This window comes from Canis lupus, chromosome 20 (genome assembly GCF_011100685.1).
Source record: "Canis lupus familiaris isolate Mischka breed German Shepherd chromosome 20, alternate assembly UU_Cfam_GSD_1.0, whole genome shotgun sequence".
NCBI lineage: Eukaryota > Metazoa > Chordata > Mammalia > Carnivora > Canidae > Canis > Canis lupus.
Genome location: NC_049241.1, coordinates 17,473,479 through 17,545,567, shown reverse-complemented (window position 1 = coordinate 17,545,567; position 72,089 = coordinate 17,473,479). Strand labels below are relative to the sequence as shown.

General features: G+C 34.9%; 1 long non-coding RNA gene across 2 annotated transcripts; it reads right to left on the bottom strand.

Annotated features, from left to right (window-relative positions):
- Window positions 1-40,410: 40,410 nt before the first annotated feature.
- LOC111091216 lies at window positions 40,411-60,919 on the bottom strand. Of its 2 annotated transcripts, XR_005374415.1 has the most exons (4): window positions 60,839-60,893; window positions 60,038-60,257; window positions 50,274-50,391; window positions 40,411-40,563 (listed from the first exon to the last, which is right to left on the bottom strand). It is a non-coding gene; the product is annotated as an uncharacterized LOC111091216 (long non-coding RNA). The 2 variants fall into 2 exon arrangements; XR_005374414.1 differs by lacking the exon at window positions 60,038-60,257 and having other exon boundaries at window positions 60,839-60,919.
- Between the last annotated feature and the right edge of the window lie 11,170 nt (window positions 60,920-72,089).

Genomic DNA, 72,089 nt, shown 5'->3' with positions numbered 1-72,089 from the left:
AGCAGGCAGCCCCATGTGATCTAGGCTTGGGTTACATATGTATTCCCTCCTTTTTCCACATGATTAGTTTAGGCATGGTCAGGTAACATAAACCATGTACCTATCCCCCCAATCTGGAGAATTTGGGGAAACATCTGGGGGAAAAAAAAACCCTCTTTTTAAAAAGTGGTACCATTTGTTATTACTATGAAAAAATAAATTTGTACATGCTTTCACCTGCCATGTAGAATCTAAGATTAAACTAAGGGAAAATAAGCAAAGCAAAGAAAGAAGAAGAGAGAAACTGGGGTGTGATGCCATTATTTGAGCCTCTGAATCCAGCAACGCCTAGAACAAAATTAGAATTTCTTAATGATAGAAGCTAAGTCTCCTTTTTGTACTTAAATCAACCTAATTTGGGTTTTCATCACTTATAACCAAAACTCCTGACCAGCGTACTCAGCTCCTGGGGAAGAAGTGTGATTACATACCAGGGGAATGAATCCAACTTCTTTATCTTGGCAAGAAACCTGTCTTGGAAAATAATCATTGGATTTTCTTTTCCAAGTAGAAATGCAATACAATCCTAAGTGAAAAGGAAATACCTAAATGGAAGATGGCTTTTGCCTACGTAAGCTTGAAGGAGAACATGAATCTCAATATATATTAATTGATTTATATAGACCTATTTAAAACGTTAATCTTCAGATTTCAGAATCTATTTGGGTAAGTAGAAATGAAAAATGAAGGTCATTTCATGGCTCATATTATTTTTCACGTTAAAAATGAATATGAAGATGATGATTAAATTTCTATCCAACCACTTAAAATACATAAAAATGTCCAAAACCCAGTATGAGCTGAAGCTGATATAGTACATCCCTTTGAAAAGTTAAATGATTACACAGTCTTGAACCTCAGTTTCATGCCTTAAATATCATGGAGGGATGCCCAACCATCTTATTAAACTGTTAGGCTATGGCACATCAAAGCTAGAATATAGTGCAGGATCAAATAGCAAAATCAAATTGGCAAGCACAGAAAGTAACCTATAATTATGTTTCAGATACAGGGTGGAAGTCAAGATCTAAAGTAACAGAAATTTCAGATAGAAGTCACTCAACGGCATAGAGGAAAATAATCAGTGGGAAGCAGTATATACAGTAGATGAGAGTGCGAACTTTTAGTTACAAAAAAACTTGGATTTGATCCCCAGTTTTGCCATTTATTAAATCCAAAGTTCATGACTTCTACAAGTTACTAAACATTTGTAAGCCTCAATGTCTTCATCTGAGAAATGGAGATAGTAGTACGTACTTCATAAAATTGTTTGTGAGAATTAATTGGATTACTGCCAAATGGCATATTATTATTTGAGTTTAGACCATAAGAAAATGTAAACAAAGTGCATAGGAAAGTGCTTGACTCACCGAGTTAGCACTCAGTGAATAGAAACTGCTCTTTTTATGGTAATTATTATTATAATCATTGTAATAAGCCCACTCAATTAGATCTTGGTTTGCACAATAATTCATTCATGACCAGCCCAATTCTTGCTCTAAAGGTCATTATGCTTTCAGCATATTCAGAAGTAATATATTAGTTTTCATTCATATATTTGTAACCCAGACACATAGTGGATGAACAAAATAGCAAGCTATTCAGCAGTTATAATGATACTTGTAAACAAGCCTTTGTAGTAAAAGCCTGAGTATTTATGTTGCCTTTCATATTATATGTGATGAGAATTTCATTTGAAATTGCTCTAAATGATAGTGATGTCTGACTAGTGTTCATATTTCTCATTGTATTTTGAGATTCTCCTTCTTCAAAAATTGGCAAAGTAGGGCCCCCCGGGGGGCTCGGTCATTTAAGCGTCCCACATTTGATTTCAGATCAGGTCATGATCTCAGAAAGATCGAGCCACTGGCTTCTTGCTGGGTGTGGAGCCTACTTAGGATTCTCTCTCCCTCTTCCTGTCCCCCCAACTCTCTTTCTTCCTGTTAAAAAAAAAAAAAAAGAATTTAACAATGGGATTTAAGAAAGAGAAAAATCATATTCTAGACTTTCTGCTTTTAGATACAATTCTTAGAATGACAATTTCATTTGAGATTCTTTCTTTTCAGGGCCACTTTAAAATATGTCGATTCACAATTCATTTCTAATGTCCCTAAAAGTATTTAAAAATAATAGTGCCGATTCAAAATAGAGGAAGCCAAGATAACATTTAAATGCTAAACACTATCATTATGATTAGCATATTTTCAAACTTAAAATTGAAAAAAAAATGAAAGACTACAGTGGAAGAAATGGGAATTCCATATAAAAGCAAAGTGAAATATTTTGATCTGTGGTTTTAAAAGAATTTGAAAGAAATAGTAGCTATTTAAAAAAAAAACAAATGAAGGTCTTTATTGACTAAAATTGAATTAAATGACGCTTTTTAATATATAGAAAACAGTGGACTCTGTGGGGAAGGTGACAATAATATATTACCTTAGGTTAGAATGATGTTTTGACCTTGATACAAACTGACAAAAAAATTATATCAAGGTTTTGTTTGTTTAGAATTGAGTTATTATTGACACTTGTACTTTGGTAAAATTCCAGATGTTTCTTATTCTTGATTCTTGATTTTAGACATATATTGTCACATATTAAATTAAGTTGGTGACATCAAATAGTAATTTTTAATTAGGTTATAATACTGTAATTTTAGGTTACATGTAAAATATTTTTGAAGAGTATAACATTCTTAGGGAATTGTTAACATTACTATAGTTATTAAATTAGGACAGATTTGAATGGATGTTCTCAAAGATATCTCATATAATTACATCCTGAATATTCTTAGCATACTATCTAATGTTAAAACATATAGTCCTATGTTACAGGTTATAATGTTTTCAAAAGAAAATACTGTCTCAAGCATTAGAGACATGATAGTATTTGATTTGTTCTGCACAGTTTTTATGGAAGGAAAATGACCAAAACAGATATGTTTGGCACTTTGAGTAGTAGTCAAAACAAAATCACAGTTTAGAAAGCAATCTATTTCCTAAAGAAATGCACAGAAATGCTGATGATTAATTTGATTTACTGGAAAGAGTTTTCTTGTCGGCAGTCCCTATCCATCTTCATTCACCCTTTTATTTCCCTGAAGTACTTATCAGTGGTATCTTTCATTTTTTTCTCCTTGCTAGAATGCAAGCTCTAGAAAGCAGAGATTTGTTTTCTTTCCTTGGATATCCTCAGCACCTAGAATAGTACCAGCCACGTGGTAGTTACTCAACTACAGGCAGGAAACTGGATCTCCCAGTGAATCTTTGGTCAGAAAAATTGGTTCTCAATCTGCATATATATTCTTCTTATACAAATAAGTGGGGTTTTGTAAATTGTTTTCATATTGAAAAAGAACTTTCAAACCCAGGAAGACTTCTAGAACACATGTTCTAAAGAATTAAATATTATAAACATTACAGAGATGGGCCAAATTTGGCCCTGGGCAAGATAAAAGACTTATTAACAACCACATTTTCGAGTAGAAAAGCATTAGTTTATTTGTTAGAATTAACTCATGTGCTTTGAGAATACAGCTATTTTTTGGTTAGTGTTTGTTAGTAAAGCATTCTAAAAGCATTCTAACAATCTCCTCCAGGGAAGATGCTGAAATTAGTACACATGACATGAAATTTTATATGACAATGAAAACTTAGTATTTGTTTACCTTGAATTGACATAGTGACATTTTTCTAAATTCAGGATTCAAGTGTGATTTTTGTAATTGTGTAATTGTATACAGCAGCAAGTTTTCCCCAAAATATTAGAAATTAAAAAAAAATAAGTCTGAGAACAAAAATCTTAATCTGCTTTATGAAGCATCTTCTTGAGGAAGCATTTGAAACTTACATTTATGACTTGCTTGAATAGAATGACATCTTCCCCAATGATCTCATAGTACAGAAGATGGTGTGAAGATCACTACCTTAGTCAGTTATTATTATTGAGCAAGGAAAAACAATGATCTCTGCATGATCAATACTGGCAGAGCTGGTCACATGTATCTCATTCCTGCATGGTCCTAGGTTGCAAACAGGAAAATTCTTAGCATTACAGTTGTCCATTATAGTAACTAAAGGAGCAATTTATTTTATCTTTTTAAAGATTTTTTATTTATTCATTTGAGAAAGAGTGAGAGCAGAGCACCAGCAGGGGGGAGGGTCAGAGAAAGATGGAGAAGCAGGCTCCCCACTGAGCAGGGACACCCCCCCCCAAATCCTCCCAGGTGGGGCTTCATCCCAAGACCATGAGATCATGACCTGAGCTGAAGGCAGAAGCTTCACTGATGGAGCCACCCTGGCACCCTAACTGTAGGAGTTATTTAGAATAAATAATGACAAGAAAGGGCCTCTCAAATATGGCCAAATGTTTTAAAATTTAAATAAGGCTAAATAACAAAAATGCTAATAGTAGTAGCTGATTTAAAAAAATCATATTTATTCTAGAAGTTTATAATAGTATTTAATTTTGGCCTTTCTTTTATCCAAATATCAAGTTAAACATTTGCCGCTAAGTAATTTGACCAAAGTATGCATTGAATACTTTTCTAGTAAATGAAAGTTTTCAGCTGGTGTAATTATAGTAATTTGTTCTAGTGCTATTGATAATCAACCGTGTGTGTGTGTGTGTGTGTGTGTGTGTGTATGTGTGTGTTTTAACTCTTTGCAAGGAACCAGTTTTCAATAAGCTCCCTTAAAATCAATAAATGAATCTGTATTTTCTTTAAAAATATTAGTGTAGGTAAATACCAATTTAAAACAAAACCATAAGGAAATTGTAAAAACTTCTTTAATATTTCAGGTATATCCCTGTATACCATATATTCTTTATGACCACTATGAAGACTCTCCTGTGCTAGAGAGTTAGGTAAACTGCACTTACCCTCCATTTTGCAGTTTAAATCCACATTACCATTCATCCTCAGGGTGACCTGCCTCAGCCCGGGATCCTCTGAGCTAGCATTGAAGTCCTAGGCTGATGTCAGAAGTGTCATTCTCTATGTGTAGGTTCATTGTTCACATTGATCATGAGCTAACTTCTGGTCTGTGTTTTCTCTTCAATTAAACATCAGAGGCATAAATGAAGCTATTATCAGATTCTTATAACCATCATCTGCCCTTCTCAATAAGGGAATGACATGGGTCTTTCATATGAAAGCAGTAAAGCATACCCTCCTTTTTATTAGATATTTTATCTATTTCTTCTTGGTGTTTTCTTTCTTATCTGCTACTCAAGTATGAAATTTGAATAGCTCCCTTGTTACAAATAAGCCCAATTCAAACGTAAAATGTCATGGTATAAGATGACTGAATAAGAAGTATCTTGTGCTATACTACCCTCCTTGGATATAGATTTGCTTGATAGTTTTGAATCTGTCCTCTTACTATGCCCCCCATTTGTCCTTGAATGCCATCTATTCCTCTATCCAGTGAACAGCCAGTATAATTCAGAGTAGACTAAAAATAACAGCTCTAGAAGCTGATGAAATGAGGCCATTCTGCTGTGAATATTTAGAAAAGGAGAAAAGTAATGCTGTTGTACTAAAACTTTTTAACTTGCCTCAGCTTTTCGGGTATTTCCTGGAATCTGTGTACAGTTTCTAACTATCAGAGGTATTTTCATTTCTATTTCCTGTGCTATTTCATGGTTGCACCTGGGAATTACATATTTCCTCAATTTCTTAAATTCCAGAGGGAAATGAAGCACATGTACTCTTACCCTTCTCTTAACCTTTGTCTTCATTATGAGGTCTCTTGGATAGGCTATGTAGGAGATGAGACTATACTACCACAGTGGTTGGTAGATTGCTCAGAGGTCAGAGCACTAACTGCACTATGCTGGCGAAGATAACAATTTTTATGCTTGAAGTGGGAACTATTTGGCACTTGTCCATGACAAGTAATTCAATTTGGACATCACAACATCCTCTAATATATGTCTGTGGAAATTAGTATTTGGTATGATTTATATTGCAGAGCATCTTTAGATTTCTTGATTGTGTAATTTATAACTTAGACATGATTTTTAAATCAAATTTTAAATATTAGCAGAAACGTGAATTTTACTATGAGCAAAATTTCTCTTCTAATCAAATTGTTAGCTAACTCTTCAGAATTAACTACCTTTATTATGTTGAAATAAATATGAAACACATTTTGATGTTCTAAATAAAATGACCTCAAAAACACCAATTAAAAATTACATTACAAAAATATTCTACTTATAATTACTGCATCATTAAAGCAGATTTTATACATGATTCTGAAATTCCATTCTGAGGTATATACCTAAGAAGATTTTAAAAATGTGTTTACACATGCACAGAAATGTAGCTGAGTGTTCATAGAAGAAAGATTCATAGAAAACAAAAGTAAAAACAATTCAAATATCCACCAATTGATCCATGGATAAATAAAAGGTGGCATATCTGCACAATGGAATATTATTATTCCAAAAAAAAAAAAGAATGAAATCGTGATTGAACATGTATAAACCCTGAAAATAGTATGTTAAGTAAAAGAAGCTAGTTATAAAAAAAATCACATATTATACTGTTCTATTCATATATAATTCCAAAATAGACAAGTCTACAAAGATGGAAAGTAGAATATGTGGTTTTGTAGGGTTAGGGGGTAGAAGTGGGAAGAAATGGATACAGAGTTTCTTTAGGAGTAATGAAAATATTTAAAATTAGACTTTGTGGTTGTAAAACACTATGAATATGCTAAAAACCAATGAATTGTATACTTTATTTTTAAGATTTTGATTATTAATGAGAGACACAGAGACAGGCAGAGACATAGGCAGAGGGAAAAGCAGGCTCCCTGTGGGGACCCTGATGCAGAACTTGATCCCAGGACTCTAGGTTCAGGACCTGAGCCAAAGGCAGATGCTCAACCACTGAGCCATCCAGGTGCCCCTGAAATGTATACTTTAAATGGGAAAATTATATGATATATGATTTATATCTCTATAAAGCTGTTATTTTATTAAAAGCAGATTTTAAATATAATTTTAAAAAAATATCAACAGCCTCTAAGAAACAGAATTCAAGTAATTATGATTTGATTAATTTTTAATATTCTATTTTCACTAAAGACTTCTGATGATCATACCCTGTATGTTTAATCATGCTATTAGAAAGAGGTATTGCTTTAGAAAAGCTTCTTTTATTTTTGAAATTGTGCTTTAGTGCATTTATATATAAAGAATAAAGTGTTGCTGTATTTGAAAAACCAGCAGTGTGTATCATGAATCTTTTTCATTATTTTGAAAAATACATTTTGATCTTGTATTCATGCTCCAATTCACGAGTTGGAAAAAAAAAATGTAGCCTTGTTTTTTTCTAGCTTGGATTAATGAGGTTCAAAAAATGTAAATGACATGTTGAATTCCAGACTCAGTTATACTAGTTCCAACTAAAAAAAGGCATATTAAAATATTTAATCCAGGGTGATCATGCTTTCTGCTATTGTGTTTAGGCATTGGGATTTATGTGATAAGGAAAAATACATACTTAATGAATAAAAAATACCATTACTTATTCAAATGTTTACTGAGCATTTATAAAATTTGTATCACAATGGGGTTTTGTAGCAAAATAAGTAAATACTCTATTTAAGGGCTGTTGGATGGTAGAGGAGATAAAAGGACACACACACACACACAAGCATGCACCCATATGAAGTGAACACACAGAAACAGACCACACAACCTTACAGGCAAGTGTATGCCCACTAGCATATACAGACAAATTCATAAGAATATCCACATCAAATATGTACATGTACTTGTGCACACATACAATGCAAAACAAACCAGAAGGGAAAGGGAGTTCCAGATCATTTTTCTCTAGGGTATCAAGGAAAGCTGAGGAACTACCTTTGTGTTACACTGTTACAGTCCAGTAGTTGTATTTGGAGATAGGAAGAGTAGAATTTATGTTTGGGGGAGAAAAAAAAAAACATTGTTGAGAAATCACAAATGTTTACATAAAACCAATACTGACAGCAGTGCATGTTGGATGTTGAGGGTAAGGAGGCATTCCTGTATTAGTGACAGCACTGTGATTTTAGTGGGTTTGAGAATGGATGTGATATTCTTAGGCGAGTTTCCATAATGAGATTGGATAAATTCAACAACAGTGATTATCCAGAGTTTAAAATTGGCAAGATAGTGATAATGTTAAATTCAAATGCTAAATTCTTCTAAGAAAGGCCTGATCACATGAAGTCCAGACTGAATAGAGAGGCTAAAAAAGTCACAAGAGAAAATGATAAGACTTATATGTGGTGTTGTTGGCTAGAGATTGGGGGACTTATGTTGGTTATGCCATATGTCAGGATCCTAGTTTTGTGATCTATCATACATCAGGGCACTGTGCTAGGCACTTTAAGCACCTCATCGTTCCCAACTGTTGAGCTGTATATGATAAAGTTATTCATTAATTTTGGTGAATAAGAAAGTTTAAGTCCAAACAGACTGGTGTGTATATTCAGAGCTAACAAGTGGCAGAGCAAGGATTCAAACTCCGTATAATGTGACCTCAAAATCTGTCCTATTTAGAAATCCCCACCATTTCTCTCATGTTAGAAATATCTCGATAAACATAAAAGTCACTTTATCTGATTTTTATAGTGTCAAAGACAAGATAACAGGCCCAAAATGGAATCAATTATGCTAAGCCACTTGACACCAAACCAAGACTTAATCTGATGACAGTTTTGGCCTCTCCTAGAAGAGAAACCTGTCAGTCAGGAATCACCTGGTCAGCACTAGTTACGTAATCTGCCTGACAAATTCCTCCTGTCCCCTAAAGCAAAGTGACCTTTTCACAACAAATCCACTTTTTGCAGGCATAACTTCCCTGTCAGGCTCCCTTCTTCCTGAAAAAGTTTTCCGTTTTGTACAGCTCCTCAGAGCTCCTTTTACTTTATGCAAGATAGGATGCTGCTTGACTCCTTAATGGTTGAAGAAAGCCAGTCAGATTTTTAAAATTTACTTGGTCAAGTTTTTTTTTTTAATAATAGTGGATTAAATTAATCTTCACATCAATATGATTCTAATTCCTTTATTGCCCCTTAAAATTCTTAGCATAAGACCTTTTTATAGCTATGATTTCTTTATATTCCTATTATTTTTTATTTTTACATTTTCAATCTTAAGAATGTTTCCTTTTTTTGGTTAAGATTTTGAGATTGCACAAATAAGCCCAATGAACATTTTTTTAAATTGAGAAATATGATCTTTTGACAATCTAAAGTATATATGTATGTGTGTGTGTGTTATATATATACACACATACAATATTTAGCTAATTAAAGCTCTATTCTACAACTTTATTGAGAAGGTACAGATATGGGCAGCCGGGTGGCTCAGCGGTTTAGCGCCTGCCTTCAGCTCAGGGTGTGATTCTGGAGTCCCGGGATCGAGTCCCATGTCAGGCTCCAAACAGGGAGCCTGCTCCTCCCTCTGCCTGTGTCTCTGCTTCTCTCTCTCTCTCTCTCTCTCTCTGATTCTCAATAATAAGCAAATAAAATCTTTTTTTTTTAAAGGTACAGATATGAGGATGAAAAACAGGGGTGAAGTATGAATAAGTACACCAAGAATAATCATGTTGAGTACTGGAATAACAATTCATGTTTCCACAGTGTTTTCATACAACTTGACTTATTTAAGTATGTTTTATGATCCCTGCTTTACAGTTGGAGAAAACTGAATGCAGTTTGTGTAATTTTCAGTGTCACACAGTGAGATTTAAGTACTAAGTTTCTAATTCCGAGGTCTGAAGATGTTTTTGTATATTCACTTGTTCACTTGATGTTATAAAACCAGCTTTGAAAATTAGCACAGTGGAATAGTAAAAATAAATAAATGGCAAGAGTTCAGAACACCTAGAAAGATCTTTTACTTATCATGTCATTTTAATATTTAGTCAACTTTCTTATCTATCAAATGTGAATAATAATAATTTTGTGAAATTACTAATTTACAACATCTAAGCAAGCATGGAAAAGTAGAGCATTTGTGAAGATCTAATTTTGTCAAAATTTGTAAGCAGACAGGACTCAAAGGGGTTTGTACTATGTGTGGAGTTGAATTATCAGTACTAAGGACTGTCAACTAAGTTGAAATTTATAAAAACCACATTTATACTTGTTGCTGCTATCAGACAAAAAAACTGAAACACTGTAGACTTGACATACAATTATGAGTTTATAAGACATCCTTAAAATTTAAATCTAAGTTATCTATCTCAACAAAATGTATTCACTAAATTGTGGTTGCAGACCAATTATATCAGTCATGGTGCTAGACATATGAATAAAGCCAAAGCTTTTATAAAATGATGATTTATATGATATTTATATATGTAAATATATATAAAAATTATTTAATCCCTGTGGCAGAGACTGGCTATATATCTACACAATCCATTTCCTCTTTATCCTGGGCACACAACTAGAATACATTTCCCAGCTTCCCTGTAGTTACAGGCAGGTATGTGACTGAATTCTGGCCTGTGGAAGTCCACTGGCCGTGCTGAGAACCTGCTATGTACCATTCTTGCTCTTTCCTCTTCCAGAGACGATGCCAAGTATTAAACATGTCAGAGTCTTAGGAAGAAGCCTGAGTCCCAAAAACTATGTCATCCACCAATCAAGGGATCCATTATGGACTTTATATGAACAAGGAATAAACTTCTATGTGTTAAGCTACTGAGCTTCTGGAATAACATTCACTTAACTACTATAATCTTGACTATAATGGAAGTTATGTACAGAAGTTGATAGAATTTTTTGCACTCCTTCTTAGGTCAGGGAAGAATATGAAAATAGCTCCCAAATAGATTAAATGTGTGACCAGGTTTTCCTTTATTCATTTAAAATATGTATTAAGCTCATACTGTGTGCTAGGCATTAGGCAAAACTCTAGGGATAAGCTAGAGAATTATACAAATAAAATACCCTAACTCATAGAACTTGTAGTCTGCTGTGGGAGGGAGACAGTTAAGAAGTATGGGAATAAGTGATATAATCATTGATTATGTATTATGTATTATTACTACTTTGAAGGAAACTAAAGGAGTAAGATGATGGGAAATGACTGAGGAATCAAGGAAGGCTTTCTAAACAATTTTTAAAAATTTATTTAGAGAAAGATGGAGAGGGAAGGAGGAGGGGCAGAAGGAGAGAGAGAAAGAAACTCTGAAGCAGACTCCTTGTTCAGCATGGAGCCTGACACAGGGTTGGATTTCACAATTCTGAGATCACAACCTGAACTGAAATCAAGAGTTGGACACTTATAACTGACTGAGCCACCCAGGTGCACCTTTTTTTTTTCTTCTTCTTCTTTTAGAACTCTAGTTGACCTACAAGGTTATATTTGCTTCAGGTGTATAATATTATTGTTTGAGAATTCTATACATTATGCAGTACTCACCATAATGTCCTTACTATCTGTCACCTTACAAAGTTATTACAATACTAGAGAAAGTGATAGTGAGATGGAAAATAGAAGCCAATGGAGGAACCAGAACAGGAGACTTTCCAGAAACACAAAACCACAAAGTCAATATCCTATTGTAGAAAATAGTTCCAACCCATTAAACTAGCTGTCCTCTGACTAAACTTCAAAACTTTATTTACTGGTACTTCGATTGTCAATCACTCGGCACTACTACCTTTTTTCAATAATCTCAAGTCAAATGGAAAAGTTTCTATCCATATAAACATCCACAGGACTGGAAGGTGTCTGACACCTAAAATGACTTTTTTAATTAGCATAGCTTACCATTTTTAAACTCCTTAAATTTTACATGCTCAATGTATTCAACTGGGCTGAGACTGACAGCAAGATAAATCTATTTAGTTATTCATGATTAACTTGAATATCATCATAGTTAATATACCTTAAAGCAGATTTAACTCTCATGAAGCTGAATTGAATAGAACTCTGGAAGTCACTTTTTTGTGGAGATGATACAAGTATAGTCTCAGTGTGTTACCATCAGTTTGTTTGACTAATAAAACCATTTCTAAACTTTGTAGAAAAATTATAGGTGTAAGTTCACAACCTTTCATAGAGGCACATGTAAGGAAGAATTTATCATTCCTCTATAAAGTTGGTTTTAAAAGATCATCTTAGAGAATTTGATGAAGAAAAAAGTCATATACATATATATGTATATATATATATGTATATATATATATATTATAGTTATATTAAGAAATCTCACTTAGTACCGGATGAAATTTTTTAAGATATAAAAATAGACTTCCTATATGCATATTTTATCCAAGATCCTACAAAAAGAAACTTTTAACTTATAGATAAATGATTCTAGAATCTTCGAGTTGTTGGGGCATCTGAACATGATTTGCAAATGAGGAGGTGAAGCTCAGTTTGTAAGTGTGTATGTAAGAGCAAGAGTGAGAGAGATGAATGGGGTCCAGATTCTCTGAGCATGCAGTCCTTGCTTCTTTGCACCATATCTCCCATATATTCCCAAGGCTTTATTTATTTACCTATTTATTTTGTCTCTGTGTGCTCTCTCCAAGTAATCTTAATGCTGTTTCTTTCTTTCTTTCCTTTTTTTTTTTTTTTTCTGACTTACATTTTTGGAAGGCATAAATTCTCCAGGTATTTTGAAGGTAAAATCTCATTTGGAAATTCATACTAAAACAAAAAAACAATGGAAATAAAAATGGAGTTTCTAGGTATATTTAAAAAACAGAATATTAAAGTCTACTTGAAAGAAAACCAGTAGCACAATGTTAGTAACATAAATTCATGTAACATGTATTTCTTCATAGTTAATACTTTATACAGAGGTAGTTGATTAGAAAAATCTTACCTCAGAAAATCAATGTCACTTTTTGTGGTAGTAATTAATTGTTTTAGCTGTGGGCAGCTTTGGATTTTATTCAGAATATTTTCTCACAGTGCAGACACTGTTTCATGGCAGTTACATATCGTACTGTCATTTGTATATCTTATATATTAATGTTCACAGTAGTCCTAGAAGTAAGTATTATAATCATTACCTATGTTTTAGAGATTAGGAAATCAAGACATAGGAAGGGAAAACAAATTGTCTACAATCACATAGCTCCTATATGAACTGTAGGCTGATTCTATACCCTATACCCTCAATTACTAGGCCATATAACTTCCCAATATGGGTTCTCTTTTGCCTGTAAGGTCATTAACTAAATACTAATTCTTTCCACTTTGTCTTTTTTTTTTCACATTTTTGCTTTATTCTTACATATGTCCAAACAACAAACAAATAAGCATCAACAAATACAGTAGCAATAGATCCAAGAAATCAAACAGAAAACCTAAATAAGGATTAAGCAGGGAAAATTAAAGACACGCAACAAATATAAAATGAAACAATAACAATTACAAAACAAAACAAAAAAATCCAAAACCACTCCCAGTTTTTATTGCCAAAAAGGTTAGGGGATATATTTCGTTAAACAAGTAAACAAATAAACAAAAAGCTAAGTAGATTGAGATAGAAGTAATTAGTAAACAAAAAATAGCCCTTGAAATTTAAAAATATGATTTCAAAGAAATTAATATGTACTGGAATATAAAATTGAATAAATCTCTAAGAATTAGAACAAAAGGACAAATAAAAATAAAAATTAAAAATAGAGACTGGAACCAGAAAATAAAATGCCACGTCTGATTCCTTGAATTTTCAGAGGGAGAACAGAATAAATAGGGGCTGATGAAATAAAGAATAATAGAAACATTGAAGAGCAGATACTAAAATGTACCACCATGTACCTAGTCACACTGAATAAAGACCTTTCTTTACTTGACAAGTAATTGCATACTTTCAGAAACCAAAAAGAAGGGGGACAGACAGAGTCAGAGATTAAAAGCTTTCAGAGAGGGGCACCTGGGTGGCTCAGTCGATTAAGTGTCTGCCTTCGGCTCAGGTTGTGATCTCAGGGTCCTGGGATGGAGCTTTACATGGGGCTCCCTGCTCAGTGGGGAATCTACTTCTTCCTCTCCCTCTGCCCTCCTACCCCACTTGTGCTCTCTCTCTCTCAAATAAATAAGTGAAATCTTAAAAAATAAAATAAAAAGTTTTCAGAGAGTAAAAAGAAAGCACAGTTTAAAAAAAATGGGAAAGAGCATGAAATTCATTCCAACACACTATATGCTGGAAGTCAACAGAGCCACCTTTTGAAAACATTGAGAAAGTATTTTCAATCTTGAATTTGTTATCTAGGTAAACTGTCATTCATATAGGAGTACAAAAGAAACCAGATATCAGATATGCAAAGATTCAGAAGCTACCTTACAAATTCTTTCTTTGGAAGTTTTTGTAGATGTGTTTCAGCAAAATAGACAATTAATTCAAGAGCTGGAGAACTTTGGAATCTAGAAACCATAGAAGAGCAGCAAGGGGGAATTTTCGTGAAGAAAGCAATAATCACTGTGTAGGAACAGTCAAGAGTAGAGTAGAAGCACAAAGACATCAAAGACAGAAACCTCATGAGAATCAAAGAGATTGATAGTATGATAGAGAACCTGGAAAACCTTGAGGAGATAACCAGTAATTTATGAATTATAATAATGTTGAATAAATTTGAACTTAAGTGAATCAAAGATTAGGACATTATATCACACAGCCATTAAAAAAAAGGATGAGATCTTACCATTTCTGACAATAAGGATGGACCTAGAAGGTATTATGCTGAGTAAGTAAGTAAGTAAGTCAGACTGAGAAAGAAATATCATATGATTTCACTTATATATGGAATCTAAAAGAACCAAAATACATAGATATAAAGCAGAATCAGATCTGAAAACCGAGAATAAACAGATGGTTGCCAATGGGAAGGGTTCGGGGTGGGTGGGGGGGATGCTTGAGCAAAAATGGGTGAGAGGGTTCAGGCTTCCAGTTACAGAGTGAGTAAGTCTCAGGGATAAAAGATGCAGCATAGAGAATGTATTCAGCCCTGTTATAATAGTATTACATGGTGACAGATGGTAGCTACACTTGCAGTGAGCCTAGCATAATGCATAGAGATGTTGAATCACTATGTTGTATACTTGAAACCAATGTAATATTGTGTCAACTGCACGCAAATAAAAAAAATTAAATAGAACATTATAAGAGAGAAGACAATGTATTTCTAGCATACTAATTGACTCTATTGTATATATTATTTCCCTAATCATAGTCATATAAGCAGTTCTAATGGTTTTTATCTTCCAGAATCAATAGCTATGACTAAACACAGAACATGTGAGTACAGTTACAGAAAAGCACATGAAATTTGAATCTCGTACGACTAAAGATACACAGATAAAAGCTAAGAGGCGGAAGATGGTGAGCAGAGGAGGGGAGTGAGGTTAGGATGAGTGCTCGTGTCCTCATGTTACAAAATGGCAGAACCAAAGGATGCTCTGTCTAGGTTAATGAAGTGGAAAATTGAGTTTTAAGTATGTTTCAAGTTTCGGGCAGGAACTAGAGTGGTACGTCAGAATCTTGTGAGTAGAGATGGTATTGGAATATTTGAGCTAAATTTCAACAATCATAGCAGAAAGACAGTGGATGATATCTTATATATTGGTATAGCTTGTACATCTAGTACAGCTGTATAAGCATACAATTTACACTTTTGTAGGCAACCAGAGGAAGAATCTCAAACCAAAGAGTCAGAAAAGTTTTTTTGATTTTAGTGGAGAAGTTTGTAGGCGGTACAACTATGGCAAGAGAGTGTTTCATTATAAGCCAGCCCTTCTGCAGTGTTGGATATTTTTAATCATATGCATTCATACCTTTGTTAGAAATAACAAAAAATACCAGCACAAAACCAAACCGTTTTTCATATATGTTTTACACCAAGGAAATTTAAATCCTTAGTGAGTATATCCTAAAGGTGTTTCACTACAAACTAATTTTAGCAAATGATATTTTATGAAGTTTTCCTTTATGTAGGTAAATATAGCTGAATTCTTATAAATAATGTACTGCTAGTAGGGACATAGGCATCCAAAAATTTCCATTTGTGACTAAACTTAATATGTTTTAAAATACTTAATATTTTGCGTTGTCTTAGGGGGTTTGCTTTAAGGCATGTAATTTAATTTAACATGCTCATGTTTTAGGCACTGTGCATAGGATAAAAATAAGGCCATTCTTTTTCTCTAGGATATACAGGCACATTCTGAGGTCAATATGCCAAAGAGGTACTTAAAACTATTCAAAGTACTATATTCTCAGAGATACCTGGATTTTGTCATAAGGCACAAAGAGAATGGAATAAGAAAAATAAGTGGTAGGGCATTTTTATTGAATTATGAATGGGTACCTGGAATTAAAAATGAGGATTTGTCTCAGTTCTTCCATTAAGACAGGGACAATTTAGGGGTGAAATGAAAATTAAGTAAAATAGGCATAATTTGATGCCAACTCCTCATCCTTGCCCTGTTTGAATACTCTAAAAAAAAAAAGAAAGAAAATCATTAAGTGTTCTATTAGTACTCCTGATTTATGATGAACGCCTAAGAAAAGATGTACCAGAAAATATACTTTCACAGTGATGTTTAGGATGCAACAAAGTATCTTTGTAATGAAGAGTGAATTTAATGTGTAGAATTATCCTCTGACAATGATATGAATATATATGTAGTGATTGTTTTGCCAAACTATAATTTAATATTTGTTGGTTTTTCACTTGATGGAATTTTTATATAGTTCAAACTCATATATGGGTCTCTTAAAAATAATTATTATTGAAATAACCTATTTTTAAATATTGTAAGTTGTAACCATATTCTTTTTTATTCAGATTTATTTAATTGCAAGGGGAATGTAGTAAGTAGGGAGACCCCAGATAGAGACTAGTAGAACACTTCAGACTTTATTTTAACTTTTTTTGGAGTGTTTCATTATTTTGTACTCTTTATCTTTATTACATTTCTTCAATATTCATATTTTCACCATAATTTTCAAGATTGAAAGTATGTATGCATATTTACACTTGTAAAACCTGTTTAGTTTCAAAGTTATAATTTAGTAGAATTTATAATTTAGCAGAAAACTAGTTTTTAAAAGAGTTCTCATTTGAAAGAAAATGCAAAGACTCGGGCTAAAAATAATTTGCACGAAGCCTGTGTTAATGTAATATTTGAAGCATAAAGATCTTCAAGAGGAAAAATTCAATAGAATGTGAAATTCACAAGAGAAACATAATTACACAGGATGTTGGCTATCATTGCTTTCATTTTTTAAACTCACCTAGTTATCTTAGATTACATTTTGTGTAAACTAAACATTTTCTGACAAATACCCTTACCATTATGCTGCTAATAACAATAGTTTAAAAACCAAATTCTGTGGATACATAATAGCCCAAAGGGATTATCTGACGTTATTTTGAAAGCTGCCTTTAAAATACAGTTACTCAAAAAAAAAAAAATACAGTTACTCTCCAACATGCAAGTCAGATTATTATATCACGTGTGTGTGTGTGTGTGTGTGTGTGTGTGTGAGAGAGAGAGAGAGAGAGAGAGAGTGTGTGTGTAGTGAATACCTACCTAGGGTACATTACTTTTTCTCTATTCCTTTTTAGGGAAATAATCCTCTGTCACTCTTAATCCAAGTGATTCTGGCCAGTTTAGATGGGGCTTAATCTACCCTGCCCATACTTTCAGTCCCCAGGGTGTGTAAATAAACCGTATCTGGCCAGTCAGCATATTTGACTTCATGAGCCACAGGAACTGGTTATGATAGGTGCAGATGCCCCAAGTCAAGGTAATGAAATTCATCTGGATGGTACTAGTTAAAGGAAAGTGGTCTGTTCAGTAAAGTTACTGGACTGATAGAGAAAATGAGCCTACAGTTGTCAGGGGTCAACATGTGGAGAAAGACAGCCAAAAAATAAAGTTAAAAATGGAACCAAGAGAAAGAGCTTGAGTCTTGGGACATTGCTTGAGTTCCTGGAAACAGCTATGAGTGATGCTGGTGATTCTCTAGACTTTGCGTTCTACACCACTAAATTCCCTTTTTACTTCTGACAATATGAATATGAATAAATGAAAAAGACATTACTGAACTTGCCTGAAACTCAGAGTCTAAGAGAAAACATACAAATAAAGGACTATAATACAAAGGGATATAAAAAACTTGGTAGGGTGCCTGCCTGGCTCAGTCAATAGAGCATGCAACACTCTATCTTGGGGTTGGAAGTTCAAACCCCATGGTGAGTGTAGAGATTGCTTAAAAATAAAATCTTTATTAAAAAATAACTTGGACATAATATTTACACCATTCTATCATTACAAATTTTTAGGCTCAGGGACTTTAAAGTGCCATGCTTATAAGTACTAGAACTTTCACATTCTCTCATGAGTCTAGCCTATTTCCCCAGCAAAATGACATTTATCTTACTGGCAAAAAGTCATCATTTTTGTCCTTCTAAAGTATTTAGTCCCATCTCTTCCAATTTTCACCAATATCCTAGTTGAAGACTAGAGGAATAATACTGTACCATCTTTATATTTTTGTGCATATATTTTTTATTGGAGTTCAATTTGCCAACATATAGCATAACACCCAGTGCTCATCCCATCAAGTGCCCCCCTCAGTGCCCATGACCCAGTCACCCCAAGCCCCCACGTCCCTTTCCACTCCCCCTTATTCGTTTCCCAGAATTAGGAGTCTCTCATGTTCTGTCTCCCTCACTGATATTTCCCACTCATTTTCTCTCCTTTCCCCTTTATTCCCTTTCACTATTTTTTATATTCCCCAAATGGATGAAACCATATAATGTTTGTCCTTCTCTGATTGACTTATTTCACTCATCATAATACCTTCCAGTTCCATCCACGTCGAAGCAAATGGTGGGTATTTGTCATTTCTAATGGCTGAGTAATATTCCATTGTATACATAAACCACATCTTCTTTATCCATTCATCTTTCGATGGACACCGAGGCTCCTTCCACAGTTTGGTTATTGTGGACATTGCTGCTAGAAACATTGGGGTGCAGGTGTCTCGGCGTTTCACTGCATCTGTATCTTTGGGGTAAATCCCCAGCAGTGCAATTGCTGGGTCATAGGGCAGTTCTATTTTTAACTCTTTGAGGAACCTCCACACAGTTTTCCAGAGTGGCTGCACCAGTTCATATTCCCACCAATAGTGCAAGAGGGTTCCCCTTTCTCCACATCCTCTCCAACATTTGTAGTTTCCTGCTTTGTTAATTTGCCCCATTCTCACTGGGGTGAGGTGGTATCTCATTGTGGTTTTGATTTGTATTTCCCTGATGGCAAGTGATGCGGAGCATTGTCTCATGTGCTTGTTGGCCATGTCTATGTCTTCCTCTGTGAGATTTCTGTTCGAGTATTTTGCCCATTTCATGACTGGATTGTTTGTTTCTTTGCTGTTGAGTTTAAGAAGTTCTTTAGAGACCTTGGATACTAGCCCTTTATCTGATACGTTATTTGCAAATATCTTCTCCCATTCTGTAGGTTGTCTTTGAGTTTTGTTGACTGTTTCTTTTGCTGTGCAGAAGCTTTTTATCTTGATGAAGTCCCAATAGTTGATTTTTACTTTTGTTTCCCTTGCCTTCATAGATGTATCTTGCAAGAAGTTGCTGTGGCCGATTTCAAAAAGGGTGTTTCCTGTGTTCTCCTTTAGAATTTTGATGGATTCTTTTCTCACATTTAGATCTTATATCCATTTTGAGTTTATCTTTGGGTATGGTGTAAGAGAATGGTCTAGTTTTATTCTGCTGCACATGGCTGTCCAATTTTCCCAGGATCATTTATTGAAGAGACTGTCCTTTTTCCAGTGGATAGTCTTTCCTGCTTTGTCAAATATTAGTTGACTACAGAGTTGAGGGTCCACTTCTGGGTTCTCTATTCTGTTCCATTGATCTATGTGTCTGTTTTTGTGCCAGTACCACACTGTCTTGATGACCACAGCTTTGTAGGACAACCTGAAATCTGGCATTGTGATGCCCCCAGCTATGGTTTTCTTTTTAAATATTCCCCTGGCTACTCGGGGTCTTTTCTGATTCCACACAAATCTTAAGATGATTCTTCCAATTCTCTGAAGAAAGTCCATGGTAATTTGATAGGGATTGCATTGAATATATAAATTTCCCTGGGTAACATTGAGATTTTCACAATGTTAATTCTTCCAATCCATGAGCATGGAATATTTTTCCATCTCTTTGTGTCTTCCTCAATTTCTTTCAGAAGTGTTCTGTAGTTTTTAGGGTATAAATCCTTTACCTCTTTGGTTAGGTTTATTCCTAGGTATCTTATGCTTTTGGGTGCAATTATAAATGGGATTGACTCCTTAACTTCTCTTTCTTCAGTCTCATTGTTAGTGTATAAAAATGCCACTGACTTCTGAGCACTGATTTGGTATCCTCCACACTGCCGAATTGCTGTATGAGTTCTAGCAATCTTGGGGTGGAGACTTTTGGTTTTTCTATGTACAGTATCATGTCATCTGCAAAGAGGGAGTTTGACTTCTTCTTTGCCAATTTGAACGCCTTTTATTTCTTTTTGTTGCCTGATTGCTGAGGCTAGGACTTCTAGTACTATGTTGAATAGCAGTGGTGAGGGTGGACATCCCTGTCGTGTTCCTGATCTTAGGGGAAAGGCTCCCAGTGTCTCCCCATTGAGAATGATATTTGCTGTGGGCTTTTCGTAGATGACTTTTGGATGCTGAGGAATGATCCCTTTATCCCTACACTCTGAAGAGTTTTAATCAGGAATGGATGCTGTATTTTGTCAAATGCTTTCTCTGCAGCTATGGAAAGGATCATATGGTTCTTGTTTTTTTCTCTTGTTGATATGATCTATCACATTGATTGCTTTACGGGTGTTGAACCAGCCTTGCATCCCAGGGATTAATCCCACTTGGTCATGGTGAATAATCTTCTTACTGTACTGTTGGATCCTATTGGCTAGTATCTTGCTGAGAATTTTTGCATCTGTGTTCATCAGGAATATTGTTCAATAATTCTCCTTTTTGGTGGGGTCTTTGTCTGGTTTTAGAATTAAGATGATGCTGGCCTCATAGAATGATCTTGGAAGTATTCCATCCCTTTCTATCTTTCGGAACAGCTTTAGTAGAATAGGTATTGTTTCTTCTTTAAACGTTTGATAGAATTTCCCTGGGAAGCCATCTGGCCCTGGACTTTTGTGTCTTGGGAGGTTTCTGATAACTGCTTCAATTTCCTCCCTGGTTATTGGCCTTTTCAGGTTTTCTATTTCTTCTTGTACCATCTTTAGTCATATGGGAAAGTAGGGAGGATGAACTAATTAGAAAGTAAAAACCCTGGTGTCCTAGGATAAATTAATATTTTGTGAGCCAAATAGAATTTAATAGATACCTTATTTTTTAAAGTTATTTGCACAATTACTAAAATTTAATCTATTTGGTTGTTAATTCTTTATCTTGCGTCTCTAGAGGTCATATCATTCATCCAAACAGCACTCATTAACTTATCAAAAAGTGTGTTGAGTACTGTCTTCTTGGGAATCATGGGAAGGTATATAGTATGTTATTGGAATATTATTCACTATAATGCAATACATTATAATGAGAAGGAAATCCCATGAGTATACTGAGAATCATAAGACCTTAGATTTCGAAAGTGTCTTGTCCCATGAAAGAAACTCCTGAACTATCTTCTGATATTCTTCCGTGATTTCTGCTTGAGTAAGCCTAGTATAAAAATACATTGCCTGTCACATCGTCGACACACCATATATATTTGATGAACAAGTGATTGAAATTTACCGTTTCACAAGGCCAGGGTATTCCTTGTTGACCCCTAAAAGGGAGCCTCATTTCAAAATCACAGGCCCTTACATCCCAGTTATGAAGGATTACTAATATATTGGTTTTCACTATTTGATTCATTCTCCCCTTTCCAGATCTTGGGACTATCTCTTTATCTTTGGATTTGCCAAACGCAAAAGTACCAATTCCAACCTTTGGTTACTTAATAAAAAAAAAAATAGTATTTGTTAATTGGCATGCTATTTCTGTCAAAGAAAGAGAAAGTTCTAGTTGCAGCACGTCTGGGGGCCTTAGAGAAAACCTCCTCTTTACCTGTCATCATAGTGTATAGTACCCTTATTCTATTGCTAAAATGGCCTCAAAATCTATTTTGCCTGAGAACCAGGATCAGTTTTAAAAGGCTGACTTTTCCATTCAAAGGAGTCAGGATAATGTTGCATTTAAAGTATGTTAAATGATAATGTAAGCCTTCTGGGTTGCGGTTACCATGTGTATTTTGCTTTTCAAAACTGCCTTGGGACTGCTACATTAGTCTGTTTTCTGATTGAACAGATCTGTTTTTAAAAATTCTTTATATTAAGCTGTCATTTATGTCTCAAATCTTCTACCTGTAGGTCTCAGTTCAGCCCTCTGGAACCCATCAAAGTATATCTAACACGTGCACATGCCTGCCTTTTTGCATTTGAAGACAATTATCACTTTTGCAAACATCTCAAACATATCCTTAGGTCATCTGCAGCAAATCATTTTCAAAATAGGAATTTTTTTGTACAGTATTTTTCTATATTCCATTTTATTCATAGCAGCAAAACCACTTTTACTTTATGTATATATAAATATATACATATATATATATGTACATACATACTGGGCAAATGTAAATAAAAAGCATTTAATCAATGCTATAATGACAATTATTTTAGCATTAGTAGTAGGATAATTGGTTCTATTTTGCCTGTCGTTGGAGGGGCTCCCAGAATGTGAGACTTTAGTTTTAAAACTGAGATAGTCCTAGACAAATGTGCCAGGTTGCCTAGAGCTCTATGGCTTCCTGGAGCACAGATCTTCAGTGCTACAGCCAGGAAAATCTCAAGCAAACTTGGAGGAATTAGTAATTAGCAGATGTCATTTATTTGTTGCTCATGGTGTGACATGTATAGGGCTGCTGCCTTACATATGTGATCCCTGAACCTTCTATCAGCCATAAAAGATCAAGATTGGAAAGCAACTAGCTGTTTGCCACAATTTATGTACCAAATTCCATAATAGAAAACCATGGTGACAGTGAGTGCCCAGGCTAGGCCTGTCATTCCCAGCTTCCTTGCGTCTGGGTGTGACCATGTGGCATTTTGTCATAAACAGAGTCTTAGTGGAAATGACAGGTTCTGCTCTGGGCCAAATCTTTTGAAAATGGAATGTACTTTCTTCAGGATTTCTTTTCCTGACTGGCTGCCAAAACCATGGATGCTAGTGGAGCCACAAGACTGAAGGAGCCTGAGTGCATGGACTGCATGTAGGAAAACTGTCCTGCCCTCCAGGAGCATCTGGCTGAATTGTTACTTAAGAGAAAAATAAACTTCTAGTGCATTAAGATGTTGAAATGTTGAGGTTTGTTACAGTTCCTAGCATCACACTAATGAGTTTAGTGAGTTTGGCCTCACACTAATCATTAGTGTGATGCTATTCACATTTTACTCTAGAAAGATTAAGTTACATGTCCAAGGCCATTCTTCTAATAAATAGAAGAGCCAGATATGAATCCAAAAGCCTGAGCTTTTCTCAGAACCACTATCTTGCTCCTTATAAACTGAAAGTGATAAGGTAACTTATGCACAGTGACTCAGGCAAGCGGTAATTTGGATTTCCAGATTTCTCTAACTTTACATTCTACACATTTTCCATTGGATTCGGAGACCACCCCCTGGAACTAAATATTTTTCTGTTTTTGGATTTTCCATTTTTAAATAACAGCTCAAGTAAATTATATAATAAACTTTAAATATTTTCACTGAAGTTGATAGGTTATAACAGGTAGCTCTAAATGCATTATGGTAAGAGATATTTAATGGTTGACCTTGTGTTTTTTTTAAATATTTCGTAACAACTTTCAAATATAGAATACAATATTATTATAGTCACCTTGCTGTATATTACATTTCTAGGAAATATTAATTTTATAAATGGAAGTTTGTTCTTTTTTTACCTCCTTCCCCCATTTCACTCATCCCAACATCTGGCAATTACCAATCTGTTCTCTGTGTCCATGAGGTCAGTGGTTTGTTGTTTTGCTGTTTGTTTTTTATAAGGTTCTACATAAAAATGATATCATATAGATCTCTTCCCAATTGACGTCTCTGCTTTCTTTATATTTTTGTGCTTATTTTCTGGTTCTTTCATATGTAACATGAGAATCCTAGAGAAGTAATTACCATCATTTACTACTTGAAAAATAAAGAATTGTACATTTTATGTTCATCAGAAACAATACCAGCAAAGGTTTACAACACTTCTTCATTTGAAGATTCTCAGTATTCAGACTTTTCTAAGTGAATATTCAGTGTATCACAGTTGTCTAAGTCAAAGTAGCATGTATGCATGTATGGGATGGGCACAGTACATGAACATGTATGTAGGTGTGTGTATGCAAGCATACAGTCATACCTGGCTCTATTGCACTTTGCTTTATTGTACTTTACAGATACTATGTTTTTTTTTTACAAATTGAAGATTTGTAGCCAACCTCAATTAAGCAACTCCATTGGTGCCATTTTTCCAACAACATTTGTTCGCTTCAGGTCTCTGTGTTACATTTTGGTCATTGCAATATTTTAAACTTTCTCACTATTATTATATTTGTTATGGTGATAGGTGATCAGTGACCTTTGATGCTACTATTGTAATTGTGTTGGGGCATCACTAGTTGTATCCATCTAAGATGGTGAACTTAACTGATAAATGTGTCTGTTCTGATTGTTCCACCAAACAGCCATTCCTGTCTCTCTCCTTCTCCTCAGGTCTCCCTCCTCCTTGAAACAACAATATTAAAATTAGGCCACCTAATAACCCTGAACCAACCACTAGCTGTTCAAGTGAAAGGAAAAGGAAAAGTAACATGCCTCTCATTTTATTTATTTTTAAAATATTTTATTTATTTATTTATTTTTTTAATTGTTTTTTAATTTTTATTTATTTATGATAGTCACAGAGAGAGAGAGAGAGGCAGAGACACAGGCAGAGGGAGAAGCAGGCTCCATGCACCGGGAGCCTGATGTGGGATTCGATCCCAGGGTCTCCAGGATCGCGCCCTGGGCCAAAGGCAGGCGCCAAACCGCTGCGCCACCCAGGGATCCCAATATTTTATTTTTTTTAAGTAATCTCTATACCCAACATAGGGCTGGAACTCACAACCTCAAGATCAAGAGTCGCATACTCTACTGACTGAGCCAGTCAGGTGCCCCACATATCTCTCATTTAAATCAAAAGCTAGAAATAATTAAGCTTAGTGAGGGAGACAGGTCAAAGTCTAAGATGGGCAAAAAGCTAGGCCTCTTGCACAAAACAGTTAGCCAACTTGTGGATGTAAAGGACAAGTTCTGATTTTTTCCCCCAAGATTTTATCCATTAATCTGAGATCGAGAGAGAGAGAGAGAGAGAGAGAGAGAGAGACACAAGCAGGGGCAGAGGGAGAGGGAGAAGCAGGCTCCCCACTGAGCAGGGAGCCCAACATGGGGCTTGATCCCTGGACCCTGGGACCATGACCTGAGCCAAAGGCAGAAATTTCACTGACTGAGCCACCCAGGCATCCCAAGGAAAAATTCTTGAAGAAAATTAAAAGTGCTACTCCAGTGAACACATGAATGAGAAGAAAGGGAAATAGCTTTATTACTGATAAGGAGAAAGTTTTAGTGCTGTCTGGATAGATGAAACCAGCTACATTCCCTTAGACCAAAGCCTAGTACAGAGCAAAGCCCTAACTCTCTTTAGTTCTACAAAGGCTGAGAGGTGAGCAAGCTGCAATAGAAAAGTGTGAAACTAGCAGAGGTGGTTCATGAGGTTGAAGGAAAGAAGCCATCTGTATAACACAAAAGTGCAAGGTGAAGCCACAAGTGCTGACATAGAAAGCGCAGTAAATTATCCAGGAGATCTAGTTAAGATAATGAAGGTGGCTGCACAAAACAACAAATTTTCAGTGTAGACAAAACAGCCATATATGGGAAGAAGATGCCATCTAGGATTTCTATAATTAGCAAGGAGAAGTTAATGCCTACCTAGCTTCCAAATTTCAAAGAACAGGCTGACTTCTTAGAGACCAATGCAGAAGGGAACTTTAAGATGAAACAAGTGTTCATTTACCATTCTGAAAATCCCAGGGTCCTTAAAACTTATGTTCAATCTCTTCTGTCCATACTCTGGAAATAGAACCACAAAGCCTGGATGACAGCATACTTGCTTACAAAATGGTTTACATATTTTAAGCCTATGGTTGGGAACTATTCAGGAAAAAAAAATCCTTTCAAAATATTACTCCTCATTGACAATGCACCCAAGAGCTCTGACGGAGATGTACAATGAGATTAATGTTGTTTTCATGCCTGTTACCACAATCCATTCTACAGCCTATGGCTCAAGGAGTCATTTTGACTTTCTAAATTTTGACTTTCAAGTCATAGTCCATGATTTCTCTGATGGACCTGAGCAAGGTCATATGAAAACCTTCTGAAAAGAACTCACAATTCTAGATACCATAAAGAACATTTGGGAAGTCATCAAAATACCAACATGAACAGGAGTTTGGAAGAAGTTGATTCCAAACCTCAGGAGTGACTTTGACTGCCTTGGTTCAAGACTGCCTTGGAGGAAGTAACAGCAGGTGTGGGAGAAATAGCAGGAGAACTAGAAGTAGAAGTGGAACCTGAAGATGTGACTGAATTGCTTCAATCTCATGTTCAAATTTTAAATGATGAGAAGCTTCAATAAGCAAAGAAAGTAGTTTCTTGAGCAGGAATATATCTCTGATGAAGACTGTGAAGATTGTTGAAATGACACAAAGGATTTAGATTACATAAACTTAGTTGATAAAGCAGCAGTGGAGTTTGAAAGGAGTGACTCCCAATTTGAAAAAGAAGTTCTACTATAGGGAAAATGCTATCAAACAGCATTGCATGCTACAGAGAAATCATTTGTAAAAGGAAAGTCAATTGATGCAGCAAACTTCATTATTGTCTTATTTTAGGAAATTGCCATAAGCCACCCCAAACTTGAACACCACAACCTTAATCTGTCAACAGCCATTAACATTGAGGCAAGACCTTCCACAGCCTAAAAGATTACAACTTGCTGAAGGCTTAGGTGATGGTTAGCAGCTTCTTCAGCAATAAAGTCTTTTTTTAAGTTACGGTGTATACTTTTTTTTAGACATAATGCTATTGCATATTTAACAGATTATAATATAGTATAAACAAACTTTTATATGCACTAAGAAGCCAAAACATTCATTTAGATCATTTTATTGTCATTCACTTTATTGCAGAGGTCTGGAGCCAAACCCTCGGTATCTTTGAATTATGCTCAAATATATGCCTATATCCCTATATCTCTCTATCTCTAGTTCCGAATCTATCTCTGAATCTGTCTGTATATCCCATTTCTTTCACTTATTTATATCATGCCATTGCTCCCAGGCATGAACAGCATTAAATAAAAAATAACTTAACCCAGTCATACTTTCTCACAGGTTTCTGGGAAGGGCCAATGGACAGAAATACTCAGATCATTCATTTTTTTTTTCCCTAGCATTCAATATTACCTTAAAATTTTTTTAAATTCATTCCATGCTTTCTTTCTACATCACTCTACTCTGCTGATGTCCCTGTATGCAGATGTCCACAGTATTCATCAATACTGTGTGATAATTTCTTAGCTCTCATTTGTGTAACTGTTTTTTCTTATCCCCTGAATCATGATAGTGGCCATTTCTGAGGGGAGAAAAAAAGCAGATTGTGTGATAATCACTTTTAAACATCCTACAACCATAGAGTGTAGATTTTATTATCTTCATTTTACAAATAAGTAAATTTAAGCAAGGGAGCTTAAGGAAAGTACAAATAACTCCTAGCTAGTAGCTAGCAGAGATGAGGTTTGAATTAAGATCATTGTGACTCTGTTTACTTTCTTACACAGAAAAAAAATCCCTTTACTCAACTGGATGGTAAACCAATCAATTCTACATTAACCATCTTTGACTCTCCCTCAGCTTTAGCATGAGGACTTATGGAAAATAACCAGTTAAATGTGAATAGATAGATTTATAAATAGGAGGATGAAGGGATGAATAGATAGTTGTCTGGATGAAATGGTCAGTGATTTATTTAGCTGGTTAAGAAACAAAAGGCAGAGTGACACTTTCTAAAAATGATGGATAAAGAAGTATTTTGTTGGGAATATATAATAGTTAACAATGTGGTCCATCATTCTGTGTTGCACATAGCTCTTTGTTCTTCCTGCTTTGTGATGTTTTTCTTGATCTTGTGGTTCAGCCAAAGATCGGGTAATACTTTTTTTTTCATTTAGATAAATGTTCCTTGAAATACTTATTTTTATTTTTTAATTTTTGTGTATTTTTATTGGAGTTCAATTTGCCAACATATAGCATAACACCCACTGCTCATCTTGTCAAGTGCCCCCCTCAGTGCCCGTCACCCAGTGACCCCAACCACCCACCCACCTCCCTTCCACTACCCCTTGTTCGTTTCTCAGAGTTAGGAGTCTCTCATGTTCTGTCTCCCTCTCTGATTTTTCCCACTAATTTTCTCTCCTTTCCCCTATAATCCCTTTCAATATTTTTTATATTCCCTGTATGAATATACATCAGAGACCATAGAATGTTTGTCCTTCTCCGATTGACTTACTCCACTCAGCATAATACCCTCCAGTTTATTTTTATATATCTTTGTGAAAACTGTGCTTACTTGAAAAATAGCTAAATTGTCATTGTTCTAATAGTGAAATATAGCAATGGAATTCCTTCTTCTGATGAAACTCATGTACCATAATATGTGGATGACTAGTTTCTTGGGTGAAATAAAATTGATTAGAACTAGAATCAGAACTATGCTTTGGCTTATAGTAATAAGAATATTTTTCCCTAAATGATTATTCCTGATGGTTATTTGTTTCAATATTTTGAAATAACTTTAAAAACAATGTGAAATGCTCCCCATAGACTAAACTTACAGTGACAATACGGAAAATATTTCTGTTTATTGTTTTTTTTTTTTTTTTGAAAGTCCTCTGGAAAGCAAAGAGACTCACATTGCACTGAGTTTATGTTGTGTACCAAATATGGCAGCATCCTGCATGGAGAAAACAAACCTCATCAAATATAGAAAAGCTAAAATGCTTTAAATGTGAAAGATGAGATGCTCAGGAGAATGAGGCTGATTTTAGGAAGACTAAAGACCAAGAATTAACATGTAGTTGAACAAGTTTTTCCTCATATTTCCCCACAATTCACTGATACGTAAACCATGGATTACACAAAGAACCTGTCCAAGGGAGCCAAAAAGAAGTCAATCAGTGACCAGTGGCAGGCAGAATGAGAAATATAGGTATTTTGTTATTATCAGAAAACAGAATGGGAAATTAACAGTTGGATTGAGTCAAGATTAGATTGAAAACCAAAGGCAAAGAAATAGCTATTGAAGATATTTGTTGACGATTTATTTTAACTATACTTGGAAACACAGTAGGTCTGTGTTGTTTCTCTAAAGGTTACTGTATTTGTACTTAAAGATCTGGTATTTAACAAAAAATTCTCATTTGGTAACAGAGAACTAGAAAACATGAGCATTGATTTTTTTTCCCCCTCACTATTAACAGATTAAAAAAAAATACCTGAAAATAAATTCCATCATTTGATTTTATATTAGAAAGCATCATGGCAGAAACTGACATATCATTTCAAGTAAAATCTCTTTCCAATAAATATTCCTTACCTTCATTATATTGTTTATGAAAGTCAGAGTGTTAATTAGAATTAACACACCTTTTGGAGGTGATGAAAATATGTATTAATTTGACTGTGGTGATGCTATCATGGGTGTATGCATATGTCCAGATTCATCACATTGTATATATTAAATATGTGCAGCGTTTGTATATCAATTATACCTCAATCAAGCTGTTAAAGAAAATAAAGTTAAATAGAATGAGCTTAAACCTGGGTGACTTTTTTCTAGTTCTTATTATGGAAAGGCAAATCAATAAATGAGCAGTAAATAATTAACAGAAGTAAAAAAGGTTTCAAATAGTCTAAAGATATAAGAACATCTCTGACCATGGAATATCAATGCTTATGTTGGCAGCATAAAAGCTAAATATGGACTATCATATGACCTCCAGTCAGCTATATAGCTGTTTAATATTTGATAATAGCAATGTCAGAGTACTTGAAATCCAATTTATTCCTGGCAATTATTTTGGAAAGCTGAAATTGAAAACTAAATTGAATTTAGAAGTCACTTAAGAAACAACAACAACGGGGATCCCTGGGTGGCTCAGCGGTTTGGCGCCTGCCTTTGGACCAGGGCGCGATCCTCGAGTCCGGGGATCGAGTCCCGCATCGGGCTCCAGGCATGGAGCCTGCTTCTCCCTCTGTGTCTCTGCTCGCTCTCTCTCTCTGTGTCTATCATAAATAAATAAATAAGAAACAACAAAAACAAAAAAGAAAACAAAAATAGTATCAAAAGTGAAGGTGATGATGATAGAAATAATAGAGATTTAGGCATTCTGCATGCATTATTTGTGATAGTTCTGAAAGATATTTTTAATTACCTTTTGTGGGTGAAGAATATGTAGCTTATATCAGGTTAGAGATTTACAATATTTCGTTTTCTTGTAAGTATGTGGCTAGAATTAGATCCCAATTGTATCTGGCTGAAAATTTAAGAAAGAAAGAAAAGAAAAGGAAAGAAAAGAAAAGAAAAGAAAAGAAAAGAAAAGAAAAGAAAAAAGAAAGAAAGAAAGAAAGAAAGAAGAAAGAAAGAAAGAAAGAAAGAAAGAAAGAAAGAAAGAAAGAAAAGAAAGAAATTCTTTTTCACTAAATTAGGATTTCATGCCAAAGAATATGTTGCTTGCTTTCCAGATTTAACCAAAATAATTGCAAACACATGATCACAGTGGATTTTTTTTTGTTCTGAGTATCTATTAACAGTTTGAGCTAATTAGGCCATTAATTTCCATGCTATCTAGAAACGATCATGAAATATTTTAATATGTTTCTTTTCTTAGAAAGTCTAACTCTTTCATTATCCTCAAAGCAACTTTTGGTTAACTGATGGAGTTAAATGTCAGAATTGGAGCCAAATCTATCTGACTCCAAAATCTGTTCTCTTCTGATAGTCATGTTATAATGTCGTGTTAAATATCTGAAATATGAAGCCCGATTGCAAAGGTCACTGTTGTTAAACTGTGGCATGAGATTCTCCATGAGGCTTTTGCTCCCAGATGTGGAATGGTAGATGAAAGCAGGCAATTCCTTTTCTGTTTTCTATTTGCTTTATTTCCTCATGATTGTACATTTCATTAAGGGTATATTCATTTATTTTATTGCTTCCTTCACGTGTTTATGGATTTTTTTGTTATGCAGTTAAGCAAAAATATAACAAAGCATAAATTGACTTTAATTTTCTTATTGTTTATCTTGGGATTATAATTTAATCTCATTTTATAGAAACTATAAACAAATACAAAGTTTCCAGCTATACACAAATTGATAGTATTTTGTGTCTTCATAATCATTGGACATCATGTGGATTTTGTGTTGTAAATGACATTTGTTCGATTTAATATAGGATAGGCAGTGAATATACTTTTATAATTTTTTTAAAGATTTTATTTTATTTATTCATGAGAGACACAGAGAGAGAGAAAGAAGCAGAGACACAGGCAGAGGGAGAAGCAGGCTCCATGCAGGGAGCCCGACATGGGACTCGATCCCAGGTCTCCAGGATCACACCCTGGGTCGAAGGTAGGTGCCAAACCACTGAACTACCCAGGGATCCCCTGAATTTACTTTTAAAATAAATCTTACAAGTGCCTGTTTTAGACAATGAAGGTAAATAAATCACAAGACTTTCTGTCCTAGGACACAGAGTTGTCACCAAGTATAGCTGACAAACTAATGAAGACCAACTATGGGAAATAAGGACAAGGGGAGCCCTTATGGACTACAGATCAGGGCAGAATCAGTAACTTTTTTGCAATCTGTATCTTTCCTCATAAACCCCAACAGGCTTATACACAAAAGATTGGAAAGAGCTCACAGACTCCACTGTGGAGGGGGGATGAGAGAATACACTATACACAGAATACATTATGTTTCCAAGTCCACATGAAAGATTCACCATACTGGGCCATAATATGGACCATAAAACAGATTACCACAAATTTAAAATAATACCATAGCAAGTATATTCTTGAACCGTAATGGAATAAAACTAGAAACTGATAACAGAAAGACATCTGGAAAAACCACAACCAAGTGAAATTAAACGAACTTTGAAAAGAAAGTTTAAAGACAAGTTTCAAATATTTTATATGAAAGAATTTTAAAAGTATATCAAAATGTATGGGATGTAACTAAAGTAGTACTTAGAGAAAAACTTCCTATCGTTGAAAGCTTAATTTAGAAAATAAGATCTAAAACCAATAATCTATGCTTTTACCATAAGAAGTTAGAAAAGGGGGGCAGCCCAGGTGGCTCAGCGGTTTAGCGCCACCTTCAGCCCAGGGCCTGATCCTAGAGACCTAGGATCGAGTCCCACGTTGGGCTCCCTGCATGGAGCCTGCTTCTCCCTCTGCCTGTGTCTTTGCCTCTCTCTCTGTATGTCTCATAAATAAATAAATAAGATCTTTTAAAAAAAGAAATTAGAAAGGAAGATAAAACTAAATGCAAAGAAACTAGAGGGCAGGAAATAGAGCAAAAGTCAATGAAAGGAAGCTCAAAAATAATAGAAAAAAATCAATGAAAATGAGACTAAAGATTGATATTTTAAAATATGAATAATATTGATAAATATCTTGTCAGAATGACCAAGAAAAATCAGATACATTACCAATGTCACCAAAGAAGGATATGTCATTGTAAGACTCCACAAACATCAAAAGGATAGTAAGGAATAGTATGAAAAAGCCTATGCCCATAAATTTGAAAACTTAGATGAAATGAACACATTTTTGAAAGATTATCAAAACTCACTTATGAAGAATAGATTATGTGAATAATCTTATATCTACAAATTAAATTGGATTCTTAATTATAAAACTTCTCCCCAAAAAAGAAATTTAAGACCTAGATGTTTTAAATAATAAATTCTACCAAATAATTCAGATATGTACAATATCAGTACTACACAATTTTTCCCCCGAAAACAGAAGAGAATGAAAACTACCCAATTTATTTTCATGAGACCAGGATGGAATCTGTAATCCTCAAACCAGACAAACACATTGCTGAAAAAGAAAACTACAAATCAACATCCCTCATGAATAGAGCTGCAAAAAAATATTATCCACCTAACATTAGCAAATCAAATTTGCATACATAAAAAAGGATAATACAACCTGCCCAAGTGGGTTTTATTCCAGGTATGTAAGCCTGGCTCGACTTTGGAAAATCAATCAATGTGATTCATCATAATAAGTAAATAAATTCATTTTAACAAAAAAAAATCTCAGCAAGCTAAGAATAGAAGAAAATTCCATATACTGTTTCAGTTAGACTTATCAGGACATCAAAAAAAAAAAAAAGACTTATCAGGACATCAGAAAGCCTACGCTAACATCTAACTTAGCCGTGAAGGATTGAAGTTTTTCCCCTCTAAGATAAGACAAAAGGCAAAGGCATCTTATCGCATCATTCCTATTCAAAATCATTTTTTAAGTAAAGTTCTAAGTGTTACAAAATAAATAAAAGGCGTATACATACAGTTTGGGAAAGAACTAAAATAAACTCTCTTCAGAGGATATGATTTTCTATTTTAATGAATACAGTTCTACAAAAATACCCACAACTAATAAGTGAATTTTACAAGTTTGCAGGTAAGAAATAATTTGTTTCTATATACTAGCAATGCACTGCAAAATTAGAAATCAGTATATTTTTTTAAAAGCAGCAGACCATGATGCAATTAATATACATCTAATGGAATAGGAACAGATTTTGTATGCTAAGATCACAAAACATGAATGAAAGAAATAAAATAAGACCTAAATAAATGCAAATATATACCATGTTCATGAATTGGAGGACTTAGTATAATTAAGATATCTTTTCTGCCTAATGTGGTGTATAGGTTCAATACAATCTCAGAATTCTAGCAGGCTTTTTTTTTTTTTTAATTGTTGTTGATGGATATTTACAAGCTAATTCTATGGAAAGACAAAGAGACTAGAATAGCCAAAACAATGTCAAAAATTATGTAAAACCAAGTCTAGCCTATTTTCTCAGTTACACATAAAATTGTTTTAACTCTAATGGGCTTTCATAGGCATTCAGTTGTGATGCATGTTGCAATAGTCCATTTCAGAATTCATAAAGCAACAAGAATCACAGTTGTGTGGTATTGCTAAAAGAACAGACACCTAAATCAGTGGAATTGAATAGAGACCCAGAAATAAATCTGTGCAAATATGGCCATTTGGTTTTTGACAAAGGTACAATCTGCTGGAAAAAAAATAAGGATATTTCAGCAAAACATGTTAAATAAACTGAAAAATACTTTAAACTATGCTAGATTGATCTTAAATCCAGGTAGTTTTAGTTTTAGAATCATTGACCTGGATCTAGGATATTAAAAAAGCTTTTGTTTTTGTTAATTTGAAATAGAAGGATAAAGAACTTATGCAAGTTGAATCTTCTTAGGAAAAAATAAATATTAATATGTGTGATAAGAGCTTCCATTGAAAATGTCCAGAATCTTAAAATAGGATTACTTATAAAGTTCCAGGATACATAGAATGCTGTATGTACAGAAGTGGGGAAGGATTTAGACTGGTGTGTTTCATTGCACAGGTATCTAAGGGAACTAAAAACATCTGAGGTGGTGGTAGTTTATAGACAGATGCACATTTCCTATAAACTTCACTACTTCTTTCGGAATAAGGTAGAGGGAAAGGGACAGAAACAGAAAAGATGAGTGGGCAGGAAGGAAGAGAGAGAAAAATAAATCCTGACAGAGAAACTGGTCACAAATAAAACAAGTCCCTGCCTTTGTTTCCTCCCAGGACAAATGTCACATTATTTTTTAAAAGCAGCAGGATACTAAGAAATAGAATATATATATATTACAGTTGTTTTTTAAAAAGTCTTCAAAAGTGGCATAGATCTACAATGAGGAGGTATTTGAATGATGAGCCAAATTGAACAAAATTGGTATCACACAGCTATGTTATATTCTGTACTATTTATTGGAATCTCCTATTAATGCATTTGTGTCCAGGAACAGAGAGGGCCTGATACATGAACTCTTGTGACATTGCACTTTTGTTACCATTTCCAATAAAGATTATTAAAGAACACTTTGGAGTTTTCTATCCAGTTTTCTATCCAGATCTACCTATTGAACACAATGAATATTGTACCAGAGATTCCCCAACATTGTCATTAGTTTACCACATTAGATTCTAGAAAAGACATATTCTCTGCAGTTTTCTATGGAGCCCTGGGTTTCACAGAAAGGGGTATAGGAATGTCCCACATATGGCTCAGCAGGGATGGATAGAAGAGGATCTATTCATTTGCTTCATCCAGAGTCTTATCTGTTTTATGTCTTTAAATTCTGTGTAAGATATTATGTTACATTCTATTTTTAAAATAGAGGGACGGAGAAGGCTCTGTGGCTAACAAATCCAGAAAATTATAGGCCTTGGTATCCATGAAGTTTTATATATACAGCTTAATAACTTTTATCAAGACTGAAGCCTCCCATTAGAGTTAACATAATTTTGTATATAATTCTGTAAACTCAACTTACTTTTACTTACATAATGCTGAAATAACACTTTCAGAAAGACATTTTATTTTTTAAAAAGATTATTTATTTGAGAGAGAGATTGAGAACACAGGCAGGAGGGGCAGAGGAAGAGGGAGAGAGAATCCCAAGCAGACTCCATGCCGAACACAACACCAATTCGGAGCTTGATCCCATGACCCATGAGATCACAACCTGAGCTGAAACCAAGAGTCAGATACTCAGCTGACTAAGCTACACAGGCACTCCTCATAAGGACATTGTAGGGGCACTTGGGTGGCTCAGTGATTGAGCATCTGCCTTTGGCTCAGAACATGATCCCCGGGTCCTGGGATGGAGTCCCACATCGGGCTCCCTACATGGAGCCTGCTTCTCCCTCTGCCTAGGCCTCTGCCTCTCTGTGTGTCTCTCATGTATAAATAAATAAAATCTTAAGAAAAAGAAAAGGAAGAATGAAAGAAAGAAGAAAGAAAGAAAGAAAGAAAGAAAGAAAGAAAGAAAGAAAGAAAGAGAAAGAAAGAAAGAAAGAAAGAAAGAAAGAAAGAAAGAGAAAGAAAGAAAGAAAGAAAGAGAAAGAAAGAAAGAAAGAAAGAAAGAAAGAAAGAAAGAAAGAAAGAAAGAAAGAAAGAAAGAAAGAAAAGACATTGTAAAGGGAAGTTGACCACAGCAGCAGACTTGGATCTTTGGTTTAACATTGAGTTAGTGACTAGCTTATTGTATCATTAACTCATCTGTGATAGACATTATATATGAATAAATAATCATAGCTACACATATTAATGGCTGTATTGTTGTCATGGGATTTTTAAAACAGTGTATAATAACAAATTATTTCAAACTTCAAGGTAGAATTACCTAATAGGCAGAGACAGTAGCTGAAAGTCCTACTCAGCATACATATATAATAATTTAAAAATGCAATTAGAACAAAATTTCCCTGAGGACATTGCAGAAGTACACTTTTAAGGATGCTTGGAAAACATAAAGTTAAAATAGTTATATATACAGAAGGATAAAACTTTAAATAGCCAGTGCAAATCTAGTGAAGGGATGACAAAGAACATAATCTTTTTAGAGATATAATTTAGAAAATCTTGTTTTCTCTCTAATTATAATGCTGCCAAGCCTGGTTCTAAAATTTTATATATATATATATATTCTATAGAATTTAGCTAATATAGAAATCAAATAAATAATATTTATTATATCAGAGGCATTTAATGCAGGATCTCAGGATTTACACTCTCCCTCCCTCAATTTGGCTTAGTATATTCTATAGGGAAAAAAATATAATAAAAGTGAGTCACAGGGGATCCCTCGGTGGCGCAGCGGTTTGGTGCTTGCCTTTGGCCCAGGGCGCGATCCTGGAGACCGGGGATCGAACCCCACGTCGGGCTCCCGGTGCATGGAGCCTGCTTCTCCCTCTGCCTGTGTCTCTGCCTCTCTCTCTCTATCATAAATAAAAAATTAAAAAAATTTAAAAAAAAAGTTAGTCACATTTTTTATCCAGATTTTTATTTGATAAGTTATTTTTATATTTTTACTGCTAAGGAGCTGTCCTGATGATATTGGACTTGCAGGCCTGGCATGGTGCAGATTTTGTACGGTCCCTATGATGTTATCTGGACTTAGCTCACCCAAGTTAGAGCAGCCTTTCAAAATGGTCATTATACAAAATATTCATTTTCTGTGCCTCCTCTTTTGCTCAGATACACAGTTCTATATTCTGAAGAGCATTTACTCATGTGCTCATTCAATAAATGGTTATTTACTAGACAGGTACCATTTTCAGATATATTACATGTTAGAATCTCTTTAATTTTTAGTATTGTGTATTCTCTGATCTTGAACCAGGGTCCTCATAAAAGCTGGTAGTATAATACTCTTATTATCATTAGCTAGCAATTTTTGAACATTGATTTTCTACCCAACACTGTGCTAAGCACTTTATAGTTATTATTGCTTTCATCTTGTTTGCTGCATTCTAAAGTCTTTTCTTAGGAGGATGACAGTTGTACTGGTGGACATTTGGGTTATTAATGGGAAGAACCTGAAGAGAATTAAGTTGTCATTGGTCCCTTGTGCAACTTTCCAAGCATTGTAATTAGCTGGAATCGACTTTTGAGTAAAAGTCAGTAGTCATGACCACAATGTCCATTGTTTTTGTACTCTAAATTAGGCTTTTATTTTCACCACTGTCAGAGATTTATTGTAGTAAATAGCATAATTAGTCACTGAATAAAACTGTAAGACACAATTTGAGTCTAATGGAGAAACAATGAGATTGTTTTGAGGAAAAGAGTGAATCACTTAACTTTAAAGTTCCTAGAAACCAATATTAATGCCTCGGTAACCTCACCTCTACCCAGAACATGGTAGGTGTTAGAATTAGTAGAATAATAAAATATTTGATAATTGAACAATAGCAAGACTGAGTTTCTATGACTGTAATTCAATTTGTTCCTTCTATAGTGGTGGTAAAATATTACGCATTGAATTAAAAAATTAGTGACACAATATGCCAGTGAGCAAAATTCATGTAAAGGTGGTTGTTTTGTTTTGTTTGATTGTTTTAAGATGATTAGAAAACAAAACAATTTCAGGTAATTGTCCATTGACTTAGTAATTGAAAGAATATAATGAAAACAATATTAATTAATATAACAAAGGTCAAATTTTATAAGAAAGAAGAAAATCAAAATAAAGAAATATTCATTTTTCACATCACTCTTATTTTCCCCTCAATGTTATTCCATTCTTGATATAACTCTTCAAAATCTTTTTAATGCAGCATATTAAAATAAGTATTTTTATTCATAATATGAAATAATTCCTGCCTGTAAAACAAAATATTTCCTAACAGATGTATTGACTCTGGGGGTTAATGTTCTTTTAAAGATATCAAGTACAAAATTTTAAAGTCGTAACAACAGTACATCTTAAACAAGGTAAATTTCCACTACAAATTGTTTTTAGAACAATTTTTTAAAAACTGTGGTTATGTGTGTCCCTGGGTATGTGTTTGTAAATATCCATATAATGGTTTTAGTAGAGTAGTTCAAATATTTCTCAATATTTCATTTTCTCTTATTCTTAGTAACAGAGAATGCAAAAATTTAAGGGATAGTTAGAAAATTATTATTCAGAAAATTATGAGTCCTGATTATACTTAAGAAATTGCATGTGGTGCCTTGCTATATAGACGGATTTGTGTCCCCCTCAAAATTTGTATGTGAAAGTCATAACCCCTCATGTGTGGTTTTTGGAGATGGAGCCTCTGTGGGGTAATTACGCCCTGAGGGAGGAGCTCTTATGACGGGATTAGTTCCCTTAAGAGACATCCGAGAAAGTACTCTCTCTCTCCAAAGTTACACAAAGAGATTCAGTGAGCACACAGCAATGTGGTGGTTGTCCACAGGAAAGAGAAAAGGCCTCAGAATAAAACCTGCCTTGTTAACATCTTGATCTTGCACTTCCAACATCCATGATTCTGAGAAATGTTTTATGTTTTATTTTATTGTATTTTTTTATTTTATTGTATTTTTTATTTTTTTGTCATTTATTTATTTATTTATTTATTAAATTTATTTTTTATTGGTGTTCATTTTATTGTATTTTATTTAAAGATTGTATTTACTTATTCATGACAGACACAGAGAGGCAGAGACATAGGCAGAGGAAGAGGCAGGTTTCCCATGGGGAGCCCGATGTGGGACTCCATCCCAGGACCCCAGGATCATGCCCTGAGCCGAAGGCAGATGGCTCTACCGTTGAGCCACCCAGGTGCCCCTCTGAGAAATGTTTTAGCCACTCAGTCTATTGTATTTTGTTAAAGCAGCCTAATCTGACTAAGATATACCTTGAAGGCTTCTGTGTGGAGGCCTGTAGGAGAGGAATTGTAAAACAATAGCTAGACCAGTGGAAGCATACTGGTTTTCAGATAGAATTCTTCATAGTTTCATAGTTTCATAGTGGAACCCGCTGTTATCTTGCTACTCATTTCCCACTGTTTCTCATTTGTCCCTCTACTACCTTCTGCCTTCATCACAGGCATTATCCTGACTGTTCCCCCTTTACCGAAATGTCCAGCTGCCTCAGAATCACTTAAGAATGCCTCAGTTTCACATAGAGTTCCTTGGCCTTTTGCTCCAAAATGTTACTTACTATTATTCTATTAGCATCTATTCTCTTATTTAATACCACCACATACCTGTTAGAGTGTTATATTTGTTATTATTCATGAGAAAATTGAGATTAAAAGCATTTAAGATGTAGGCCTTGGGTTTATTACGTATACATCTGGGAAGGTTGAGACCCAGAATTTGAACTCACTCATTTTAATGCCCAAACCATCACCCTCATTACACATTCACCGATCCTTTCCTGTCCCCCTGCCTCTCTCCTCATTGCCATCCGTCTCACAGAAGCTCAGAAGTGAGTAGGTCATGCTCTTAAAAAAAAAAAAAAAAAAATGGATTCGCATACTCATATCCAAATCCCTTGGGTAGGCATCCAGTACACTTCACAGTCTACTCTCACCTTCACATTTTGATTTCACCTCCAGGCTATTTGATGTGAGTCTGCACTTGAGCTGCACCAGATTCTGTTCCATTTCCAGCAAGGGTGTTTCTCACTTCTGTATGTCATCCATTTAGCTGTTCTCTCTCTTCTTGTAATATTCTTCCACTTTTATATGTCCTGGAATAGCCATTGTTCTTTTTTAAGACATCAAAAATTACACAGAAAACAAACATATAAATAAATAACAGCAATAACATTAAATATTCTGTGTACTAGCCCACCACGGAGCTTTCTGTGTTCTGTATTAACTCAGCATCATTGGTACAATACAGCCAGTGGCCCAGTCTCCCACCAAAAGCATTAATTATTCTTTTACTTATGTTCTTCTTGTTTCTGCATTCTATTACAACAATTTAAAATTAAAAGACTATTTTTTAGCAGTTTTAGGCTTATAGAAAAATAGAACAAAAAGAACAGAGCGTTCTCAACCCTCCTCCCAACAGTTTCCTCTATTATGAATAACTTCCATTAATATGGTAAGTTTATTGCAATTGAAGAACCAATATTGATACATTATTACTAAGCCCATAGGTTACTTTAGGATTCATGCTTTATGTTGTATAGTTCTTTAGACTTTTTCCAATGGTTAATGTCACGTAGCCACCATTCTACTTTACACCAAATAGTTTCAAGGAAAAACTCTGTGCTTCAGCTATTCATCCCATCATCCTTCCCCCCAAAAAACCCCACCAGCCATTTTAGTTAATGTTTGTGCATTATAGTATTTTTATAGTTAATTTTACTTTCTATCCACCTCCAAATTCTTTTTATAACTAATAAAGTATGGCTTCTTCTACATAAAATATTGCATAATTTCTCCTGTAGGGAACTGTTTTACTCATTCAAAACTCTGTATCACTTTATGTGTTCCTCCCTATGGTATTGATTGTGTTAATATATACCTGTATCTACAGCTTTCTGTCTATGTACATACATTTGATAAATAATACATGAATTGTTTCTGATTTTAAGATATGAGCATTACAGGTAAAACTAATTTTTTATGACTATCTCCCCAGTTCCAGTATTTTACCCAGAGAGAACCACTGTTCTCATTTCATTTATGTCTTTCCAGGCCTTTTCCCTAAGCATTTCTATATATCTTACATACCCATAAATATATAATATTTATGTAGCCGTATTTATTCAGCAACTTACGTTATTCACTCAAACTCTGGGCATTGGGGTGATTTTTTTTTTGAGCTACTTACTGCTGCTATGCTATTACATATTGTGAATAATTCACTATTTTAGCCACTTCTCTTGATGAACATTTATATTCCATATAGTTTTTATATAAACAATGGTACATTGATCATCATTGCTACCCAATTTTTTCTGTGCATGTGCTCTCCTTTTTTATATCTGATTCTCTTTATTGAGACATGACTTGTTTAAGTACAGGGTGTTTATATTTAACTCTTCACATCACTGAGACTGGCACTTTCTATACAGTTGGCGCACATTGATGTTTGAATGAGTGATAGAAAAATGGATTTGTCAATGAACAAATATCTTGTGGAGATCTTTCAGTTGGCTTGCCATGTGTTTCATGATCATCTAAGATTTTTGAAAGCATGTGACTGTTGCTGGAAATTAAAATAATTCTGGATCAGAAATCAAATAAATAAAAGCTAGTTTTATCTGTTTAGAGTTGCAATGCCCTTTTAGGTTTGCACATCTTTAAGTTGAGCACACATCTCAGTATTAAGCATTTTCACACTAGTAAAAAGTTCTTTCATCAAAATAATTCTCTGGGGTGTATTCTGAGTTGACTATTAGTATTACTGGATTCTACATTGGTAGAGAAAAACTGACAAGTGTCCTCAGTAAGCTAATCTACTAGATAATTGCATGTGTTTGAGAATTAGTTATTAAAGGAGATCTTTCATCTCTTTGTTTTCCAAGTGAGTTCCTTTTAGTTTTGTTTTTTTGAGAATTATGTGTTAAACATTAAGTTGACTAGATTCCATGACCATAAGAAATAAAAATAAAATTTAAGTGGAACTACTCAAGTGTTTAATTCCAGCTAGTTTAACTAGATAGTCATGAAAAGTTCATTGCTCATCATTGTGTCTCTTCTGGAAGCTCCGCTGAGAAATTTTACTCCGTAAAATTGCTGGCCTTTTGCATAAGACCAAATGAGTGTGAGTCAGTATGCTGAAGTATAAAGTCCAGGCTGGTTTTATCTATCTTGGAACACAAAAGCAAGGGAAAAAATACATTACTTCAGCTTTCCATCACTTATTCTGTAGTTTCTATTATTTTCCTAAAGAAAGTATTATTTTTTTCTTCCCTTTGCCGGTTTTGCTTTGTCTTTTGATGCTGCTATTAAATTTCACTCATTCAGTGAGATAATACAAAAAAAATAATAAATAACCAACACATTGCCTTCAGGATAACAGGTGCTTAAAAACATGTACCTGTACCTTCAGTTTAACTTCTCTATATTTCATACACTTTATCTATAAAATGGAGCATTCATTAATTCAACAGACATTGGCTCCACTGTGCCATCAGTTGTTTTCAACATGGGATAGCAAAGGCCCTAACCTCAAAGCAAGTTCTAGTAGCTGAGTTCATATTGAAGATATGGTGGTAGTGATGATGAAAGGAAAAATCATGAAGTTGAAAAAAGAAGAGGAAAAAAAAATAACTTGATGTGAGTTATGAGGGTTAAAGATGATAATGGATTTGGAAATGCCCTGTCTAAAATAATGTGTATTCTGGGGCACCTCAATGGCTTAGTCAGTTAAGCTTTCAGCTCCTGATTTCAGCTCAGGTTATGATCTCAGGACTCTGTGCCTAAAGTGGGGTGAGGAGGTGGTCTGCTTGAGATTCTCTCTCTCCCTCTGCCCCTCCCCACCTCTAAAATAAATAAATAAATAAGTAAATAAATAAATAAATAAATAAATAAATGTATTCCAAGCACTATATGCTATGATGTAATAATATAATTAACCCATTTTAAAAAAAATAATAACTATAGATATTAAAAAAAAAAACAAACACTGCATGGTGGAAAGAAGAATGGACTGGGTAATATAGGCTTTGATATTGTCCTTGCTTGGTCCTTATTGGAAGAATTTTGAGCAAGTAACTTGATCTTTGTACAATACTTATGAGCATGCTAGGTGGACTAGAGCTTTTGTTGAAGGCAATATTAACAGATGTTACAGGCGTAAAATATTTGATGGTTCAGTGAGTTTGAAAACTTTTTTCTATTTTACTGTAGTCACCTTTGGAGAGCCACCTGGTGCCTGTGAGCACTTCCAAGCTCTTAGAATGGTTCTTCAGAATCAAAATATATTTCACTCTGCTTGAGCCCAACACTTCACTGTGTCATTTGATCTGGATACCTACTCATGGGATACCCATATGTCTTGCTGAACTGGTATGTAGGGAATAGAGTTTGCAAATGCTAGACTAGAAGTCCCTTCTGGCTGTCATACTTCTAAGAATATACTTTTGCTCTTTTCATCTTTAGTACTTCTTCTTATCTTGTTCAAAATACTTAGGAAGAGATGTATCCTTAAATGTCACCAACACAAAAATATGGTACTTGAATTTGTTCCCCAATTGACACTACTATTTATATTCTAAACGGTGGTAAAAAAAAAAAAAAAAAAAAAAAAGGAAAACCATCATTTATGATTACTAGGTTGGTTTGAAATATTTGGGGCCTGAGCCCTTAACCTTTGAAGTACTGAAATTGAGTATTAGATAATTCTTTGCCATGCTGGGTTTTCATATACATTGTAGGATATTTAGAAGCATACCCACTTGATGGATAGTACCTCTCAGTCATGACAATCAAAAGTGTCTCCAGACATTGCCAGATATCCTGTGGGAAGCAAAATTGCCTCCAGTTAAGAATGCACTATGTTGGAGTCATCAATGTTATAGAACAATAACCAGTTAAAGATAAAATATCTTACTTAGGATTGGGCCTAGTAGGGTAACTAAATTCCCCAGATGGCATCCTGCCATGGAATATTTTTGCTTCATGGTGGCATTTATGGCTATTTTTCCACCAGTGTATTCTTGCTTGTAGTTGTGCTTCTGTTTGTGGGTTGAGCTGTAGCATTGACATTGCTGCCAATCGGATTTAACAGAAAATGAAAAAAGCAGCTGCAATATTTCAAAGCATTGAACGGACTGGGCAGAAGGTATGTGGACAAATCCTATTAACAAATAACGGGATTTGTGCACACACAGTGCCTCCCACACTGTGCCTTGGAAATCTATACCAGGCTGTTTCCATCACTGTTGTGCGTAAGTCGCAGAAATTATAATAAATTGAGAAAAATATCCTTGCACACATGAAGGCTCAACCTACATTCTGATGATGACTAAGGATATTTTGGATCATTTGTCAAAGAGGATATCTGATGAAATAAACCTTTAATCCAGCTTAAATCTAAACCAGCCAGAAGATACTAAATACATCTGCTCTCAATTTCTAATCTTAACCTTAAAAATAATAGGAATAAACTTAATATTGAGAGTCTTCATAGAAAAGAAAAAAATTAGTAATAAAGTCTTCTGAGTAGACCAGATGCCACTGAGAGGTTTAAACAGATTATCTTTAAGTTGCCTTCCAAATCTCAGTGACTATGAATTGCCCATCTGGGTTCTTGAGGGACCAAATTATTTTAAATTATTAGTATCCTACTACCTACCATTATCGAGAAGCTCTATGCTTCCAGTTATGTTTAAAGTGATGCATGTATTGTGTGAATCCAGTACTTTTCCTTTGGCACTATGCTATTGCTATAGACTTAGTCTGGTGGAGGGCCTGGATCATAACTGCATCTGATATATAATACACAGATTATGTTGTGGCAACTTGTGGTGGGATAGGCAGGTTGAATTTTCTGAGGGTCTTAGTTCTAAATATCCAAGAATAGCAACTCCATGTATTTGGTCTTTACAATCTAGTATAATGAGACAACAAAATTACTGTTATTATTCAAGACAATGACAAGGTAGCATTAATGCAAGTAGGGGGCCCTTTCACATGTGAGGGTCCTGCACAACAGCAAAAATTGCAAGTGGGCTCTGGATTCAGACTGTCTGGACTCAAATCCAGGCTCTCCCTAATACTAGCTTCAGCAAATGCCTTACCTTCTTAGTTTTATTTTCTTTAAAATGATAGTCTTAGTGTCTAAATGAGATGATTTGTGGGATAGAAATTAGATGGATTCACCCACATATGTATAAAGTACTTGATACATACCAAGCACTCAATACATTTTGTTGCTGGCAGTAGAATACATGTTAGCTAGTATAATCATTGGTCAGCTACATTATTTAATACATTTGAAGTTGTCAGGTGTGTTAAATTGCAAAAGAAAATCACTTCCCATTGATTGGTGACTGTAAACCAGGAGAGCCGATTTAAACTTATTTATGACATCCCTATATTTTTATACAATAGCTTCATCTTTTAAGTGGCCATTACTTGAAAAGTGCCACCATATTCAATCTGTCCTCAGGAGAAAAACTTAAAATGTGGTTTGGTCTGTTCTGAGTCTTGTACTTGTGAGAATAATTGGCATTCTGCTGCCTTCACAAAAGTGTAAGTTTGGGTATTATGGGATAGTTTTGCCATTGCCACAGAGCTGATGGCAGAAGGTGACTTAACATCCTGCAAATTGGCAGTCAGCGCTGCCCCTGAAGACTTGCCCACTGATGTAAAAGAATGAACTGCCTGCTGATTTGTGCCCCTTCCCATATCCTCCTGAAAACCTACAGACTTTATTTTTTTCCTACCTGTAAAATTGCTTAGCTGCCCAAGGGATAACACTTCTAGGAATTTTGACTGAGAATGGAGAGTTCTGTGTGGTCCTTAATTGGGAGAGGAACCTGTCAAAAATAATATATTCACAAATACTCTGAACCATTATGGGCCTGGCAACACTATATAAACTGTCACACAGCTGGTGGCAGGTGGGTTGATTTTTTAGCAACACTAAAAGCTGACAGGAATGTCTTTCAGAAATCTACTCCCTTGAAAACTTCTAGTTAAGGTATTAGAAGAGGTGTGGAGGGTATAACGGGAGACAGGACGGGAATTAGGTGGCTGGGTAACTGCTGTGAAATATTTGAACTATGACAGCTGATTTCCGTTTAATTTGAGGTAGCAACTAATTTCCTTTGAAATTAGAAGTTTTAGTAAGTTTGACTATTTCTTTGCTAGATTTGGACTATGGATAATTTTAGGAAAGCTAATGAGAGAAGTGGCAGGATAATCTAAAAGAGCATGGAAAGAAAAATACAGAAAATGAGTCCTTTCTGTTTTTATGAAGAGACTGCTACTGTTTATGCACAGCATAGTGGCTGTTTTGTGTGTCATTTCTGTTTTTGTTCACATAGAAATCAATGTCTCATCTCCCTTCACTTCCTATCCTCATGATAAGTTTTGGCCACAGTGACTGCCTACTGCTTTCCACAAAACTGCAGAGGGCTTTCAAGTGAAATGTGGACAAAAATTTGAATGAGTAAATATTCACTGCCATTTTCAATTGCTCTACTTTAGCCTCACTTCAAGGGTTCCTAAACATGTTTTTTGCCCTGACTTTAGCAATCTAGAGAAACCTATGGATTATTTCTCAAAATGGTGTTTCTAAATGCATGAAATAAAATGCATAAGATTATCAGAGAAACCAATTATGTTGAAATACAGTCCTCTCCTCGAATCCCTTGGAAAAGAACCCCTGCCCTAGTTCTTGCTCCTTTTTATGCAGATCATGCTAATCAGTGGAGAGAAAATCAGAATAGGGAATTTGAATTGTGTCAAGAGTAACTCCTATAAGAAATAAGAATAAAGAGAAATACAGCAAAAGAAATGGAAAAGAAAAGACCTCTTGGGATGAAGTATATTTTGATGCTGTATAGAGAAGGAGAAATGGGAAGAGATGCTTCAGGGGAAGCAGAAGGGGGTAAAAAAAAATACAGAATGAAAAGAACGGCAGAAGTAGGTTTTAAATTGCATAGCCTTTGATGTTCTTGGAGAGATAAAATTATAAGATTGGACTTACTTTCTTCTTGTTACTGGGGTCTGTTTGCTGAAGAATGGGTCACATGAGGCTCATATTCAGGTTATATGTGGAACTCACTCTTGTTTTCAAAGTGTATATCCTCTCTACAACTTCTCAAATTTTAGGAACGGTATTCATCTCTTCCATGACCAATCTTAAGTTCTAGCTTCTCAGTGGTACTTTCCTGAAATAGTTTCCTTTTCTCACATTCTGGTGACTGTTTCTACTTCAATAATCGATCTCTTTGCTTTGCATTGTAGTTAGTTCTGTTGATTTATTTCACTTAGTTGTCCTCACTGCCTTGATCTTGCCTTGAAATTATGATGAATGGATGGACAGATGGATGGATGCATGAGTGAATGAATACATCTAATGAATGCATGATGAATACTTGTCAAAGTGTCTGCCCACATTTTCGATAGGGATGCTTATAGAAACAGAACACATTCTCATCATTGGAGCCATAATCATGGAATGAGGGCCTGTTAGGTACCAAATAGCACACTAATATCTTCATAAGTATTATGTCTTACCATCATAACAACTCTGACAGAGAAACTTTATTATCTTTTATCAATGATGAGGAAACTAAGAGTCAGAGGTGTAGCTATTTCATATTAATCGGTGGAGATTTGGACTTGAATATACTTCCTTCTGATTTAAAAACCTAAGTATTTTCCTATATCAAGCTGCTTCCCCTTATAATAAAACAGAAAGTTTTCTCTCAGTATTATTTCATTAGTATTCTAATTGATAATTACCCCTCATAATAACAAGAAACATTTATATTTTAATAAGTGGAAATATAGTCTCAGAACCAGGATATCACATAATTCTGTCATTCTCTTAAGAAAAGAACTTTACCATCCACCTTGATTTGCCATATTTCAGTAAGCTTTCAAAGAGGTAATCTGTTACTTTGGACAATATTGATAAGCTATCAAGTTGGATCCCAATTAAGCGTGATTTAAAAAAATATTTAAAGATTTTATTTATTTGTTTGAGAGACACTAGAGAGACAGAGGAAGCATCAGTTGGGGGCAGAGGGCAGTGGACAGGGGGCAGGGGGCAGAGAGGAGAAGCAGGCTCCCTGCTGAACAGAGACTCCCCACACACACACAATACGGAGCTTGATCCCAGGACCTGGGGATCATGACCTGAGCCAAAGGCAGATGCTTAACCAACTGAGCCATGCAGGTGCCCCTTCATCATGATTTCTTTTTTTTTTTTTAAAGATTTTATTTATTTATTCATGAGAGACACACACAGAGAGAGGCAGAGACACAGGCAGAGGGAGAAGCAGGCTCCATGCAGGGAGCCTAATGTGGGACTCGATCCCAGGACTCCAGGATCATGCCCTGAGCCAAAGGCAGGTGCTAAACCGCTGAGCCACCCAGGGATCTCCTTCATCATGATTTTAAATTTAAGTTTTGTACCATCATTATTAAAAACAATTAACTTATCTGGCAGGATTATAACATTTAAAAATATTTTCCATTAATCAGTTACTGTTCCTGATGTTTGTAGCTGCCACGGGAGTTTGAAAATGAAAACCAGAATCAAACATTTCCAGCATTAAAATAATGATGATTCTTATAATTATACACCCCAACAGAGCTATAAGGTCGATATTAGGACCCTTATTTATAAAGAGAAGTAAAACGAAGTTTCAGAGATGTTACATAATTCGGTTAAGGAAACATAGCTAGAAAAAGCTGGAATAAAGATTTGAACCTATTCTTAAACAAAGATTTCAATTTTTCTCAAGTAACCTTGTCATTTAGACAAATCAAAAATAATTAATGTCTGTCTTCAAGAATGAGGATGATAAAATGCTACCTGTCAATTGAAACACATGAGATTTGTAATTATTTGAATGGGTGGCTAGAGGTGAATGAGGGGTAAAGAAAGAACATGTAACATGAATATCATCTTCATATAATTACTTTAGTAAAGAATGTTAATTTCACAGCAAATCTGTTTAAGTAGTTTTAATTCATTTATGTAAATTTTACTAAATTTTACTAAAACTAAATAATAAATTCATGATATAAACTAATTTTCCATTTCCATATTAACATGTTAAGTGGATAATGTGCAAATAGAAAAAATATTTTTGTGACCTCATTACTTTGGTTTTCTAAAATAGTCTTTTTCTTGATACTCCAATTGAATTATAAGGCTAACATTTAATATATTTGTTCACAATAGCGTGGTAAATATTAATAATAATTTGGAGTATAATTTGTGGGTATTCATTTTTAAATGTATTCATGAATAGTCTTATTTAATATGTACATAATTTAGCTGAAATAGCAAAAGTTATAAATTCTCTTCATTCTTTCAACTTAATCAAACACAAAGTTGTTAAATACCTACTATGTGCTAAGCATTATTTCAAGAAATAAAGCTTTTTAGAAATACTTCCTTAAACCTCCCTAGAGCCACCTGGGTGGCTCAGCGGTTGAGTGTTTGCCTTCAGCTCAGGGCGTGATCCCAGAGTCTGGGGGTCAGGATAGAGTCCCAAATTGGGCCCCCCACAGGGAGCCTGCTTCTTCCCTCTGCCTATGTCTCTGCCTCTCTCTGTATATCTCTCATGAATAAATAAGTAAAATCTTAAAAAAAAAAAAAACTTGCTGGAGTTAAAAATCTTTATTACCCTTAATGGGCAATATTAGGGATAAAATGAGACTAAATTTTTACACAGGTTTTGATTCATCAATACAGTTGATTTTCAACTAATAATGATGTGAAAGGATAAGCAAATAGATCATTAAAACTTACATTTAATTACAGATTTTCTTTTAAAAAGTCCGGATTCAGTTCTTTTCTTTAAACTTCTATTTTTCCCTTGACATAATTGGACTTTTACTTTGTATTCTGGTCTTGAAAATTTAGTGGTCTGGACAAGAAAAAAAACAAACAAACTCTGAGATCTCTGCATCTGAAAGTGATGTAACATTGTGTATCAACTGTGCTCAGAAAATAGAAAAGAATAAAGTAAATTATATACAAAATTTAAAAAAACCCAAAAGCTCTGAGATCTCTTTCTGTGTTAATGCCAAACTAAAGTTGATAGTAAAATAGTACACATTCAATCTGAAATTATCTAAACTTTCATTTACAAACAAAATTGAGAAACATAATAAACTAGAGAGGAAATAATGAAGTATATCCTGGTGAAATTAAATTAATATTTCAGTTTCTGAGAAGACTATATTTATAAGACTCAAATCAATATTTGAAGAAAAAGGGGTAATAGAAATCTCTACTAGGTATATGGGCCTGGACAACAGTAAATTTCTTGTGTATTTAAACTTAGGGAGGAGGAAATCCAAAAATTTTAATTCAGATTTTGCAACTGTATCCTTATTTGCAAGAAAAGACCACTCTAACTCCTTCAGTAAGAATTTACAGGGACATTACAAAAGAGGCTCACTAAAGGAGAAAATCACACATAAGAATTATAAAAAGAAAAAAGGATCTTTCTTCTCTAATAGATATGAGCTTGGTGCTCAAAAGGCTAAGGATGATAAGAACAAAGAGTCACATCTAGAGATTGCTCTGGGGACACAAAATATTGGTTTCACTTAAAACCCATATATTAACCCTGAAATCCCCCAATCTTTTGGAATGTTAACTCATAATTATTACAATAAAGTATTTCATATTTATTTTTTCCAATTTATTGATACATAATTTATAAATTCGTGAGCTGTTTGAAATGTACAATGTGATGTTTCAATATAGTTATACATTGTGAAAGGATTCCCATCATCCAGTTGATTCACACATCTATCATCTCACATAATCACCTTATTTTTTTTAATGAGATGAGGAGAAAGTTTAAGCTCTCTTAGCAAATTTCATTTATACAATAGACCATTGTCACTATAGTCACAATGTTATATATTAAATCCTCAGACCTTATTCACTTGTTACTGAAAGTTTATACCCTTTTACCAACCTCTCCGTTTCCCCCACTGCCCAGCTCCTGATAACTGCTTTTCTGCTCTGTTTCTGAGTTTGACTGATATGTGATATTTCTTGGTCTGACTTATCTCACTGAGCATAATGCCTTCCAGGCTGAGCCATGTTGTTGCAAATGACAGGATTTCTTTCTTTTTTAAGGCTCAATAGTATTATATTCTATGTATATGTATATATTTTATCAATTCATCTGTCAATGGACACTTAGGTTGTTTCCATACCTTGAGTATTGTGAATAATGCTGCATTGAACATGGGAATGCAGATATCTCTTCGGGATAATGCTTTCATTTCCTTTGGGTATATACCTATAAGTAGAATTACTGAATCATATTGTACTTTATTTTTAAATTTTTGAGAAAGCTTCATACTGTTTTCCATTGTGAGTATACCAGTGTAAATTCCACCAGCAGTGCACAAAGCTTGCCCTTTTTCCCCCCGCATCCTTCCACATCCTTTCCAGCATTTCTCTTGTCTTTTTGATAATAGTCATCCTAACAGATGTGAGGTGGTATCTCATTGTGGTTTCAATTTTTCATTTCCCTGATGATGAATGTCATTGAGCACATTTTTATGTACCTGCTAGCCATTTGTATATCTTCTTTGGAAAAACATCTATTTAGGATTTTGCCCATTTAAAAAATTGGGATATTTGGTTTTTTTTCTAGTAAGTTGTGAGTTCCTTGTATATTTTGGATATTAACCCTTAATTGAATATGTGGTTTGCAAATACTTGCTCCCATCTGATAGGTTGCTTTTTCATTTTGTTAATGGGTTCCTTTGCTGTCTAGAAGCTTTTAAGTTTGATGTGGTTCCACTTGTTTATATTTGCTTTTGTCGGCTTTGCTTTGGATGTCAAACCCAAAAGAAATCATTGCCAAGACCATTGTCAAGGAGCTTACCCCCTGTATTTTCTTCTAGGATATATACAGTTCCAGGTCTTATATTCAAGTCTTTACTCCATTTGAGTTGATTTTTGTGTCTGGTGTACATAGGAATCCATTTTCATTCTTCTCCTTTGCATGTGGTGGTCCAATTTCCAACACCATTTATTTTAAAATTTATTTTATTAATTAATGAAATCTTTCATTTTAATTCCAGCATAGGTTAATATACAGTGTTATATTTGTTGCAGGTGTACAATATAGTGATTTAGCAACTCCATACATCACCTGGTGCTCATCAGAACAAGTTCAGTCCTTAATCTTCATCACCTGTTTCAAGCATCTACTCACCTACCTCCCCTCTGATAATCATCAGTTTGTTCTCTATACTTAAGAGTCTGTTTCGTGGTTTGTGTTTCTCTCTCTCTCTCTCTCTCATTTTATTTCCTTTGTTTGTTTGTTGTGTTTCTTACATTCCACATGAGGGAAATCATATGGTTTTTGTCTTTGTCTTATTTTCCTTAGCATTATACTCTCTAGTTCTATCCATGTTGTGGCAAATGACAAGATTTCATTCTTTCTATGGCTAAATGAATATATATACACACACGTACATGCCACGTCTTATTTTCTTATTTATCCACTCATTAATCAATGGACACTTGGGCTGTTTCTATAATTTAGCTATCGTAAATAATGCTGCTATAAATATAGGGTTACATGTATCCCTTTGAGTGTTTTTGTATTTGGAGGTAAATACATAGTAGTGCAATTGTTGGATCATAGGTAATTCTATTTCTAACTTTCTGAAGAACCTCCATGTGATTTCCACAGCAATTGCACCAGGTTACATTTGCACCAACAGTGCAAAAGAGTTCCTTTTTATTTCTAGTTAGTGAACATAGAGTGCAATATGGGTTTCAGGAGTAGAATTCAGTGGTTCATCACTTACAACATCCAGTGCTCATCCTAACAAGTGCTTTTTTTAATACCCATCACTAATGTAGCTCATCCCCCACCCACCTCTTTCCATCATCCCTCCCCTCATTTTGTTCTCTATTGTTAAAAGTCTCCTATGGTTGGTTTCTTTCTCTCTCTCTCCTTCTCTCTCTCTCTCTCTCTCTGTCTCTCTCCCCCCCCCCTTATGTTCATCTGTTGTTTCTTAAATACCACGTATGAGTGGAATCATATGGTGTTTGTCTTTCTCTGACTGACTTACTTCATTTAGCATAATACACACTAGCTCCATCCACGTTGCTGCAAGTGGCAAGATTTCATTCTTCTGATTAATATTCCATTGTGTGTGTGTGTATATTTGTGTGTGTGTATATAAAACATGTATATATATACGTGTATATAAAATGTGTATATATCTATATACTTATATATTATGTATATATAATGCTGTTGGTATTTTGATTGGGATTGCTTTAAATGTGTAGATTGCTTTGGGTAGTATAGACATTTTAACAATGTTAAATATATATTTATATATATATATAATATATATAATGTTTGATATATATATATATATATTCCACACAAATTTTAGGATTTTTGTCCTAGCTCTGAAAAACGCTGTTGGTATACATATACATATATCAGCTCTTCTTTATCCATTCATCAGTCATTGGACATTGGACATTTGGGCTCTTTCCATAGTCATTGTACCCTTTCAAATCAGTATTTTTGTATCCTTTGGGTAAATATCTAGTCGTGCAACTGCTGGGTTGTAGGATAGTTCTATTTTGAACTTTTTGAGGAACCTCCATGCTATTTTCCAGAGTGGCTGCACCAATTTGCAGTTTCACCAACAGTGCAAGAGGATTCCCTTTTTTCCTCATCATCACCAACACCTGTTGTTTATCTGAGTTGTTCATTTTAGCCATTCTGATAGGTGTGAGTTTAGTATCTCATTGTGGTTTTGATTTGTATTTCTGTATGAGGAGTTGATGTTGAGCATCTTTCCACGTGTCTGTTAGCCATCTGGATATCTTCTTTGGAAAAATGATTGTTCATGTCTGCTGCCCATTTCTCAGCTACATTATTTGATTTTGGTTGTTAACAATGATAAGTTCTTTATAGATTTTTGGATACTAGCCCTTTGTCAAATATGTCATTTGCAAATATCTTTTCCCATTTCATAGGCTGCCTTTTAGTTTTGATTATTATCTTTGCTGTGTGGAAGCTTTTTATTTAATGAAATCCCAGTAGTTAACTTTTTGCTTTTTGTTTCTCTTGCCTTTGGAAGCATGCCTAGCAAGAAATTTTTGTGGCCTAGATCGAAGAGGTTGCTGCCTGCATTGTCCTTCAGGATTTTGATGGATTCCTATCTCACATTTTAGGTCTTTCATCCATTTTGGGTTTATTTTTGTGTATAGTGTAAGAAAGTGGTCCAGTATCATTCTTCTGCATGTGGCTGTCCAGTTTTCTAATAGCATTTGTTGAAGAGACTACCTTTTTCCTTTTTTAATTGGATATTCTTTTCTGCTTCATCGAAGATTAGTTGACCCTAGAGTTGTGGGTCCATTCTAGTTTTCTATTCTGTTACATTGACCTATGTGTCTGTTTTTGTGCCAGTACCATACTGTCTTGATGACTACAGCTTTGTAATATAGCTTGAATTCTGGAATCATGATGCCTCCAACTTTGCTTTTATTTTTCAGGGTTGCTTTGGCTATTTGGGGTCTTTTGTGATACGACACAAATTTTAGGATTTTTGTTCTAGCTGTGAAAAACACTGTTGGTATTTTGACTGGAATTGCTTTAAATGTGTATATTTCTTTGGGTTGTATAGACATTTTAACAATGTTTTTTTTTTCCCCCAATCCATGAGCGCAGAATGTTCTTCCATTTCTTTGTATCCTCTTCAATTTCTTTAATAAGTGTTCTATAGTTTTCAGAGTACAGATCTTTTATTACCTCTTTAGTTAGGTTTATTCCTAGGATTCTGGTTTTTGGTGCAATTGTAAATGGAACTGTAAATGTAAATTCCTTGATTTCTTTTGCTGCTGCTTCACTATTGATGAATAGAAATGTAACAGATTTCTTTATGTTGATTTTATATCCTGCAACTTTGCTGAATTCATGTATTAGTTCTAGCAATTTTTTGGTGGAGTCTTTTGGGTTTTCTACATAGAGTATTATGTCATCTGCAAATAGTGAAAGTTTGCCTTCTTTCATGATGATTTGGATGCCTTTTATTTCTTTTTGGTGTCTGATTGCTGAGGCTAAGACTTTTAGTACTATGTCAAATAGTAATGGTGAGATTGGACATCACAGTCTTATTCCTGACTGTGGAGGAAAAGCTCTAATTTTTCCCCATTGAGGATGATATTAGCTGTGGGTCTTTCGTATATGACCTTTATGATGTTGAGGTATGCTTCATCTATCCCTACTTTGTTGAAGGGTTTTATCAAGAATGGATACTGTATCTCATCAATTGCTTTTTCTGCATCTATTGAGAGAACCATATGATTCTTATTCTTTCTTTCATTAATATGGTTTATCATGTTGATTGATTTGCAAATATTGAACCATCCCTTCAGCCCAGGTACAGATACCACTTGACTGTGGTGGATAATTCTTTTAATGTACTATTGGATACTATTGGCGAGTATCTTGTTGAGAATTTTTGCATCCGTGTTCATCAGGAATATTGGCTTGTAATTTTCCTTTGGAGTGAGGTCTCTATCTCGTTTTGCAGTCAAGGTAATGCTAGCCTTGTAGAAGGAGTTGAGGAGTTTTCCTTCCATTTCTATTTTTTTGGAACTATTTGAGAAGAACAGGTATTAACTCTTCTTTAATTGTTAGGTAGAACTCTTCTGGGAAACCATCTGGCCCTTGACTTTTGTTTGTTGGGAGATTTTTGATTACTGATTCAATTTTTTTGCTGGTCGCGGGTCTGTTCAAATTTTCTATTTCTTCCAATTTCAGCATTGATAGTTTATTTCATTTATTTCCATGCTATCTTTGTTATTTCTTTCCTTTTGCTAACTTTGCACTTAGTATATTCTTGTTTTTCTAGTTCCTTGGTGCCTAAGTTAGTTTATTTGATGTATTTCATTTTTCTTACTATAGGCTTTTATTACTATGAACTTCCCTCTTAGAACTGCTTTTGTTGATTCTAATAGGCATTAGGATGTTTTGTTTCCATTTTCATTTGTTTCAATATAGTTTTGGTTTCTCTTGATTCCCTCTTTGACACTTCAGTTGTTCAGTAACATGTTTAATCTCCACATATCTGTTAATTTTTAGTATTCTTATAATTGGTTTCTAGTTTCATACCATTTTGGCTGGAAAAGGTGTTTAAATATGTTTTCAATATTCTTAAATTTATTAACACTTGTTTTGTGGCCTCACACAAGATCTATTCCAGAGAGTGTTCCATGTGCACTATGGAGGAGTGTGCATTCTGCTGCTGTTGATGGAATGTTCAGTATATATCTGTTAGGTTTAATAAGTAGTTTCATCCAATTTTTTTTTTATTAATTCTATGTCTAGATTATCTATATAATGTTGGAATTAGAGTATTGAAATTGCTATTATTACATTGCTATCAACTTCTCCCTTTAGATCTTTTTAATGTTTAGCTTATATATTTCAGTGCTCTTATGTCAGGTATATAAATATTTATAAATGTTATATCCTTATGTTGGATTGACCCCTTCATCATTATGTAATGGCTTTCTATGTCTTCTACAGTCTTTGCCTTAAAATTTATTTTGTGTGATATAAGTGTAGCTACTCAAACTTCCTTTTGGTTTCCATTTGCCTGGTTTATCTTTTTTCATCCTCTCACTTTCAGTCTATGTGTTCCTTAAAGCTGAGGTGAACTTCTTATAGGCAGTATATAGTTGGGTCCTCTCTTTTGTTTTTGTTTTTCTTAGGCATTGCATGTCTTTTGGTTGGAGAATTTAGTTCATTATACTTAAAGTATTTATTGGTATGTATGGACTTAACTATTGCTATTTTGTTGCTTGTTTTATGTTTGTTTTCTAATTCCCTTGTTCTTTTTATCCTTCCTTATTCTCTCCTTTTGGTGATTTGATTTTTCTTATGTATTATTATATATTGATTTCTTTATCTTTTGTGTATATACTACGGGTTTTGTTGTTGTTGTTGTTTATAGGTACCGTGAGTCTTAAATAAAACCCATTTATAACATTCTATTTTGAGCTGATAATAACTTAAACTTTGATGCATACCAAAACTCTGTCAACCCCATATTTTGTGTTTTAATATCACCATTTACATGTTTACATTATGTGTCCATTAACAAATTATTATAGTTATTTTTAATACTTTCTCTTTTGACCTTTCTATTAGGGTTATAAGTGATTTAACTACCGCCATTACATCACTAATATATTCTGGATTTAACCAAATAGTTACCTTTACCAATGAGATTTATACTTGCATATGTTTTTATTCCTAATTACCTTCCTTTTGTTTCAATATGAAGAACTGCCTTCAACATTTATTGTAAATTTGGTCTAGTATTGATGAATTCTTTTCGTTTTTTGTTTGTTTGTTTATCTGGAAAACTATTTCTCCCTTACTTCTGAAGGCAAGCTTTGCTGGGTAGAGCTTTCTTATTCGGTTTGTTTCATTTTTCTTTTTCTTTTTTTTTTTTTTTTGAAAGATTTATTTATTTATTCATGAAAGACACAGACTGAGAGAGAGAGAGAGGAAGAGACATAGGCAGACAGAGAAGCAGGCTCCTCGCGGGGAGCCCAATGCAGGACTCCATCCCAGGACCTTGGGATCACGACCTGAGCCAAAGGCAGGCGCCCAACCGCTGGGCCACACAGGTGTCCCTGTTTCATTTTTCTTTTAACATTTGAATATGTCATTCCATTCCCTCTGGCCTGCATGATTTCTGCTGAAAAATCTGTTTGTGGTCCTATGAAGGTTCTCTTATGGGGAACTTATGTACCTCAGACAATGGCTTTTAAAAATATTCAGATAGGGGTGCCTGGGTGGCTAAGCAGCTATGTATCTGCCTTTGGCTCAGGTTGTGATTGAGTCCTGCATCAGGCTCCCTGTTTCTCCCTCTGCCTTTGCCTTTCTCTTTCTGTCTCTCATGAATAAATAGATAAAATCTTTTTTAAAATAAAGTATTTAGATAAACCTCTTTTTTTAAAAAAAAATTATTTATTTTAGAGAGGAGGTGTGCATGCACATGTGAGAGAGAGAGAGAGAGAGAGCAAACCAGTGAGTGCTGGGCGGGGGGGGGGTGGACAGAGGGAGAGAATTTCAAGCTGATTCCCACTGAGTGGAGAGTCCAGTGCAGTGGGCTCAATATCACAATCCCAAGATCATGAGCAGAGCTGAAACCAAGAGTCAGAAAGCTTAACTGACTGAGCCACCCAGGTGCCCCAAGTATGCAGGTAAACCTCTTTAAGGTAAAGTCTAGGAGATGAATGATTTTGTCCGCTCCCTCTGTGCTGAGCCTTCTGGGGATAGCCGGTTAAAAATTGCTTCTTTATTTGCTATAGTCCTATGGGATTCATAAATAGTAGCCCTTTTAGCCATCTTAACCAGCTGATCCTGGGGCCATCTCTTGGGCAGCAGGCTTATAAAAGCTGAGGCACAGACATGTGCACAAGCTCCTTTCAGGGCGACGCTGGTTACAGGGAAGATTAAAAGAAGGCAGGAGAAAATGATTGGGAAATATCAGAGAGGGAGACAGAACATGAGAGACTCCTGACTCTAGGAAACAAATAAGGGGTAGTAGAAGGGAGGTGGGCGTGGGGGGGGTGTTGGGGTGACTGGGTAACGGGCACTGAGGGGGCACTTGACAGGATGAACACTGGTGTTATGCTTTATGTTGGCAAATCAACTCCAATAAAAAATATACAAAAAAAAAAAAAAAAGAAGGCAGGAGATTAGTCCTCTATTTTCCCTCATTTCTGAAAGGTTCACAGCCTACTCCTAGTGCCTTCTAGATCAGAAGCCTGGCCCTTAGGCAGTGCTTTTATTTTATTTTTCTTTCAAGTTTTTATTTAAATTCCAGTTAGTGGGATCCCTGGGTGGCGCAGCGGTTTAGCGCCTGCCTTTGGCCCAGGGCGCGATCCTGGAGACCCGGGATCGAATCCCACGTCGGGCTCCCGGTGCATGGAGCCTGCTTCTCCCTCTGCCTGTGTCTCTGCCTCTCTCTCTCTCTGTGTGACTATCATAAATAAATAAAAATAAAAAAATAAAGAGTAAAAAATAAATTCCAGTTAGTTTACATACAGTGTAATATGAGTTTCAGGTGTACAACTTAGTGATTCACCACTTAGCATATAGCACCTGGTGCTCATCACAAGTAGGCAGCAGCTTTTAAGCCATGCAGATAAAGCTCATTCAGGGAAAGCTGGGAGACAGGAGATTTTGGATTTTGGCTGCCCCCTCTGTGCTGGGGGCATAGCCAGAGTGAGGGCTGTGTGCCTGTTGTGAACTGCTGAGGTCTCATGGGCCTCAGAGACACAGCCCTGCTGGCTTTCAGAGCTACATATCTTGAGAGCCCATCCCTTCGGGCATGGTCTTAAAAGTTGAGGTATCAGGTATAGGGGCCCAATGCTTCTCTCCTCAGGGAGAAGCTACAGCTTAGGGGTTTCCTCCACATTGTATGGAGCTGTGTCAGAGTTTTGTGGGGTTTATGGTGAGGGTATGTCCTAGTCTTTCCTACCTGTTTCATTGCATTTTCTCATGTGTTTGATGTGTAGTGGTCACTCAGGTAGTTTTCGGATTTCTTTCGGAAGGAATTGTTCCATGGGTAGCTGTACATTCTGCACATTTGTAGGAGGAAATAAGCTTGGGAACCTACTATGTCACCATCTTGGTCCTGACCCCAAAAGATTCCGTTTTTGTTTTTTTTTTTTAACTTGAAGTCTAAGTAGGCGTTGGCTCTGCAGAGACAGTACAACAGAATTTGGAAGTGATACAACTGTGTCAGATCTGAAGAACCATAAACCACAAGTAGCTAATTTTATTGTATGCTAATTTTTTAAAAAATCAGCCAGATATCTGATGAACCCGGATGGAATGCAGACTATGACAAATCAATCTAATAAACCTATAACGTAGTTACACCAAAGGAGGTAGAGAAGAAAGGAGGTGACTAAGTAACTTTTGGAAGCAGTGTTTTGACTAGATACTTTAGGGACATATATAAAATGAAACTAACAGTATGTAATGTGCTCTGGTTGGTAAATTTGTTTCTCCCAAGGGTATGGGTTAGGAATTGTAGGAAAGAAAATAAAAAACAACTTTACTTCTGTACCAGGGTCTATCAAACAAGTAAGTACAGCATAGATGAGAGCCAGGTGTTTCACTGTTGGATAAAAATGGTTACAAATAAGCTAAGAGGGGATGCTAGAATAAACTTTTTGGTGTTGGATTAGATTAGAGTTGAAGGCCTGAATGTGAGTTCATATTTATCTACAAAAAGATAGATTGATACAGAAATGAATAGAGATCGTGTATGTACCTGCATCCATAAGTATGTGCATTTCCTACCTTCCTTTTAGACAGCTCAGAAACAGTGAGGGACTGCAAACGCAAATGAACAATGGCCAGAACAAACACGTGGAAATAGAACTCTGACTCATAATCTGCAGCAACCAGCCCAGGAAACCACCCCATTATCTACAGTAACCACTGTAAGGATGCCAGCTTACTACCTATAAGTCAGACTAGTAGGAAGTCTGGTTGGTATCCCTTACAACTGATGTAGGAAGCCAAACAATAACCCTTGTAACAATTGGCTCAAAATGCCTAGGATTTGAATAAAAACAGGCATCTTTCTTAATTTTTGTTACATGCCTCTAATTTAGGACCAACCAGAGATAGATAAGTATTTATCCCTAACCAATTACACAGGATGCCCTTCTTGTCTTTGGCTCACTGACCTATAGCTTCCCAATGCCAACAGCCTTCCATCAGAGCACATCTGAAGCTCTCTCTTCCTTCCACTAAAAAGCTTTCTTTCTCTTCTGCCTGCCTTTGAGTCTCTGTCAAATGCAAGTGAAAGGGATGACTCCATTGCTATAGCGAACTGTGAATAAATAACCTTTGCTTCTTCTCATTTCTGTGGTCTTCATTGATTTCCACAGCACTGACACGACATAGCAATGAACACACCCAGGCACCAGATCGTGGACTCTAAAAATTATCCTCCAATAAAAGGAACCAGGATTCCTTGCAGAGATGGTTGATTTCAGGGCCTGAGCAGGAAAAATATTAAATGTACTTGATATATCTTAAGATGCCAGAAAAGGAGGTGCTAAAAAAAGGAGGAGGAGGAGAAGATGGAGTATGGGAGGATATCAAATGGGCATAGCAGCCAACTTTAAAATTCTCCCATAGCCAAGCCTGGAGCAATTTGAGCATCCAATTACATAATTATAGTATTGGATTATAACCTAACAAATAAAATGAATATTTACGAATTCACAATGATATAAATAAGGGATTGGCTAAATAAGTAAATGGAGTAGAAAAGACAACACTTCCTTATGAAAGAATTATAATTGGTAAATACAGACAGAATGAAGGAAATAGGAAATTACAATTAGACTACAATATTAATAATTGCAAGCAAAGCCCACTGGTGAATACTAAAATTAGTGAGTGAAATTTTAAGGATCATCAGGATGAGTGTATAGTCTTAAAGTATCACACTAAATGTATTGATTAATCACTGTGATAATGTCCACAAATTCTTTGAAATTCTTACCTCCAGGACATGGTTACCTAGATAGAGTTAATAAATTACTTCTGAAGAGGAGGCTATGGAAAGGGGAAAATAGTAACTTTGTGGTTGAACTCTAGCAGAAAGAGCCTGAGCCAAGTGATCAAGCTTAATATAACCAGCAATAAAGTTTATTGATATTATATATCCTTTAATATAATGCCATTAGAAGGATGTATTATGGTACTCTTCCCCAAATTACATAATTTCAGCTTAATTATGAGAAAGTATCAGATAAACCCAGTTAAAGGTAGTGTACAAAATATGTAGCCAGTCTTCTTTTAAAGTGTCAAATTCACGAAAAACAGGAAAAGACTGAAGAATATTCACAGATTGGAGGAGAACAAGGGGATATGACTAATGACTAAATGGAGTGGGGTAGCCTAGACTGGGTCCTGAAGCAAAAAAAAAAAAAAAAAAAGATGCTAGTGGGAAAAGTAAGGAAATCCAAATGATGTCTGTAGTTTTATTAACAGAATTGTACCAGTCTTAGTTTCTTATTTGTGATAAGTGTACCATGATAATAACCTTAACAGTGGGAGATGCTGGGCGAATGGTATATAGGAACTCTCTATACTATTTCTCAACATTTCTGTAAGTATACAACTATTTCAAAATAAACAGTTTTTAAAATTTCACATCTACAAACAACTAAATGTTTATTTTATTTATTTTGTTAAATGTTTATTTTAAATTACATAATGACAAGTGAGTAACATCATGACAAAAGTTGGGTAGGTTATAACATTAAGAAGAGCTTCAGCTCTTCACAAAATGGATATGGCCTAGACTTTAATTCAGGATCATTCAAAAATGCTAACATTCTGTGTAACTATTTTTGGCTAAAGCATTAATATTTTACTTTTTTAAATAAAGTTATGAACAGATATAAAGCCCGTCCAGGAAATACCAATGTGTATTTTTAAAAGTATATACATATCTTGAAAGATTTGACAACAGTAGGCTTTAGAGAAATCTAATCTTAAAAAGATATTAAAATTATAAAGAAGAAAATAATTCTTCCAATGGATCTGAAGAGTTTTAAAATACTTTGAAGCTGATGACTTTCATTTGCATACATAAAGACGTAGGAACCTATTAATTTATCTAACAAGTTTTGATGTCGTCCCCATATTTCAACAGTAAGCATAAATTCATTGTATCCTTATTGTATGATTGTGGAACCTAGGTTTATAATAACTCTCATATTCTCCTTCCTTGAAATACATTTCCATCAAAATTCCTTCTAGTTCAATCTCACCTACCCACATCATAGGCAAACTGCTCTTGGGGGCCCTTCATAATCACCATAGTCCTCATTCTTACTTGAGCCTCTGTGTCCCTACTTTTCTCCCCTTTGTTAATATGAGTCCTTGGGTCCTAAGTTTGAGACTTAATCACAGGCACTATTTTATACTTGTTTTTTTTTTCCCCCAAATCACCTAGCACAGTGCTGAGCCTAAATAGAGATTGAATGAATAATTGATTGCTTAATTAAACTGAATGCTTGTACAACAAGAATAATCCATTTCCTGACCCCTCAAGACAACACAGAAATTACTGATTATCAGAGGCTGCCCTTATTGCTTAACATTTATTCCAGACAAAATACTAAAGCCTCAAGTGCAAAAATCATGCCAGATTAATTCTCATTCCTATATTGCATGTAGACATTATTTGAGGCAGCTGTAATATGACGACTTTTGGTCTACTTTCCATTTAAAAAATTAGATTAGGAGGGATGCTCTTCAGACATATACTAATATTATTCTTTTCTTTGAGCCTCTAAATGAATATCTGCACTACCAAAAATAAATAGATAAATAAAATAAGTAAATAAAAATAAAATCTCACTGGTTGGAAGGTCATTAAGTTCCGAATTTTTTCTTTAAAAAACCCTTTCTCTTACCTCTGGAAGAACTCTCAAGGTAATGTATCTTTATAGAAAATTTGACAAAAAACTTAGGAGTTCAAAGTTGAAATGAGTTGAATTTTCAAAAGACTGTTGGAAATAGGAGGTGGAAATAAAAGTTTAAACTAAATAAAGAAAAAATGACAAATGGAAGCAATCAATAGTATGCTCCTGATACTCCTTCATTTTAAAACTTGTAGAATTCTGAATTATCTTCTGTTTCCCCCCAATTGGCTATGAACCCCACAATCTTTTAAATATAAGAAATATGTCCTGCTTCATGATAAATGGTATCACTGACACATCTGAGAGTATCAGCAAACATCCATTCTTGATATCAACATGTTTTTGTTTGAGTGGAGTCATTAAGAACTCTGTAAAGGTCAGATTCCCACTTCAGATGGAAACACTGCTCTGGAATATAAACCCTTATAACGAGCTCACTCTAACTTTAATTAATAACTGTCATAGAAACCCTACAAAACAAATACAAACAATTCATTTGACAACATATGGCAAACAATCCTTTTTTAAAAAAAGTTATCTTCTAACATCTATATTGTTGGTATCAGTAACTCTGCAATTTGGCTGCCAAAAAGACAATAAAATAAAGGCTGCCCTTTTCAAATATTTGTATTTCTCCTAGACAGATAAACACAGAAGTATGCAAAATAAAGAAGGAAAACAAAGATGTTCTTATAGAATTCATATGAGATTTTATCTCATGTAGATATTTTGAAATTCATTTACAATTCTAAAGTCTCTGATTCATTGACTTCATTAATTTATAAAGAAATTATTCTCGCTACTACTACTGCAAGCATCACCAGTATGTTTGCACGAAGACCTTATTTTAAAAACAATGGTTAAATTAGCCATCACTTCACTGATTCACCTGTATATTTGAATGAAATGAAGTGGACCATTTTTTAATATGTTTTTGTAGAATCCATATAAGTTTTAAACTAATCCCATTTGACCCAGAGTCTATAATGCTCCTTATGGAAATAGATGCAATTTTTTTTCCTTAGCCCAAAGTTGAAGTATCAGAAATACAACCATTAATATGTGGCAACCAAATATTTTACTTTAAACTATTGGTAGAGAAATATTTTACAATATTGAAATTTCATTGCAGATTTTAAGTTCCATATTTCCAGAGTTCTTTATCATTAGCCAGTGGATTATAATTCTTCCCACCTACTTTGTTTGCCAAAGAGAATGTGATACCTGGGTTACTTTATAAAAATGTTGAAGGACTTCACTCTTCCTAGGATCTTTCACTCAGTCCCTCATTCATATATGCAACAAGCCTATGTTGGGCTGCCAAATGTGTGAGCTACTACATCAGTCACTGGGGAAAGAATAGTGAGGAAAACCAAGAACAAACAAATAAACAAAACCCACAAAGACTTGCTCCTAGTTTTATGGAGTTAGAAGTTTAGAAGAAGAGTGGGTTCTAATTACACTATCACAGGAATAAATGGAGTATTGCAACTTTGACCAGTGCTGTGGAGAGAGGGACTTGGTGCCATTTGATGTCAAGCTAAGGGAAGGCTTCCCTAAGTTAAGGATGGAATGAGAGACAACAAGAAAAGGAAGTGACATGTATTCAGTCATTCATGTGTTCAATACTTGTATGAATGCTGATGAAATCCCAGGTGTTGTCCTAGGTACTGGGAAAACAGCCACAGTGAGACTTGGAAAATGGCCTTGAAGTTGAAGGTACATGGATTTTTTAACAACCAAAAGATTGGTGATCCTGGAGCATGGGATGAAGGAGATAAGCGTTGGAAACTAGTAGTAGGTGGAAGAAGGGGTATATAGAGCCTTGTAAGTGTTGTTTTTAGCATAAAAGCATTGTGAAGCCTTTGAAAGAGTCGGGGGTGGGGGTGGGGAGGATAACAAAATCAGATTATATTTCAGAAATTACTTTGAATATCTATTTGGAGAAGATCTTCCTGAAAGCAAACTTTACAGGCTTTTCTAAATTCACTGCTCTCTGAGGAAGCCTGCCTCCTCAGTAACAGGAGAGTTTGTCATTAATGAAGCAAATACAAGGTGACTCTATTCCGTCTCCAGTACTCCATCCTTTGGAACTACCTGTAACCCCTCCTTTATAATAAATCTCATTGCAACTCACCTGGAAAAAAAATGCAGAATCATTTAGGGTTGGGAGCTGGATGATAAAGTTAGTATGTCCTTTATCTAAACAGTGTGCTTGCTTGTATGTGAGTGTGTGTAATCTTTTCTTTCCTATGATGAAAAAAATCTGTTCCTTTAATCTATGTTCATGTCCTCTGTTCATAAAGAATTTGAGCTAACTGAAAACCCACTTACTGTCTTGATTAGACTGGTATGTATTTATTCCAATAACATATTTTAAATGGGTTTCCTCATTTACATTCAGTCAGGTTTATTTTTTATCACAACAAGTTGGTGGTAGCATTATGTGGCTGTCAAAATGGGCTATGTTGATGTGTTTTTGTTAAAACAACAAGGAATTATTAAGAAGCTATGCATGCACTCTGCTAGGTGCTTGTGTAGCTCTCATAGCTTTTTATCAGATGGAGCATTTATCTTGTAAAGATCCAGCTAGCTTTATAACCACATAAAGCAGCCAGTTTCCCATGCGCAGTGTTTTTTTCCCTCTTCTGCTTTAAAAAAGAGTTCACTATGTCTCAGACAGGTGTGTAGACATTAAGGTAGATTCTTTTGTGGGAGAATCAAACATGTTACTCTGTCATTTTTCTGAATACAACTGAATTCTATAGTATAAATGTGGGTTCACCATCATGTTTTCTATAGCAAGACTATATATATAATGCTTTCAGCCAGTCATTTGTAGAACTGAGAAGTGAAGCCATAGATGCCATACAAAACAATTATCTTTGTGGAAATAAAGTGTTATAATTTCCAACTAAAGACAGGAATATTTCTATTTATCCAATAGCTTAAAAGGGGACCTATCTACATAAGAGAAAAAATAATACAGGGAATTAAGTGTTTCTGTGTAGAGGCAGACTAGAGTTCTAACCCTGTCTCCACTGTTTATCACCTGTACAACCTCAGCCAAAGTACTTAACCCCTCTGTGTCTCAGTTGTTTGGGCTCTGAAATGGGTACAATAATAGTGTTCACCTAATCTAGTTCTTGTGAGGATTAAATGAAGATAAAAAGGATCTTAGAAGAGTGCTTGGCACATAGTAAAGGCTAAAAAAAAATAATAGTTAAATAACATAAGTTGAGTAAACCGATAAAAAGTGGTAAAAGAATTAGCTTTCTGAGATTCATACCCTGTAGAGAACATTGCTTAGTTCTCAACTGTTTGCCTACAGTTCTCTGAGTGACAGCTAAAGGAAGAAAAAAGGATATAGGGGAAGATTGACTTATGAAATTCAAGTAAGTGGCATTTCAAACCACTGTTTAGTTCTTCATCACTGAGATGCAGCTTATTTTTGCATATTTAAAAGATGAAAGAAAATGCATACATATTAATTTTAAATTAGGTTTTCTAATGGGGGTAGAAATTTTCATGTGATTTCCAATGGTGAAAAATGAAGCATTTATGCTCAGGTGAATGTTTGAGTGTTTCAGGCGAGAATAAATTAATTATAGTAATTGAAGGTATACCCACATCTCCTCATATTAAAAAATTGTGTGTGTGTGTGTGTGTGTATTCCCAACTTCTGGGTAGAAAATAGATACGATGATTTTACTTTTGCTCAGTGGTTTACCATCAGTAGGATATTTAAGATTTCTGTTTTTTCTTTCTTTTTTGTAACATTGAGATGTCTACTATCAGGGTAATAATTTTTTCATTCAAAGGTGCTATCAAGGTATTTCACTTAGCTGGATTCTAGCAAATACACTTAATAATTCGTATTTTCCTAAGAAGCAACTCATATACTGGTCTCTAATAGAATATTGTGTGTATTAATAACTAAATAATTACATATTGGTTATACCAAAGTTCAGTAAACTTCCAATTCCAAACTGCTTTAAATCTATTCACAATGAAGTTATAGAGGTTTGAAGAGTGCAGAGGTTGCTGTTTTACTTGGTCATGATGTACTAATATGCTCATCTGGAAAGGTTTTTTTCTTTCTAACTCTAAATCCAGCCTATTCACCTGGTCTGTCTCTAGCACTCCCTGCTCTGTGGGCCTTCCAAGAATTCTCTGACACCAATCATAGTAATCATAATGTTTTGGTAGTTCCTATATTACTACTAATACCATTATTTTTACTATTGGCCATTAACATCAATATTATCATCTTCTTCATCATCAATATTTACTGAGCGCTGAAAGTGAGCAAGCTCTACGCTCTATGAGTGATCATCTCAATAGACCTCTGTAAGATACATGCTATTATCCTCTATTTGTAGATGAGAAACTGAGGCTTGGAAAGTTTAAAAACTTACCCAAGTTTATACTGCAAATAAAAAATAGACCCAGATTTTAAATTCATGCAGCCTAACTCCAACATTATAATTACTTAATACCTATGCTTTGCTACCCAATATTACCATTGAAATATTATATTTTTAACTTTGAACTTTTCTGTGTTTTGTCTTTGTAGTTGAGAGTTCTTTCCCCCAATTATATTTTCTTTCTTTTGTCCTCAGAATTAGAATCTGTAAAGTTTGGCTAGGCACATGGCTGTCAAGAATAAGAATCCTGTATCCTAAATTTCCCATGCATCTGTCTGATTAAGCCTGTCTAATGAGTTGCTGATGAAAATTCTCCTTAAAAAGGAGAAGAGTATGTCATCCATGATCCTTTCTTTACTCTCCCAGAGAGTTTGGTGTCCAGGGACTGGCTCTGAACCAGTCATCTCAGAATATGATATGGAAGCCACATGCTAAGGATAGTAGAAAAGCAGTGAAAAGGACCCTGGCTCCTTGACACTGTGCTTCACTCAATAGCCCTAAACCAGCTCTTTGCAGGCTTATTTTACTTCAGAGAACTAAATTTCTATTGTATTCATATTTTTGTTATTTTGGACATTTATTCTCTTAAATCCAATGTAATCCTACCTTATATACTTTTGGAGGGCAGAGAGTCTTCGTAAGTATAAGTATTCCAAACATTTAAAAAGTACTTAACAAACATCAGATTGCTTCATGGTGATTATAGATTTCCAAATATGTTCCCAGGCCTAAAATCATGAAGATCACTCTACATCTATTATACATAAATCCAAAACTGTAGTATACTTTAAACCCTCAGATGGATAGTTTATCAGGCCAAGGTTTATTTTGTGGCCATTTTAGTCACTTCTTCCATGTTAACACATAATAGAGTTGATTTAAGATGCTATTTTATACATACATTGCTGGGCACAGTCCCAATGCTGACAGAAAAGAAAAAGCTTCCTTAAAGAAAGGTCTCCTTCCTGAATTAATGTCATCTCTTATTACAGCAACCCTAACTGGTATTATTATAGTAAAAGAACATGTCAGCAATTACTATACAAATCCAGATTCTAATAGTCATGCACACTCCTGTTCAATTAATTGAGGTTATTGTGACACAGCATTACAAAGGGAATCTTCTGAAAGTTAGTACAAACCAAATCAAGAGGGAAGCCTGTCTACAATTGCCTTCCAACAAAAGGTATCAGTGATACAGAGCTAAAATGCCAAACAAGAGAAGAAAATGCATCATAAAGTTATTTAAAAACCGAACCTGTACAACCCAGTGTTCCTTTTGTCTTGGAAATGTTGTCTGCTGCATCACTTTCTCAGAATAAATGAAAACCTTGTTGTAAACCGAGATGGAAAAAATATTCCTGTTGGGTGGTTCTTTCTCTTATTTGCTAATTCTAACCTTGGATAAATATTTTCCAAGCCCCTAGTCCAGGCAGGAGTCTCTCCTCTTCTGATGGTACAGGAATAAGCAACATTGATGAAAATCATGCCTGCCTGGAACTTCTTCTCTTAGGGAAGAGGGCAAATGATAACCAAAATAATTGAAAAATGAGGAGGTTTATTTTTTTAAAGATTTTATTTTTCATGAGAGACACACAGAGAGAGAGGCAGAGACATAAGCAGAGAGAGAAGCAGGCTCCTTGCAGGCAGCCCAATGTGGGGCTCGGTCCTGAGACTCCAGGATCACGCCCTGGGCTGAAGGCAGGTGCTCAACTGCTGAGCCACCCAGCCATCCCAAAAAATGAAGAGGCTTAGACTGTGGTTAAAGTTAACAAGAGAATAAGATCGAGAGTGATTGCAGACAAGAGGAAGTCAGTTTAGATCTCAAAGGATGTGTGATTTGAGCTGAACACTAGATGACAAGATATGGTGTCTCATGGAAATTTGGGTGAAGAGCCATCCAGGCAGCTGAAGTAAGAAGTTCACAGGCCTTAAAGCTGGAAAAAGCTGCCAGGAGCCAAGACACATGAGGTGACTTCAAAGCTTGTAGAGCATAGAGGGAGAAAGGGCAGAATGGTGGGTGCTGACATCAGGGTGGCGGGCAAGACTGGCTCCAGTAAGGCCTTGAATGCTATGATAAGGTGTTTGGGTTTATTCTCGGTTACTTCAGAATGAGAGGCAGTGGAAGTAACAGTTTTATGTTAGAGACCTATTTTTCTTTGGTTGTATGTAATTTCCAACAAAAATTTAGAGTTTAGGATGTGAGCTCCCTAAGTTCTCATATCCGTATAATTTAAGTGACCATAATGGCCAGAAGTTGTCCGGTATTTTACAAGTGCTCATGTTAGTAGGAATATAGAGGCTGAAACAAGTTATGGGTTCTTGTGATCTATGATAAATCATGAATCTGAGTCCATTATGAGCCTCTTTTTGTCCTATGGAAAGCCCTCAGAAATAGTAAACCCGGCCTTACCTGTCGGTAACGTAGTAAGTTGATTAAATATTGATTTTTAATTTTTAGGTCTCTCATTCCTTATTGAATAATTTTTGCATTTGCCTTTTTCCTATTTATTTCTCTCTATATTTTTTAAAACCCATCTTCGAAATGCCACAGTAAAGTACTAAATACATAGATAAGAGTGGGCATGTGGAGAAACAGTAACATGAAATTGTATGTTTGTGAAAACCTTATATTGTTCACAAGGTATATGTCATCTGCTCATTGGACTTACAGTATGGAATTAAGAAGCATAAGAAACAGATACTCTGCTTTGTTTGCAGTTCTAAGTCAGAAACAATAAATACACACTCATGTGGTCTGCTCCTCTAAGGAACAGATACATCAGCAATCAGCTCCCTTCTGTAGAACCTGCTTGAACCTCAGTAGCTTTTTCATCATTATGTCCTAGGTAGCTGCTATTCATCAATGAGTTGTCTAGAGAAACTAGCCAATCAGTTGCCTTAAATCAACAAGGAATAAAGAAGGTAGGACTTTATTTTCTAGGACTGAAAATTCTCTACTTATCTTTCAAAATAGAGGATAATTTAAAAAAAAAAAATGGACCCAAGGGACGTAAAGATAAATGAAAAGCTTGACGTATGTGAGGTTTTCTGTAAATATCAGATTCCATATTTTTCCTAGAAAGATAAATGATACTATTTCAATCTCAAAGGTCAAAGGTCAAAGGTTTTACTCCCAAATAGGACCCTTTCCACCCCTGTTATCAGTAGTATCTGGACTCTTATTTAAGGGAACAAACAGAAATACATATGCACACATACACCTCTCTCAAACTTATTTGTTATGATTTTTAAGTCAGAACTTCATTGCTTTTGTCTAAATAACTTTATAAGATTTAGAAATACTAAGAACACTGTGATCATTAAAAATGAGTTCTAACGAGGAGAGTAGGAGGAGGTGAGAAAAAAATCCACTGATGTAGGTGAAGACTAAAAAAAACCCTAAGATTTTAAATATGTAATATTTACACAAAATACTAAAGATTTTTTATAATATATTAAAAATAATATTCTAGTGTAAGCAATTGGGCATAAAATGTCATCAACCGCTTCTGTGGTTTCTCTTAAGGAAAAAAAAATAAGAGTTTGTGTAAAAAAAATTGGGGTGAGTACCCATGATAATTTCTTTTTTAAAGTGATTTTTTTCTACTGAGAAAAAATATATTCCCCTTTAATTTGTATG